At 34.5% G+C, this 72,089-nt stretch overlaps 3 protein-coding genes and 1 long non-coding RNA gene across 4 annotated transcripts; 3 read left to right on the plus strand and 1 right to left on the minus strand.

The window, feature by feature from the left end:
- Positions 1-573: 573 nt before the first annotated feature.
- On the plus strand, positions 574-7,050 carry LOC110727824 (pentatricopeptide repeat-containing protein At1g12620-like). Its single transcript, XM_021907391.1, has 3 exons — positions 574-4,115; positions 6,184-6,304; positions 6,630-7,050. The coding sequence occupies exon 1, from the start codon at positions 1,063-1,065 to the stop codon at positions 3,763-3,765; it is 2,703 nt and encodes a 900-aa protein (XP_021763083.1). The 5' UTR covers positions 574-1,062; the 3' UTR covers positions 3,766-4,115; positions 6,184-6,304; positions 6,630-7,050.
- A 23,119-nt stretch (positions 7,051-30,169) lies between these two features.
- On the plus strand, positions 30,170-33,368 carry LOC110727825. Its single transcript, XR_002512583.1, has 2 exons — positions 30,170-30,272; positions 32,925-33,368. It is a non-coding gene; the product is annotated as an uncharacterized LOC110727825 (long non-coding RNA).
- Positions 33,369-33,733: 365 nt separating this feature from the next.
- Positions 33,734-35,821, minus strand: LOC110727826 (monothiol glutaredoxin-S1-like). The gene has a single exon (XM_021907392.1). The coding sequence runs from the start codon at positions 34,227-34,229 to the stop codon at positions 33,921-33,923; it is 309 nt and encodes a 102-aa protein (XP_021763084.1). The 5' UTR covers positions 34,230-35,821; the 3' UTR covers positions 33,734-33,920.
- An 8,079-nt stretch (positions 35,822-43,900) lies between these two features.
- LOC110728263 lies at positions 43,901-52,993 on the plus strand. The gene is made up of 4 exons (XM_021907938.1): positions 43,901-44,291; positions 44,741-45,082; positions 45,240-45,448; positions 52,745-52,993. The coding sequence occupies exons 1-4, from the start codon at positions 43,901-43,903 to the stop codon at positions 52,991-52,993; spliced, it is 1,191 nt and encodes a 396-aa protein (XP_021763630.1).
- The last annotated feature ends 19,096 nt before the right edge of the window (positions 52,994-72,089 follow it).

Raw genomic sequence — 72,089 nt, forward strand, 5'->3', positions numbered from 1 at the left:
ATTAATGTATGCATTGATGATTGATTATTATGTTTTACCCTGGAATATTTTTTATTGGTGAACCTATGCCCTAGGCCTTTTATTTATTGTTTCTCCTCCTACTTTTATTCTTTCCCACTTTTACTCTTAGTAGTTTAGTTTCCTTCGATTATTGTATTTTAGTTACTTTATAATCTAGATTATATTAATTAATTAGGAATAGAAAGATTCGTTTCTCTGTGGATTCGACCCTAATTCCCTATCTACATTAGTTAGAGGATTTAGGAATTACTTTTGATTAGGGGATACGACTTTACCCTGTCAGAAAACATGTTTCGTCTTTAAAAACATGTTGTGAAACTAACCTCTTAAAATTCAAAGTGAAATGTTGAAGTAATAGAGTTAGGATTCAATTTCCGTTCCAATACCAACATGAGATAACGGCCTATACGTATTGATTCAATAACAAGTTGGATTGAATTTGGATCGGGTCAATAAGAAGTCGGGTTGATTCAGGTCGGGTTTGTAACATGTCGGGTTGAAATTTGAGTTAGGTTTGTAGCAGGTCGGGTTAAATTCAGGTCGAGTTAGGAACAGGTCGGGTTGAATTCGGGTCGGGTTAGGAACAGGTCGGGTTGAATTCGGGTTTTGACGGGTTAAAACAGGTTTGGGTCAATTTCGATTCAGGTAAAAAATTTATAGGTTACATTCGGGTTGGGTCGGGTATTCTCTAGGTCGGTTGATGTTCGGATTCGGGTCTCAAATACTCGGGTCAACTCAGATCTAGGGTTGATTGTAGGTTGGGTTCGGTCGGGTTCGGATCATCATTTTTTTCAGATTCAAACGGGTCAGTTAATAGGTCGGGTTAGGGTCGGTATCTCGGGTCGGGTCAGCTTTTGACAGCTCTACTCTCAACTTCTGAAGTGTACTAGTGTGGCAGCTCAAAACGTTCACCTCTAAAATGTATGGTACCTAACAAATTCCTAAGACTGTCTAAAGCAGCAAAAACCTCCGATAAACCCCTCTAAAACCTTCTTTGTTCTCCGGAAAAACAGCGTTTTCCGGCGTTACAATCTTCACCGAATGTCTGTTATTCTAAGCAGTCGACACTGCAACTTTCTCAAGGTAAGTCGCCTTCTTCCCCGCTTTCTCTTTCTTTCTTACAATCTCTCTCCTAAAACCCTCATTTCCTCATTTACCCAGATCCCTTTTACTCATTTTCTTCCCTTTAATCATACTTTTTCTTCATTTTCTTCTAATTTTACTTGTACCCATCATTTTCTTTGTCAATTTTTGCCTTTTCCATGCTCTAATTCGATTAATTTTGATGTTATTAACTCAAATGAGAGGCGTAGAATTTTCGTTGGGTTATCTAGAATGATTAAGCATCAGGAATTTGATAATTTGATGGGGTTTTCTCAAAATTTTTGCCCCTTTATTCTGTTTAAGATCATGAAATTGTTTGATAGTAGGGAAACTGCTGCTGCATTTTTTAAGCTTGCATTTCAGGATCATTCTGATGATACTATTAAGCATTGTTGTGTTGTTGCACATTTGCTCGCGTCCGAGAATCTTAGGTTGCTTGCTCAGGATGTGATTTCTTGGGTTATATTGAGAATTGGGTCTTGTAAAAGTATGGAATTTTTGGAGCTCATGTGGAGCCAACATTTCGATTATGAATCAGATTTTTCGGTACTTGATTCACTTATGAGGGGTTTTGTGAATGCGGGTTTTGTTTATATTGCATTGGATGTGGTGAAACGAATGAGGGATGTTGGTGTGGTACCGAGTTTGTCGGCTATTAGTGTATTGTTTAAGTTGTTGTTCAGGGTTGGTGACTATGGAAGTGTATGGAAATTGTTTAGAGATATGGTTCGTAGAGGGCCTTGCCCATCTAATTTTACATTCAATATTATGATTCTTGGATTTTGTAAAAGCGGTTGTCTTGTGACGGGAGAGAGCTTATTACATGTAATGCAGAAGTTTCAATGTCAACCAGATGTATATACCTATAATATTTTGATCAGTGCTTGTTGTACAAGAGGGAGAACTACTGATGGATTGACTTGGATGCATTTGATGATTGAAAATGGCTATAATCCAAGTTGTGTTTCCATGACTACGATTATAAATTCGTTGTGTAAAGAAGGTAATGTATCAGCAGCAAGGAAATTATTTGATGGAGTTATTGAATTAGGCCTCAGTCCTAATATCTTCATGTATAATGCCCTAATTGATGGATATGTAAAAGCAAGAAATATAGTTCAAGCAAATGGTGTTTTCAATGAAATGAGGAAGAAAAACATACCTCCTGATGCTATAACTTATAACATATTAGTTGCTGGACGCTATAAGTATGGGAGGGTAGAGGATGCAGAACGTGTCTTAAGTGAATTTTTATCATCACAACTCATACCAGATGCTTCATTGCCTGATCTTTCAGTTTCTGGATTGTGCTGGGCTAATCGGTTAGACGAGGCCATGAATTTGTTAGAGGATCTGATTGAGCGGGGGCTCCCTATCGGTGTTATTGCTTTTAATTCCATAATAGCAGCTTATGCTAAAGTGGGGCTAGAAGAAGAAGCCTTCAGAGTTTATAAAATAATGGTTAAATTTGGTCTTTCTCCTACCTCATCCACGTGTAGCTCTTTGCTCATAGGTTTGTGTAACAAGGGTAGGTTGCAAGAAGGTAAGGAACTTATAAATCATATGATAGCAAATGGTTTTCCTGTAAATAAAGTTTCCTTTACTGCTCTTCTAAATGGCTATTGCCAGAAAGGGGACATGTCAGGGGCTCAAACTTTGTGGTATGAAATGAATCAGAGTGGGTTATCCCCTGACGCCGTTGCCTTCTCTGCTTACATTGATGGGCTTTCTAAAGCTGGCCTTGTGGAGGAGGCCTTTGCTGTTTTTACAGAAATGAAAATGAGAGGATGCATGCCGAACAACTTTGCATACAACTCTTTAATTTTAGGCTTATGTAACAGTGGTATGATGAATGAAGCTCTGAAATTAGAGAGAGAAATGAAGCAAATGGGTTTGGTTCCAGACAATTGTACCTTTAATATCATTATCAATGGATTCTGTAAACAGGGGAGAATGAAGTCAGCTAATGAAGCTTTTGTGGAGATGCATCGGACTGGTTTGTCTCCAGATATAGTGACTTACAACACTCTTATTAATGGATATTGTAAAGCATTTGACTTAGCTAGTGCCAATGACATTTTACATAAAATGCATTTTTGTGGTTGGAGCCCTGACATCACAACCTATAATATTCACATGCACGGGCTTTGTTCTAGTCGGAGGGTAAATCAAGCTATAACAATGTTGGATGAGCTAGTATCAGTTGGTATTGTTCCAAATTCCATCACATACAACATTATGATGAATGGAGTTTGCGGTGACATTCTGGATCGTGCCATGATGCTGGCTGCAAAGTTGCTCAAGGTGGCTTTTATTCCAAATGTCGGTACCATTAATTTGTTGCTTTCTCAGTTTTACAAGCAAGGGATACCTCAAAAGACTTTGATGTGGGCCCAAATGTTCCATGAGATCGGTTTTGAATTCGATAATGTTACATATAAGATCATTGATAAGGCTTACAGTGATTTGCAAGAAGACATGGAAGCTTCAGCAGGTATACCAGAGAAAAGTCTGTTTCTTGACTTTCTCATGTACATCAATTATGACTACTTACGTAGAAGTATTAATTCCACTAAACAGCTTAAGCATCCTATAACTCTACTTGATGATGAATATCAAGTGTCTGCCAATACTGGGTAAACTGCATCCTCTTCATATTTGAGGTTCAATGGATCTTTGCACAACTGTGAATATCTCCTACAGCTAGTGAGAAAACCTGCAATTGGTGGGGCCTTAGGGGGTCAAAAATTGGCAGCCTTGTCTCCTAATTGCAATTTGCAATGCCTACAATGGCTACAAACTATATTTCATCGGAACTGGCCAAAATTGTAGAATTGCAAAGACAGTAAGAGTTATAGTTCAGGGGAAACAAATGGAGTTGAAACACCATCATATGTGAAAGATTGTAGTATCTGAGGAGCATGTGAAAGATTTATCTTATCTGGGGAGCAGCAAGGCATTAATCTGCAACTGAATGTATATTTGACAAGGTATTTACTTTCTTAATGTGACTTAGCAAATATTCATGGCCTGACCTCTATGGTTTTGTAACTCAGTCTTTACTTATGTGCTGTAATACCATACTTGAAAGGCTTTAGAATAAGAAATCCATATAATTTAGTCTTTCGCGTGGTTGTTCCATGGTATGCTATTAAATTTATAAATGGGATTGCAAGCACAGTCTTTCGCGTGGCTGGAAGCTTCCAATGCTAATTGCTGAGCAAAATAAAGTTAAATTCACTCAAAATTATTATCTCTCTCTCTCTCTTTTTTTTTAATCTATACCTGTTCTCCTCTATTTACAGACTACCTGATTTCCCTCTTCTCCTTGCTCAAGCTACCCCTCACTGGAATTATGATGACAATTCCTACTGTGACCTTCCCTAATACTTGATGCCTTACAAATAAGTTCCATTTGTTGTTTTATGTTAGAGTATAATTTAAGGATTGAATTATTTTTTGTGATTTATTGTTACTAATTACTAGAGGTCTAACAATTTTTGAGTTTGCTTAAAATCTTGTTAGGAGCTATGAGATGCATGCTTTCCCATTTTATTTATTCTAGATTGGTTTTTGTTTTAGCTGTTTGTTCAAATACTTTTATGTAGGTGAGTTTGATCCTCTATTGAGTATTGACACTCTCACTTTAGTAAATCCTAATTAGCTCGCTAAATAATACCCCCCCCCCCCCATCCCCAAAAGTTCGATCATTTTGGCCTAATTTTAGTCCCAAAATGATCGACCCATTTGCATTAAAATACCCACCAAAATTAGCTTCCCCATATAAAATTTTGTTTTTTCATGTATTTTTATTACTTTCTCTCTCTACTTTTTTTTACAAACCTCATGTAAATTTATCTTTTCACTTTACTTTTACTTCTTTTTATTTAACTTTCTTAATACCCGCGAAATCAGCCAAAAGGGTCGTTCTTTCGGGGATGGAGGGAGTATCAGGTTCTATGTCAAATGAAGTTTTCCGCATGCTTGGATCTTTTGAAGAGTGTATCAAGTCAATCATGAGTTACTGTTGAGTACCTTTTCTTTTACTATACTACCTTTGTTCTCAAAAGTTTTTGTACTTTGATATTTGACATTCATAAACTCCACTTAGATTAAATTTCCACCTAAAAAAAATATTGATATAGTCTTGTTAGATTCGCCCCAATATGTATTTTCGAAATATCAACTTTTTTTTTAAATAAATACTCCCTCCGTATCTCAGTAAGTGCATCACTTTGTTTGACACACATGCGAATGCACAACTTTGACTATTGATATCTTTAATTTTGTATTAGTTAAACTTATAAAAATTGATATTATAAAATTGATACCATGTAAATGTAGTTGTGATTAATTCAACAAAAATTTACATAATAACATTTGGTCTTAATATATTACTAAAAATCTAGCCAAAGTTAGTATCTGAGTAGTGCAAAAGTCAAATTGATACACTTGTTCAAGAGGAAATTCATAACTAGAGATATTATTGGTCAGAGATTTACAATGGCAAGCGTGAAAAGGTTCGTGTTAGAACTTTCAGAAATGAATATATTATTAGCTTATGAATTAAAAATCTTGAGGAGCCGTCTTCTTTAGCACAAAAACCTCATAAGTAGATGTCGGAATAGAAATAGTTGGTGGAGTGGGTGAAGGAGTGGCCTTTTAAAAATTATTTAAGGGTGTAGAAGAAAATAGAAATTGGGTGCGAAATTCTGAAATGTAATGAGTTTTTGATGCCAATCAAGAATAATGCATATGTTATTCTCTGTTGTGAAAATTAAAATTTTAACATTAAGATTGAAATATTAGAACCCTTGATCATGTCTTTCTAGTATATGCTTGGGCAAACATGGTACTATGATAGGCTGCATTTTGTCTACTCGTTAATACATTCTGCTAACGTGTTTGGGAGACCCAGGGACGATAATCTTAGTGATCTTTCTGTTCATTTTTTTACAGTAGATTACTTTTGTATGCAAATGTTGAACAATTTTTGCTACAGTGCAAGTTGCATGCTTATTTTTATCTAATGAGCGGCTATGCTATTTATGTTTGCAGCATGTCATGGATAGCTGGAGTTCATAAATGATGAAACTTTGGCTTTGCTGTCACTCTGGCAATGTCATGGGTTGCAGCTTCTCAAGTTGCGGAACATATACCGCTCATTATTATCATGCAGGTACCATGTAATTATGTCGATTGCTTGTAATTTTTTATTGCTTGAATTGTAAATTTGGAGAGTGGATTCTTATAATATTTCATATTGTCTCCGTAAATGATTACAGCAGATTAGCATGTAGTATGATCTTTTGTGTTCCTAGAGAACCCAAGTTAAGCTATTGTATACTAATGTGCTAACTTCTGTCATTCTCCTTGCTAGCACCCAGCTTAAGCTACCTAATATTAGCTGATATCCAACTTTTTACAGTTGCTAATGTGTTATCTATCAACTAAATAACAATTTTTTTTCGATCAGCTAACCTTAACTCCATTTCCGGCTGCAGTTGTCACTAGCTGCACTACTAAACTATGATGGGCCGTACTTTGCTGCATCCTGAGGGGGAGGAGACCGTAATTTGTTGCATCCTGAGGGGGAGGAGACCCTACTTTGTTGCGTCCTGATCTTATGGAAAAACATATTTATATTCCTACCTTACGATAGAGGGCTAGGCCTGTAATTATCTTCAAGTTTCTACCAACTACCGGCTGTTCGGAGGATGTTGCAATAAATTCTTGCCTTCAAATCTGCAAATTTCTCAGATACACTGAGTTTGCTGCTTATTTCTCCTGGCTGTTGGTCTTTTATGCACTGCAGAGGGGGCCCTAAGGGCTATATATCAGTATTAAATATACTCTTAAAAATTGTATAAAATTAGGAATTTATGACAAAAGCACTCGTAAATCAGTGTTATTAGTGTTTATATTTTGATGATTTCTTAACTTTTTATGATTTTCAAGCGTAAATTTAATGCTTATATGTAGCCCTAAAGGCTATGTATAACATTTTTTATTAAAAAAATTGTGTTGCTGGTGACTGATAGAATTCTGAATTTTGCCCTGTTGTGGTCCTGAGATCGGACAAATCAAGTCCTAATACGGATTCAACATTCAAGTTCATTGTTTTTTTGAAAAGGAAAAAATACACTAAAAGTTAATTCCTATTGGATCCTTTTGAGTCTAAAAAATGTGTCAATCAATGGAAAAATAATTAAGATACCCCAATTTATTTAGTGGATAAGTACCAAATTAAGTGTTGTAAGCCTTTAATATTTTGGGGTAATATGGTGAAAGTGTAAAATTGCTAACACCAATAACAATTTTACCTTAAAATCGTCATTAGTATTTGTTGTATTAGGGTAAATTGGTAATGACAAATGTCTAATGATGTTATCGGTTTTACCTATGAACAGTGTAAAAATTTCCCGATTAACCCATATAACTAGGGCAGCTAACGCGCGCTATGCGCTTGCAATAGCTAGCCATATCCAAAATCTCTTTTGAATTTTTTTTGTTTTTTATTTTTTTGTGGAAATCTCCACTTTTGATTTAACCTTACTTCACAATTTAGTTCTTGATAACTTTTTAATGAGAAAAATATATAAACAAATATATTAGGGGTCTAAATTCCATGCACTATTTTTAATATATATATATATATATAGTAATCATTATTAATGAGAGTGAATAAATAGTCTAGATGATATAATTGTGTACATTAATGAGAGTATAATTGCTAGGTTTTGGTGGAGTTCAAGGGGAGAAAAAGACATGCATTGGGTCAAGAGGGAGATTATTCGGAGACCAAAGGGCATGGGAGATCTAGGTATAAGGTCTATGGTTTGTTTGAATGATGCTCTTTTGTTTAAACAGGTAACCGGATGCATTGTAATCCCCAGCTGTTAGTGGCTCGCTATCTTGATCCTAGTCATAAGTGTCCTCTATGTGTAGGAGGTGCTAGATTGTGTCTTCGTGGTAATGCTTCTTGGGGTAGACGGGGTTTATTCAATGTGGCGAATAAAATGGTCAAGGGGTATCATTGGAAGATAGGTAATGGTGAAAGGGTGAAGGTTGCAAATATGAGATGGGTGCAAGGCTCAACTCCGGTTTTTAAATCAAGTCATCTGCTAAGGGGGGTTGGTTCGGGGAGAGTGAAAGATTTGATCTCCCCAGAAACAAGATCTTGGAATGTTGCTATCATTAGGGAAAGGTTTGAATGGAGTACTGCACAGGAAATTTTAGAAATGGAGCTGCCTTTGAATGAGGAGAAGGATGTGCTTTATTAGGGGTGGGGGGGGGGGCATCCATCTGGAATCTACACTGTTAAGACGGGCTATGCCTTTCTAATGAGCAATTTTACTTTGCAACGGGACGTTTTCTCTGACACTCTTTTTTACAGGCTAATATAGAAGCTCAATATTTCACCAAAGTGGAGCTTGTTCCTCTGGAAGCTAGTCATGAATGGGTTGGCTGTCAAGTCTAACCTAGTCAGAAGAGGGATAGATATAGATGATTATTGTGGTATGGCAGAGGAAGACCAACAACATCTTTTTAGGATGTGTTCGTTTGCGAGGTATGCTTGGAAGAACTGTTCCTTGAATATCTTGTCTGAAATTGATGAATCTACTCCTTTGGGACACTGGATTAATAATTATATCCTGCTTTTTCATAGCGAGGATAGTAAGAAGAGCGAATGAGTAGAGACGTTCGTAGGGGTCCTTTGGAGTCTCTGGCTGACTAGAAATGGGAGGGTCTTTAGTAATCAGGCAGGATATCTTGCGGACTTGTTTAGGAACTACAATACGGCGATGCATAACTTATTAGTTTGGCACAGAGTGGATGGGGGGGGGGGGTTGGTGTCAACGCCAAGGGAAGAGGTGATAATGGCGTACCGCCGAGTTTTGAAAGAGTAAACATTGGGTGTTTAAGGGAAGATATTAATCACCCAACAGATGCTAGATTGGAGGTGACAATAATGGCTAATGGCTCTTGGCAAAAGCGGACTAGAATGGCAGGTACGGGATGGGCATACTCAAAAGACCATATCACCTATATGGAAGGGGGTGGAAACTATGGCAAAGCCCACTCATCTCTACATGCGGTAGTTATGGAATGTGTAGCTGCGCTAAAGTGGGCAGAAGTGAGAGGTTACCGAAGAATACTTTTGTTCACTGACTCATTGGCCCTAATCCAATTAATTCAATAACCTAAACGGCGGGAAATGCGGCTGATGTGGACAACCCAAGATCTACTACATGTGGGACGACGATTTATAACTTGCATCATATGGAAAGTTGGAAGAGAACATGTTTCTAAGGCTCATGACATTGTGAATAGTTGTAGGGTCAACTTACATAGCTTTAATGTTTAGTTTTGTTTAAATTTTGTTGTTGTAAAAAAAAAAAAAAGAAAAAAAAAAGTATATATGTAAATACACATTTTGAAGGGCATATTTGGCACAACACTATTTATAAAAGTAATCTTGTACTTTTTACAAGGTAGGGAAATCATAAGGATAAGAGTAATCTTGTACTTTTTACAAGGTAGGGAAACCATAAGGATAAGGAGGTTCGAACCCTCAAACTCTAATAACACATATGACTATTTAAGTATCTAAGCCAATGTCAACTATGTTATTTGTATGGAAAAAAATTCATATAACTACAAATCACAAGGTTTAATTAAAAAATAAAAAAAACTGCATCCAAAGAATAACTTAATTTTGGTTTGACAATGATAATTGTAGTTTTAAAAAGCCTATTAAAAAAAATTACCTGTTATAAAATGGAAAGAAATATGAGAGATGGAGAGAGAATTAATCTGTGTGTTCTTGTATTTCATATAATGGAGGTACAGATATATATAGATACAATACAATTGATAGGGTTTGCTGGAAGAATAATAAACCTAAATTTTAGAAAGTTCTGGAATGATCCAAGGGTATAATAGGCATCCACAAATATATATTTCATAACACTCCCCCTTGGATGTCCATTATCTAAGAATGTGCCTCATTAAAACCTTATTAAATTAGGAAAAACCCTTTAGGATAAAACCTAATGAAGGAAAAAGAGTAAAACATTCTGCGTAATACGCTTGGGATGCTGCCTCATTAAAAACCTTACCAAGAAAACCCAATGTGGGACAAAACCATGGTTAAGGGAAAAAGAGAGCAGCGCGTATTTTCCCCCCCTGATGAATGCATAACGTATTAACGTGGAATCTTGCAGTGCAATAAATCCCATGCGATATGGTTTGGTAACTTCTTCCATGTAGCAGAACACCATTTCTTGATGATTGATCCTTTCAAATTGAACTTGAATCTTCAAATCTTCAAATAGACTTATTGAGCCGTCTTCATTTCTTCATACTTGTGGAAATAATAAAAGTGTTTACAACTATTTCATTCGATAGTTTTGTTTCGAATTATAATATTAGATGTATGCCTTCTTTTGGAGGTCATATATACTACAATATGATGCTTTCATGGCAACACTTGATATCATATATATTTCATTTTCCAATATCATATGAATTAAGAAATTAAACTAATTACATATTTTAGTCATGGTTCTTCTGGACCATAAGAATATTGTTCACACTCAATGGTATCTCAACTTTATTCTTTAATTAGACATTTCATGTTTTTTATGAGAGTTCGTCAATGAATACATAGACTTGTTGAATCTCACATACTCAAACTTCAGGTTGAGATATCAATGATGTAGTCATATTGACTTTTCATGAGTTTGATAATAATTGCAATATTCAAGATATAAAATATGTAGGGCTGGGTATTTAAACACGTCGTATATAAGCTCTTCAGGAACTCTTCTTACATGAATCATAACTAGTGTAAGCCCATTAGAATATAAATATTTCTTTGTAAGCTCCCATCAATGTTGTATACGCCTTACTATACATTGGAATGACATTCATACATACCACAATTATTATATAGAAACTAGCCAGTGCATGAAATATGAGATATAGGAATCATGATAAGATATTGAACAAAATATGCAATGAGTAATGCATCTAACAACTTCTTAAACATGCAATATGCAATCCATTAACCTATGACTCACGCATGCACATAGGTGTAAGACTCAAATAAATGCAAGACACTATACAGTGTGGATTTAAAAATCCATATATATTTCATTGGACTTCTGGTCCATGATAAACTTTTGAAGATTATCATTATGTCGACATCATAATAATGGACATAATGGACATATGTTTTAGATCCCTTATTCAATAGTCCATGCATATGCATATTATTTATCGGTTCCATTGTGTACCGGTATCATAAAATTACTTTAATGTACATTTCGCATGCTAATTTATAATGATATCTAAATACATTTCTCATTGTTGGTACCATCATAACATTTCTTACATAATAGGCCATCTATTATAATAATTCAGATATATATACCACATATTAAGGGTATTTCTCACACTATGGTATTAATATACTATTATTATACTTTAAAAATATCAACTGCACTATCTTGCCGTACATCGCATATTTATATTGGAACCGATCATACAAACTACACTTCAGGTGCAGTGATTTAAAGAAAATTGGCAAGATCTATCTTAATGTATGCACATAATATCATTATCACTATAATCAAAATATGTCTCTCTTTTCCTCCAAATGGGTCATAACGGTATACAAATCAAATCATAGATGTGCAACATATGTTGATACAAAAGTTGGCATGTAACTTTACAAAGAATAATTAGAGGGATAAACTATTTATAGTATTATAATAATGCCAACTTACTTCAATTCTTCCCCCTAAGTTGGTAAAATATCTCAAATGTTGGGGAAATTCTTCACCAACTTAGAATATAATTTCATGTGCATCAAATTTCATCTCGTAGGATAATCATATATATTCAACAAAATTTTATCTCTTCTGGAGAATAATGACATTTTGTTCTCTTTTAGAGATCAATATTAATAGGGGTAATAAATTGTGCAGTTGTTAATTTCTTATTCTATTCCTTATGTGCTGACATACAATAGCCCTAATCAAGAGAATTGTTATGCAAATATAAACTTTCTTGTAATTTCACTAGGTGGTGATCTTCGGGATCATTAGAAACATTGATAGTATAATACTAGTTACTTAAAATTTCCACATATAACCTGTACATGATGAGCTTCTGGTCACCTAATATTTGTCAACATATAAACTATTCTAGTGAATTTCTGGTCACCTAATATTTGTCAACATATAAACTATTCTAGTGAATTTCTGGTCACCAATTATTCAGCATAACCAATGTATTATCTCTTGAACTTCTCTTTTATCACAAATTATTAAAAATCACAATCCAAATATAGTTCAATCTCAATGTTATGTCATGTCATTCAATTTATTTCATATATTTAACATGAGAGAGCGTCAGCGCATTATTTCTTTTATATCAAATGAAACTTCAGGTTTTCATAACGGGAATTTATTAAACCCCGGATGGCCTAATTATTAATATTACATCCAATCACTTTTCCTTTAGTATTTAAATTATGGTCAGTTTTATAATATTGGTGATCACCTTATTATAGATACTTTATGCATGGTCATGATGAATATGATATGATATATAAGTACACCAATGTATTTCTTTCTACAATTGGCAAGACAATTAAATAATACTCGTACTCCATTAGGGCATTGATTGTAATCTAGATACATGCTAATCTTGTTTGACAACATTTTATACTCTTCTGGAGTACTTATATAACCATAACACATTTTAATGTACTAGAAATGATCTCTTCAGGAGTTACATCAAAATGTGTCACTTTCTCAAATTTGTCATTGTCAGTTATTGCTCCTTTCCTCTTCCAAGAATTCTTATCGCTGTAACCCTTTGGATAACCATACTTCAGGTGTGCTAGTTTCAATAGCAACTGATCTTGTCCTTCTAGGACATCAACTTAATATGTACATTTACAGCTAGTATATAGGTAATGGCATTTATTCATATCCATCTTCAAGATGGTATCATTCTAAATATTTGATTATCATGTGGCCACCTCTAGTAAATAAATTATTGATATTTAGGCTAAGCTAGTGTATGTACCAAATTGACCATCAACATATTTAATTATTCATGTGCAAGGATTACATAAAAACAATGGAATAAACACTATCTTCCCTAATCCTTTCATATGAGGGTATAAAATTAGTCCAACAATCGTTAATTACGACCGTTTGAAAAATGGTCGCAAAATTACGACCGCCATACCGGTCGCAAAATGTGTTAATTACGACCGTTTGAGAAACAGTCGCAAGATTACGATCGCCATACCGGTCGCAAAAGGGCTTTTTTAAATTAAAAAAAAAAGTATAAAAGGAGATCACCCCACCCAAACCCTAGTATTAGAAGAAGCCGTCTTCTTCTCCTTACGCATCCTCTATCCTCTCTCTCCTCACGCATCCTCTTCTCCTCTCTCTTTTCTTACACCCTTCTCCTTTCTCTCTCTTCTCTTTCCTCTTTCCACCTTCCATGCCAGTGAACAACACTCATCTCACGCATCCTCTTCTCCTCATCTTTTTCTCTTTCTCTCGCATCTCCTCTCTTCACCGACCCGAAATAGAGCAGCCACCGTCACAAGCATCTCCTCTCGTTAAAAGCAACACACGAAGTTTGGTGTTTACGGTCAAATTCGACCTTAAAAATTCAAAGAGTTTTCTTGGTCGAATTTGACCATATTAACCTAAAGAGGAAGATATATTATGAAAGGTATGTTTATTTTTCTAAAAAAATTGTTTATTTACGAATTTTGTGGTTGAATTTCGTTTTCCGTTCGAATTTCCATGTTTGTTTGATTTTGTTATCGATTTTTAATTGCGCAAATTCCTTTGATTTTGGTTTTATTTCGAGTTTTTGTTAATTTTGTTCGAATTTCTTCTTTATTTGTTCGAATTTCATAGATTTTTGGTATGATTTTTTTGTCGAATTTTTTGTTCAAATTGTGGGTTTAATTGTTGTGGGTTTATTTTTTTGGGTATAATTATTGGGTTGAATTTTTGGGCGATTTTTTTATTTAATTTTTGTTCGTTTTTTGGTTTAATTTATGGGCAATTTTTTTATTTAATTTTCGTTCGATTTTTTATATAATTTTTGTGCATTTTATTTTTTCGAATTTTTTCTTTATTTGTTCGAATTTCATAGATTGTTTGATGATGTTTTATTTCGTTTTTGTTTGCTTTTTGTTCAAAATTATGTCGGTGATTTTTTTACTGTTTTTCTGGGTTAAAGGTGGTTGGGTGGTGGTGGGTATTGGTGGTTGAAGGTGGGCGAAGTTGATGGTGGGTAGAGAGTGGCGGAAGCGGATAATGGTTGTTTAGGGTGGGCAGTGGTGGTTGTTTGGGTGGGATCTGTTTTGGGTGGATCTGGGTTAAGGGTGGGTGGGTGGGTCTTTTTCTTTTTTTTGTTTTTTTTAAATACTTTTAGCGACGGCTTATGACGGTCACTAAATTCAATATTTGCGACCGTTTCATAAGGCGGTCGCAATTTCCAATAATTGCGACCGTTTTTTTAACGGTCGTTGAAAATAGGTAAAACGACCGTTAAAAATCTGCGACTGTCAAACGGTCATAATTTTTTTTTTTTTGCGACCAAGATAATAACGACCGTCGTGTTGCGACCATTGACGGTCGCTATTATGTTTTGCGACCGTTTTCACTATTTTTTGCGACCGTTTGCACCAGTCGCAATTTGGCCAATTTTTAGTAGTGAAATAATCAAGTATAAAAATCATGGAATCACATATATATATTTATTAATACACGGTGTTAGGCTGTTAACATTTTGCAACCTCTTCGGCGCATGCAAGGTACCAAATTGTATTCTTCATCATGCATATAAGAAGATTATACAAACTATTTAATCATTAATTTTTGATAAAAGCAACCATCAGTAACACTATATACCACAACTTCAACAAGTGGCGCATACCATACATAGTTTGCCTTATGGAAAGCACGTACATGTATAATAAAACAGAATATGGTTCAATCTTAACATAAAAGGTGATGATTTCATGATCAATTTCATACTATTTATTTCAGTAAATACAAAACATTTACCTTGATAACGATTAGTTTTCCTTTTTTTTCGCTTTATCAAATAGTAATGATTTCCATATTGTTAAAAATTATCGTATCATAGCCAATAAAGAAAATAATAATAAATTATTATTTATTCGCAATATAATTTGGCAGTATCATAAACTATAACACTGAACATAAAGATTAGCATCGAAAGTTAATTTGATCCTATTATTTATTAACAAAACGATAAAATAACGTAACCGATTTACTGACTTGATAAGCCGGTAGGATTTTGATAAATAAGTCCAACTGATGATCAACAAATATCTCAAAAGCTTTAATGGAATTTGCTGATCATGCTATAAAATTCTATACTAATTCAAAGTCATAGTAACCCAAAAAAAAGGAATATTGACCAATACAATACAATGCAATATAATTATACAAATAAAAAAAAAATTGTGCACATGTGAATAGGATAATCACAAATTCATTATGAAATTGCTCTAATAATCATTCTTAAACAAAATAAAGCGGAAAAAGAATAAATTGTAATAGAAGTAGTATTCATTAATTTAAGTGATATTTTCGAATCGATGGAAATAAAATCGAAATTATTCATATTCGCTTGTACATAGAATTATTTACATAAAGCAATCTGAAGTATATGCGTACCTTTGATTGAGATCTAAATTAAACGATTAGTCGCCTTGTCGGCCAAGGTTAATGCTTAATCGACTAAGATTAATTTTCTGGTTATTAGAGTAGATTCACCTAATTCAATCGGGTAGAGCTTTGGTGCTGATAACGTGTTATAAAATGGAAAGAAATATGAGAGATGGAGAGAGAATTAATCTGTGTGTTCTTCTTGTATTTCATATAATGGAGGTATAGATATATAAAGACACAATACAATTGATAGGGTTTGCTTGGACAATAATTAACCTAAATTTTAGAAAGTTCTGGAATGATCCAAGCGTATAATAGGCATTCACAAATATATATTTCATAACATTACCAATTGTACGTCTACAACAATAACAACCCAGGGCAACGGTCACTCACTAGTTTAAATTAAAATAGGTTGCAAGTATTTTGGGCCTAGTGCGATAATGAAAATAAAAATGCAATAATAAAAAGTTAATTTTTGAAAGTAAAAAGAGAAAACATGGTTTGATTCAAAAGGGCAGTTGCACATTATACTGTTTCCCATAAATTCCATCCATATCCCTTTTTATTTATTATTTTTTTTTAATTTTTAAATTTTTACAAAGTTTTCTAGAGCTCAACCGTTCACATGCGTTGCAGCGTTGGCAAAGTTTGTTTTGTTTACTTTTTTGGGGCTCTTTTATTTTATTTTTTATACTTTATCCTTTTTGCAATTTTTTTTTATATTATGCTTTTCTATTTTAGCAAGGCTAGCAAGGATTCCATGTTAACCCATCACGTGGCAATTTTTTTTTTTTTTTTTTTTTTTGGGAGGGGGGGGGGTGGGGTTTATTTATGTATGATTTTTTTTTTCTAGCAACAGTAAGTGTGTGTGTTATTCCATCAATTGTCATGTGTTAGTGATTTTTTTTTTCTTTTTATTTTTTGTTTTATTTATGGTCTTTGCTCTTTAGTGGCAATGTTGTGTCTCATTCTTCCGACTTTTGTTCCACACGTGGCATCATCCCCCTTTTTTTTCGGTGAGTGATAATTCTTAGTTATAAGATTTACATGCAGTTATAGGAGTAGTCAAATCTGAATTGATAAGGTTTTGTATTGTTAAGATATGTACAGGTGTTGTAGAGTATCAATCTTTTGCCATGCATTCTTTGTTGATGATAATGATCGAGTTACTGTTCATGTTTTGGATTTTTTTGACTGTCTATATAAGTAAATCTTCGATGCAACGATCACATATCACTCCATCTTCGTCCTAAAAATATCGATATATCACATTAATTTCTTTCCGTTCCGGTGATTATTGTACGATTGTAGCATTCGTAATTATTATATCAATTTTTTTTAGATGTTTTAAAGTTTAAATTTACAGTGGTTATACTAATTAACTTAGCTTTAACATAAAAGATCTACTTAAAACCTCGTGTGTTCTTACACATGAAAGAGTAACAATGTGGTAGTAGGGTTTTTATCTTAAAGGTCCTACATACCCTACCTTAGCCTACATATATTGATAAAATTTTGATTAGGGAGTATATGAATATTAATTAATTAATCTTTTAAACAGTGATCCCAAAGTAATTATTAAGTCAATCATGGTTTTCCATTTAGCAATTTTAGTGGTCAACTGGAGCTGATATTTCTACCTACGGTCGCTCCACTGATTTATATCATATGAATTACGGAGATTTGATTTTTGAAGTTACTCACTACTATGTTTGTTCATGCATGTGTAGGACTTTTTTTATGTTACGAAAAAATAATTTGATTGGAGAGTTTATGATTAGAGATAGTAAGTTATAAAAAGTCCAATTGTGTAGTATATTGACTAATATAGTAATAACTGTACACCCAAAAAAAAACTACTTCATATTTAAAGTACCGTGTTTTTAATTAAACAATAGAAATTCTTTTTTGTTTTTTCCTTCTGAGAATTCATTTTTTCATTGGCAAAGTATTTTAATTCCTACAATTAATAATTTAATTTATGTAGGAGAGGTTCTTGTGTACCAAAAGCTATTACTACAAAATATTCTGGAGATCCAGTTGTTGTAGGTAAGTTTTTAACTTTATTATAGTAATAATTTACATACAAAAGATATTCGTTACCTATAAACATGTTCATATATTTTAAGAGCTGTTTATTGTTTATTAGTACTAATGTATAATCTATATTTATAGTTTTGGGTTGTACTTTAGAGATGGAAAAACAAGTAAAATGAGTAGTAACGAAAAAGTAGGACAGAGTAATTAAACAAGCTTTGTCACCAACTAAAATAATAACCCATATCATTTTGTAAGCTTTCCTAGAGTATTTTAACATGTTGAAAAAAAAATACATGAATCCATCTACAAATAATTATTAACTTGTGAAGACCATTACTACAATAATTAGTCCCTGTAGCAATAACGACTTGGAAATTGAGTTAAAAAAACATTTACTCAATAAGACCATAATTTGGAATAGTTAAGTAATTGATAAATCAACTTAACTACATTTAATAGTACTTGATCTAATTGGAAGAGCACAAACATACAACAATTTTATTTTTGGAAGAAAAACATACAACCTATTCATTTCATGCAATTCAAAGTCCTAACTGTTGATACACTAAATTATACGGCGTAACACAAAAAGAGCTCAATTCATATCATTTTGCAAATAGTATTAATAATATGAAACCATTTTTAGCCAAATTTTCTAAATTAAAATTGAGACAGTATTAAAAATTAATTTTTTTTAAAAAAAAACAAATAAAACATACCGACCGAAACTCTTGCCGCAACAAAGTATAGATCCCAATGCCATGTCCCTCTTTCTCTCCTCTCAAAAATTTTCGGTTTTTTTTTTAAATTTTTTTTTAAATTCCCGATTGAAAGAATGAATTTTTTTCACAAAAAAATGAAGAAACCCATAAAAGTAATTGAAATCCATTTCACACTACACCAAAAAATAAATTTTGATTATATATAGTAGCATAACCAAATAAGGAACCATCAGTAGCAGCAACAATAATACAAGCAATGACAATATAAGATATCACTTTTCTTTTGTAATCTTTTGCTTTCTCCTTCGCCACTACCACCGCCCCCATCGATGCTGCTGCCGTTACCGCTCACCTCTTGCTAGAATGAATGAATTAGAGCTATAATATTTTTTATATGTATTCATGTATGTATTTCTTTTTTTCTCGGTAATAAGTTATATATGTAATTACCAACTACCTTACAAACAAACAAATAAGAAATGAGGACATGAGAGAAGAAAAGAGGAAGGCTAAAATTAATTTTGATTATATACAATAGTGGGAATTAACTTTTTTTGGTTTTGTAAAAAAACAAAAACTTTTCTTAGAAACAATTTTGTACCCTTTTCTCTCTCTAACGACATATACTTCGTATATCACGTTACTTGTTTTTTATTAGAGGACTTGTTAGTTGGTACTTGATTAAAATAACTTGTAAATCCAAATATTGTTTCTATCATATGGTTTTAGAAATTAATAAATAAATCATGTTACATGCAAGCACTGCCATTGGAGTAACGTAAAAGATATTTTTTCCTCTCTCATAATTAATGGATTGACTTCATGGTTTCTTTTATACGTAGTACAAAACTTAGCTCTGAATCTTGGTATTACATAAATGAGTCAAAGGTCAAAGCTAAATACAAATAAATATTGACAATTTAATAACATCAATTCCCAATTTTAAAATTTTATAGTTTTCACTCTACAAACAACAAGAAAAACTAAATCTAAGTTTTATAAAAGTTAGATAATTGATTTATTGATAACACTTACTGGGTATTTACTTCATTATAATACTTCCTTCTAATCTAGATGGAAGAAGTGTACCACATGATGGGTTTATATCCATTAAATGATGACAATGGTTAGGTGAGATACTGTAGCAAAAAAAAGAAGTAATTATTTTTGTCATTATTGGTACTTTAATTTATAAAACAGAGAAATTAATCAAAACAAACTCAAATACTTTAAAGCAATTAATATAAATGCTAATACATCTTTAGATTATTACAATACCATCCTTTACAATTTAAAACTACTTACACTACATAGATTACGCAAATAAAAGTGATAGTCAATTTTTGTATACACTGATTCTTTATTTAAAATTATTATGTCCTACATTTGTTTTATCTATTTTTGCTATTATTTAGTAATACTAAATATGTCAAGTCAAATCAGAATTAACGACATGAAAAGACCTCTGAAACGTGCGTACGTTCTTCTGGTCCCAATGCTTTGTGAGCATTGTGGGGCAAAATTGTTCAGAGGTGAAACAATTAACCTATGTTGCAACCAAGGAGAGATTCGACTTGCCCCTATCCATATACCAGATAGTATGCGCAGCCTTTTTTTGTCACTAGACAACAGCTCTGAAAGTTTCCGCAAATACATTATTCTATACAACAACATGTTTGCGTTCACATCTTTGGGTGTGAAAAAAGACAAGGAATTAGCACAAAGGCATTGTGGTATTTATACTTTTAGAGTTCAAGGACAAGTTTATCATTACATTTATGAAATACATCGAAATGATGAGCAACCACGATATCTACAACTATATTTCTACGACACAGACGTCGAGTTTCAGCGTCGAGTGTTGATGTTTAAGGACCTCGATCCACATGTTATTGGCCAATCAGTGCGACTAATGGAGCTAAATCCTTATGCCCAATTTTTTCGCTCACTCAAGGATGTTAACATGACTGACACGAGTCAAATTATAATCCGATCTGATCCAAATCAAGATCAAAGCACTCATAATGCACCTACTACTTCCCAAGTTGTAGCAATTTGGTTGGAGGATGCAGGTTCATCTGCTCCACTTGAGCGCGATATTGTGGTTCATGCACATTCAGGTGTAAACCATCACATATTACATTACTATGGATGTTATGATCCATTACAGTATCCGCTTTTATTTCCTTACGGACAAACTAGTTGGCATCGACGGATATACAGATACAAAACAAAGTATCAAAAACGACAAGAATGTCCTACGTTTCCAACCAATGAGGTTCTGGTTCAGACTGTTGACGAGCTGCTTGAAGTTGAAGAACAAGGTGCACTATTTACCAGTTTACGTGTAAATAAGGATACTTTTAAGTAACAAAAAAAAAGGTTAATTCAAATTTTTGTCTTTTTTAATGTAGGAATTCACTCTTCTGTATCTGAGAAAAAGGTTTCTTGCAGAGAATATTACTGCTATCGATTACAGATTCGCATATAAGATTCCTACTTTCTTTTGCGTTGTGGTCGTTTACTACAACAGTTCATTGTTGATATGTACATCAAAATTGAAACTTTACGTTTAGATTTTATTCGCCGCAACCAGGATACAATCAGAGATGAACTTTACCAAGTTATTCTCGACAGTTTGAATACGGGTATCTTACACGGATCAAATGTTGGACGTGGCTTTATTCTCCCTCCATCGTTTATTGGTGGTCCACGAGATATGCAGCGAAGATATCTTGACGCAATGGCTTTAGTTCAGTACTACGACAAACCTGATATTTTCTTAATCATGACCTGTAACCCATCAAGGCCTGAAATCACAGACGAACTGCTGTCAACTGAAGAGGCGCAAAATAGGCCTGATCTAATTGCTCGAGTTTTTCATGCAAAACTAGCAAAACTAAAAAAAGACATTGTTGAAAAGAAACTGTTTGGCGAGGTTGCAGCGTATGTTTACGTGATTGAATTTCAAAAAAGAGGATTACCACATGCACACTTTCTTATTATTTTAGAGTCATCCGCTAAGATTAGAACTTCAGATCAATTCGATGAACATGTTTGAGCAGAAATACCCGAACAAGAACATAATCCTCATCTTTATAAAGCTGTGTTGAAGCATATGATGCACGACCCCTGTGGAAATGATAATCCAGGAAATGTATGCATGCGAAATGGAAAGTGTAAAAATCATTACCCCCGAAGCTTTGCGGAGACAACATCAACGAGTCACAACTCATAACCTATATATCGGCGCCGTGATGATGGAAAAAAACATTTGGTACGAAAAGTACAACTTGACAATATGTGGGTAATACCGTATAATCCATATTTACTTGCAAAATATGATTGCCATATAAACGTAGAAGTGTGTTCTACAATAAAGGCTGTTAAATATTTGTATAAATACATATACAAAGGTCATGATCGGGTTGTTTTCGCACTATCTAACCCCGACGACACTAGCATGGTAGGTGACGAGATCTCATCATTTCAGAAAGCAAGGTGGATATCACCACTAGAAGCTGCTTGGAGGATTTTCATATTCCCTTTCAATGCCATACACCCACCCGTTGTTTCTCTACAAGTGCTCTGCCGAATATGCAAACAGTGACATTCCATGCACAAGAGAACTTACAGAATATTGCATCCGCTTCAGCCAGCCAACGAACTATGCTAACTGCATTCTTTGAGATCAACCAAGTTGACGCTTTTTCGCGTACATTACTGTACCAAGAATTTCCTTAATATTACACATGGAATCCAAAAAAAAGGGAAAAATTCTGGCAACAACGTCGATCGAAAGCTGCTGCAGTTGGCCGTATTGTACATGCGCATCCCTCAGAAGGTGAACGCTTTTATTTGCGGCTATTGCTTGCACGCATTTGTGGTCTAACCTCTTTTGATTATTTGCTGACCTTCAACAATATAAGATATTCTTCATTTCGAGAAGCAACATTCCAACGAGGTTTACTTGAAGCAGATGACTCTATAGAGAAGTGCGTACAAGAAGCTTGTCAAAGTCAGATGTCGTTTGCCTTGCGACGGCTATTTGCTACATTGTTAGTACACTGCAACCCTGAAGACTCTAACAGTTTGTGGGAAAAATATTACCAATATCTCTCTGAATATTACAATCATAATTTCCCTACCGACAAAAAAAAAGGCTCGCAAACTAAATGTGAAAAGCATTTGTTACCTTGTTGAATCGATGGGAAAGTCTTTTGATACTTACAATTTTGGCTTACTAGAACTCAAAGAAGACGACTTAGAAATAGGAATGAAAGAAATTGAGGAAGAACTTCAGATGCCTATACGTCCAGAAGAAATAAATGCAGTTGAGTTGCTTAATGATGAACAAAAACTTGCGTACAACACTATCTACAATAAAGTGTTAAATAATAAACCAGCTGCTTTTTTCGTAGATGGGCCTGGTGGCACTGGAAAGACTTTCTTATATTCTACATTACTTGCTAATGTAATAGCAAAGGGTATGATTGCTTTAGCAGTTGCGAGTTCTGGAATTGCTGCATCGGGCTTGTCTTGAGGTAGAACTACAAATTCTCGGTTCAAAATCCCTCTTGATGTTGACGAGATTCCAAGCCCCAGTATTTCTAAACAAAGTTCTCTAGGACAACTCATTCGTCTTGCAAGACTTATTGTATGAGATGAAGTGCCAATGGCAAAGCGTCAAACGATTGAATGTTTTAACAGATTGCTACAAGATGATTGTTCGAATCAACAAAAACTTGGGGGAAAGGTTGTTGTATTTGGTGGTGATTTCCGACAAGTATTACATGTCGTACCAAAAGGAAGTATGCGTGAAGTTGTTGCAACGAGTTTTGTGATGTCTCCTTTATGGCACGAGCTCCAGAAAATCCACTTAACACAAAACATGAGAGCAATCAACGACCTACCTTTTTGTAACTTTGTGTTGCAAATCGGAAATGGCACGCCTCCTTATGAAGATGGGAAAAATATAGAGTTACCCAAGCCGTTAGTTATTCCATACGACAATGAACAATCATCTCTACATCTCTTGGTAAATAGTATCTACCCTGATATAGCAAATACGACTTCTGAATCATTCTTTGCAACAAAGAGAGCTATTTTAACCCCCAAAAATGAACATGCTGCAACAATAAATTCTTTTAGTTCAACAACAGCAAGGATGCACAGACGACTCAAGCGAACAATACCCAACTGAATTTCTCAACAACCTTTGTCCGTCTGGTCTTCCGCCTCATCATTTAACTTTGAAGGTAGGCAGTCCAATAATTTTACTTCGAAATATAGACCTGACATTAGGCTTATGCAACGGAACAAGATTAGTATGCAAAGCATTTTTCCCTAATGTTATTGATGCTGAAATTATTGATGGACATCGTTGTGGCGAACGAGTTTTTATACCTCGAATCCCGTTGCAGCCTTCAGCTACGGATAAGTACCCATTCAGATTTACCCGCAAGCAATTTCCAATCAATCTGAGCTTTGCAATGACCATAAACAAGTCTCAAGGTCAAAAACTTGATAGAGTTGGCATATATTTACCACAACCATTTTTCTCTCATGGTCAGCTTTACGTTGCATTGTCTCGTGCTAAAAAAAGTAAACATGTTCAGATATTGATAAAGCCCACTACAGATGAATTAGATGGATGGAAAAGAACTAAAAATGTTGTATGTTATGAGATCTTAAGGCGCGTGGAATGTTGTAAACCACTCTTTTTAAATATACGTTATTAGCAGAAGGTTAACTCACTTATTTTTTTCTTTTACTTTACATTATACGATGTTGTTGCTATTTTATTACTCATAACGTGTACTGACAATGCATTGATGACAGGTTCAAATTATAGTGCAGAACAACATAATGGCTACTCAACGACTTACCCTCGCCAGACTGACATACCACAACATAAACTTTACTTTTACCGCTAAACTAATAAAGAAGAACCCACCCAAAAAATCCCGCAGCGACACAACAAATTTACAGCAGCTGATTTTTGAAGATGCAGAGGTATATTATATACAACTTATAGAATATTAATTATCTTAACATATTTAACGATTATTTAATATTGAAATTGCCAGAATACGCAAATGAAGGCTATGATCTTTGAACGAGATACTGAATTATTTCGTAATCTTCTTCTTGAGGGAAAAGAATACAACATTACCAACTCTATCATAACTCGTACACCTGAAATGTTTACTGGAGAACAACATTTGTATCAGATGACAATCAAATCTGCAACACGAGTCTGTGAAACACAACAACATTTTGAACCATGCTCATACTTTGTCCCACTTAACCAGGTTTTGGATCTTGTTGGCAGATCCGATCGAATAGGTAAATATTACTTACTATATGTAGACACCCATTAGTGTCTCCCCAAAACCAAACCCGATGATGAGTACCTTTCACGTTGAATCATAATCGAATGAAGTGAAAGTGTGGAAAGTTTAGTGTTGCGGAAAGTTTTAATTTCTTTTCTCTTCTCTTTGTTTTTGAAAACTTATTTTAAGAAAATATCCAATCCAGTTTGGTTGGTCCATGATATGGGTCCACTAGTAGTATAGTTGGATGGGGTTTGACAAGAGCTTTCCAACGATATATTATAAGCCCAATTCCAATGAATATTGAGGAAGTTATGGCCAAATTACTGAACTAGGCCCGGTTTGAGCCTTATATGCGGCCCAATTATCTAGAGGAGGGCCTAATATGGATTTATCATTCCTAATGCAATCAGGAATGGTTTTAGTCTTCTAGATTCTTCTAGAAGGTTCTTTTCATTCCCAATTCAATTAGCATTGATAAATTGACTTTTGTTGACTTTTCAGAGTTTTAATTAAAAACAAAGAACGTTTTTTGAAGAAGATACGATTTTATCCTCCTGTACGACAATTTCTATATGATTTTAAGAAAACGCGTGAATTTCCAGATCAACGCTAAACGCCAGCTGTAGCGCTTGGCACCTGGCGCTAGCATTGGCGCCTGGCGCTAATGTCGGCGTCTGGCGCCAATAGCCAGCGTTGGAGCTAATCAGATTTTATCTGCGCCAGAACTCTGTTTTGATATTTTATCTTTTTGGCTGATTTTCTTTATAAATAACGTGCTAAAAACTCTGTTTTTTATAACCAATTTTCATTCATCTACAATCTACCAACTCTCATCAAGATTTTCTTATTCTCTCTCTCTCTCTCTCTTTTTCTAAACTAGCCTTTTACATACAAAATTCCGCATTTGCAAGACTTAGACACACCTAGCCATATTCGAAGTTGCCTTCGCCCTAGACGTGAAAGGTTTAATTTCTGAGGGTTTGGTCCCAAATCTCTATTTCCATTATTTAATTTAATTGTTTTACTTATTATTTTCCTTGAAGTTACTAACGTGTGTATTTTGTTATTAGAAAGAGATACGAGGCATCCAAGTAAGTACTTTAATGGTTTTTATTGATATTATGATATAGAAATCATGCTTAGGTTGTTATTATGATTCCTAGTATCATGTTAGGATGTTTTCCTTAATTTGATGTTTAGGGTGACAACAATAAATTCCTAGTATCATGTTTAGGGTAACTTTAATATCAAGTATGATTAAAAGTATGACGCTTCCTATTCTCTTCCTAATATTTGTTAGTATCATGTTAGGGTTAAAGCTTTGATTTTTATTGCTTAGTGACATGCTAGGGTTTGTTATTAATCTTGTTAGTATCATGCCTAGGATCTTGCTATTTTTATGCTTTAACATGATTATTATTATGATAATGATTTTATTATGATTGTTATTATGATTATGATTAATTATTATTATGTTGCTTGATGATTTTATTGTTATTGCTTGATCGCGCCTTTTATGCATGTTTAAAGGGAATCTATACTTGTAATCACGCTTAATAAGAAAATTAATAATCTTGTTTTTGGTTAATTGGATTATAATTCAAGTGATCGCCAATAATAGATTTATTTGTGCATTAATATTCAACCAACATAGATAAACAGGTTAGGGTTAATCCTATTGATTGCATGTTAGTTAGAAAGCGCACATAAATACGATCAAAATAAAGTAGAGGCCTATTATTAGGGCAGGTTCAATTTCTTTTAGGTTGGATTTGTACCTTCATCCCCGAACACTATTTGGTTCAAGACCTTATGGAGTTGACGATCTCTTGGATCGTTAAGGGGTGTAACCTTCACCTCGTGAACGGTTTACAAGTTCCTAAAACTTGTTGGCGACTCTTTTGCTCTATCTTCTTTCCCTTTGGACGCCACCGTACTTTAGTGTATGATCACAGTGGGGTTGAAGCTAGGGGATTAACGTTTGAAATATTCCCCACACTATATATTAAAATGTTGTAATTACTGTGTGTGCATAGTGACTACATCTAAATTAATTGACATATGATTAATTTTTTGTTTTACTTTTTTCCTAGATATCATTGGAATTTCTATTCACATACATGATACAGAAACCATTCGCTCTAAGAAATCTGGGCTGCCTAATGACGTGCGTAGGATTGAGATAATAGATTCCAAGTATGTGTATACACTATATTGATATAAATTGGTTTTCCAATACGTATGTTCTTTAACTTAATTAAATCTATGCTTATTGAACATTTAATTTCTTCTATTTTTGCCAGCATGAAGCGTATTAAATTATCAATGTGGAATAGTTTGGTTACACATGAAGCTGTTGCTGACATTGTAGACACAATGCCTGTAATAGAAGTTTCTCGCGTCAAAGCATCAACTTTCGATGGTATACGACATTAACAAATATTTATAAAATAATGAATACGACTTCATTAATTATCTTTTGCACATATGTTTACAGAGGGTTCATTCAACACAACCTTCGCTTCTACAGTGAAAATTAACCCAAGTAATCTGGAAGCACAACTTCTGCGAGATTGGTAAACAGAACTTCTCAAACTGGTTCTATTTAAGTACTAATTTTTACCTACCTAACAATGTTCCTTTATAGGGCGGAAAATAATAAGGATGAAATTCGAATCCTTAAAAATCATTCGTAGCCGCAGCAGCAGAAAGCTCGCAGCAACCTGAATTAATGATTCCAGTTTCACAATTATCTGAACAAGAGGTAAATTTCATAATATGTTTCACTACGCAAATTAGAGTGAACAATATAATGTTTTGTATAACTATATCATGCATTTTTTTTGTACAAGTCTGGAAAAACACTGCGGATCGTTGGACGCGTTATTGACATCACAAACAAAAACAATATAGTATACAATGCCTCCAATATCTGTAGCAAACGATGTGACGTCGAAAAGGGATCGGTATTTAATTGTCGTGCATTTAGCTCCCCGCATGTAGGGACGTCCGAACCACGGTAATTGATAAATCACTAATAATAACATAGAATACAATCACTGCTTTTCTTTATTCTGTTAACTATATAATCATGTGTAATTATACGCGTTGTAGAACTGTACTGCATATCACTTTTGCTGATGATAGTGGCGACATTCCGATTACATTTTTTGGTCTTCTTTCTGAACAACTGATAAATGATGACGCTAATCACATAGCTACGCTGACACTACAAGTACGTATGATTTGACTTATTACTATTACCTAACAATTACAATTTATATTAAGTTCAAGCTACAAACAAACTTACGAGAAACATTAATCATTTTTTACACAATTACAAGAACAGGGTAGACAGCTGCATTGCAACGTTGAAAGACAGGAAGCTTACCATGGAGATGACCACGTACATGTTGGGAGAAGGATTTCAAAAGCTCCGCTGGAAAGCTAAACGCATAATTGAAACTTAGATGTATAACAATTTTCAGTCGTGTTTATGATCGCATGTTTGTGTATAATTTCACGCTTTTAGTACGAACTTTGTTTCCTTAGACAATTTCAACTTTAAAATGTATAATAAATAATGTTTGTATGAATACATATGTATTTTTACATGTAGATTCACATTAAATAACCTTTTGTTTTACGTATTTATCATATTTTAATGCTTTACTCTACAACATAATCAATCCTGTACAATCTATTGGGATACCAAATACATAGAATTAATATAATATATTCTAAGCACATAGGATTTAATAATAAATTAGAAATGAATACACACACACACGTGTAAATTGTACAATTTACACTATAGATACTTGTGCAGTATACATAAAACATAATACGTGTCTGACATGTGTGCTGTAAAACATTTTTTGTTTTGACACGCGTGTTTGAAACTCAATACGTAATAAAAGTTCAGTACAAGGTTTTTAAAGCATGCCTATAAATAGATATAGAAACTGAGATTTTCTCTCAAAACAATAACTACTGCAAATTCACTTCATACGTAAAAAATTCATTAGCTCACATTAAAATACTAAGTTCTTAACGAGCATATAATGGATGAACCACGGAGAGTCCTGGAAACAAATATCAAAATAATTCTACATGATATACTACTTCATCTGGGATTACCTCAAGCAGAATTCGGTATATATGCTGTCACCAATGATGAAGTAAAAGCTTATATAGATATAAATGGTATTCCTAATGTCCCATGTCCTGTACGATTTATTGGGGCACCAGCTACTCGAATTGGTCCATCACAACAAAACCCTGCTAGACAAGCACTCAAATTTCTTCAGCAAACTTACAACATAGATGTTGGCGACTATAACTACTATCAATTGAAATTAGAAGAACACAATCACAAACAACTTTTACAACAAATGTCAGCAAATTTTACTAAACTTAAACTTTAAATTATATTTATACATGTACTTATCTTTAATAACTAATGTTTATATATATATATATATATATATATGTTTAGCAAAATTTAGATATTTGTTCTGCAACAAGCTTTAACTTATGTAATACAATAATTGTATTGTAAAAATAAAATAATATATTCAGTTTGTACGTCTATTATTTTTCTCCCAAATTTATAACTATTTGTATAATACTTAAAACTGCCAAACATCAATTGATAAAAAAAAAAAAACCTAATTAACAATACTTAAATATATACCAACGAAGTTGTTGTCCGCGTTCCCACAACTAGTTTAAAAAAAAAAGAAAACGTAGTAACAAAGAGTCAGTTCAAGTTTACAGTCTTCCCCATTAAACCGCTCTCAGAGTTCTCCATTGAAGCAGCTTCTAAGGCAAGATGTGTTTTTGTTTTCAATCATTGTTTATCAATTTCACAATCACAATCTATCTGATGTTAATCGTTAGTTTGATTTTCAATATAGTCAATTTAGGGTTCTTCTAAGCTGGATTATTCAACTATTAATTACAATTACTCAACTTATCAATTATTATAACAAGCGATTTCGTTGCTAGAATATTGCTTTTCATATTCTTAAACTAGAATAATTTAACGTCAATATTCGAACATAATTTGATGATTGAATCAAATTTGTTTGCTAATGTGTTGCAATTCTGTTTATATCATGCAATTCTCTAATGTTAAGGAAAAACTGTGTGTAATCTATTGTCGTCTTATATGAAATTTTGGATTTGTTAGTTACAGGTTTTGAAATTGCTGAAAATCAAAGTAATTGGAAGAACAAAAATCAAATGTCTTTTACTAAGCTTGGAAAATCCTTACCCTTTTCTGGAATTTTGAGGTATTGCCCTTTATCCTTTGATTTTTTTTTTTTTTTCATTACATTATCTTGCTTTTTACTATAATATTTATCAATTATGGTATTGGTGTAACACTATTGAATTTGGACATTTCGGTAGCCTAAATGTACTTTGTTAGCTGGATGGTAAAAATTTTAATCTGGGAAATTCTTGATGGTTTTTTAGTGGAGTTTAATAGAATGAAATTTGTATTTGATAGGATTCTAACTGTTATAGCTATTTATCAACCTTTTTGAGGATAGAAGTTATGATTGATCGTTGATTTAAATCATTGAATTTTTAAATTCAATCAGAGATTCAGAGGTGATATAAATAAATAGGCTTATTAGATATGCTTATTAGCTGGATGTTTCTGGTATGACCTAGTAATTAAGTATAGTATGTAGATTGAAACAACAATCTTTAGAGATGAGTGTGCAGAAGGCTTAGGCTCCGGTAGTGTCACAAAGCTGCTGATTTTGAAATTCAAAATGACAACTAGGGTACTCTAGATCTAATCCCTCCTACTGTATTGTTGTATAGCTGGTGAGCGATCCCAGTTCGCAGTAGTTGTAGACTTTAAGAGCTTTTCTATGCACACAGTGACTGAGTGGCTAGCTTCCACACAGCAGAGGTTGTAATTGCTGGACTTGTTATCTAATTCGCTTGTCTTTCCAATCTTTCTTCTACTTTAAAACCAAGCCTAAAACACAGGTTTTGGGGGTATTTTGTTTCTTTCTTTTTAATCCGAATTAACAAATATCCTCCCTATGTTCGCAATTTAGATTTAATTGGTCCTATGCTTTGGGTTTTTTAAGAGCTTGATTGAATCATTTGAATGAAACAAATATCTTGTTCTGAAAAGTTGCCAGTCTTTCAGCAATGATATTCAGTAAGAACTATCTGAAAGAAGCCAACATTTTCTTTTTAATTAACCTATGAGTTTTTCCTGGCCATCCCATCCCTTTGAAAGAAGAGAAAGAAAGAGCAAGAATTGGGGATTTGGGTGGGGAGGACCATGCCTGAAATGCTTGAGTTCATCACAGGCAGATTCTTTGGAAATATCTTCTTCATTCTACTTTTCTCACTCGTGCTTTTGGGCTCTCCTCTCTAATTGGAATTTTAGTCCAACAGAAGCCAATATTTTCTTCCCAATTGACATAGACTTGCTCTCAGGCATATTTAAAAAAGAGGTTCTTATAAACACTTACTCCAAATATTGGAAAATTAAACATAGCACCAAGGAAAGGAAAGATCGGGTGATGGCTTTGGCTGGGGAGGAACCCATGCCTAAAACATAGGGATGAACTCTTTCATTCTAATTTTTCCACCATTTTCTATAGCATCTACACTTCGACCAGGAAAGTAATAATGGAAAATATGCCTAAAGCTTAGCTCAAGCAAGGACTCCTAGGTGAGTTTAACCTGTCTAGAGGGAAGCAGTAGAAGACATGAATTCTAACCTGAGGGGTACTTTTTGGAAATTGAGCAACACAATATACATTTCGATGATGTCTACCTTCTCTTTCCTTCATCACCCTTACCTTACTCTCATAGACTCCTAGTTCCCTTAAAATGTTGCTAAAGCTGCTAAGTCAATGGTTTGTGCTACAGATTGAATCGCTGAAAAATAGATCTTTGATGGTGCTGGTCTTATTTGAGTAAAGAAGTAGTAGAGAATATTGGTATATTAAGCTCTTCTCCTGCTTATTGACGATTGACTTATCACTTTAGCTACACCTATACATACAAACAAAGCTGAACTTGGTGTTTGATTTTGAGGAATCCCTTTCTAATGTCTATGACCCTGTTCTCCTCAACCATTATTTACTTATTTCATGATATATAAGATAAAGAGTTCAGAGCAAATAAGCTTAGTTTTTAAAAGTGTACTGAGGCACCAGGCTAGTCTAAGTGTGGGCCAAAACGCATTAGCCTTATAAGGCGTAACGCATTCTAGAAGGTGCCTAAATGGGCTAACAATGAGGAAAACAGAGCCTTATCATAGTCAATAAATTCATATACAACAAGTTTAGATTAGCTAAGTTCAAATCTAATAGGAGCTACCCAAGTTCAATTAACACCTTCATAAAGCTCTAATGTTCACTGCTAATAAGTTGAGATAGGTGAAAAACAAGTAAAGAGACTGCACTGTAAGTCTGATTGGCAGAAACATGACAAAGCTAATGTGAACTAGAGTTCAAATCTTCAGGTAACAGTAACTTAAACTTGTACTATAAAGGGAGATATTAGATCACTAACAACTATCTTTCTGAACATAATTTGATGTCCATAATGATTAGCAAGCCAAAGTGGGAGGCATACTGCATAACCCTACCAAACTGTGGTAAGTAGCCTCACAAAGCATGTAATTTGTATTTTGAAAATTTAAACTTGAAGTTTTTACATGTAATATTTAGTGTGCCTAAATTCTCATGTAGTTTGACTAGTTTTTTTGTTTCTGATTGGATTGATGATAAAATCGAATCCTGGGTCGACGCTTTAATAGTATTAAATATCTTGAATGGAATGATTTTGAATATCGATTCATTAGTAAAAAGCCATCGCCAACTTTCTAATATCTGGTCAAAGCTTGTTGATCATACTAAGTAGTTTGTCTTGCAACCACTTAAGTAGTGTTTCTTTTTTATCAGGAAGCTGGAGCAAGATGTGGAAACTGTAATAAGGGTACTGCAGCCTGGGCCAGTAGGAATTGTGGAGCATAAATTTACAGATAAAGAAATACATGATGCAAATGCTATGGTAATAAACGCAGTGAAGAATTGGCAAAGGAGAGCATTATTGGAGAAAAGTGGTGTTCTGAAAGATTACGTGGAGTTTTGATAGGAACTTGTACATATTTTAAAGTCTTGGAATGTGTTTAAATTGTCAATTCTGTAAAAGTCTAGTATTTTGTTAGGGTTTCACTTTAAGGATCGTCATTTATTGAAATTAAGGTCTTGCAATAAGATTTGCTGATCCTTGACAGTGTGTAATTCTGAATTGAACTAAATTGAACTACCCCATTCTGGCATTACTGAGATGAGCATTTTGTTCGTACTATATACAAGTTCCTCAGTTTTGAGTGGAGAAAACAATTAGGAAATTGCAAACTGATGTCAGCATATTGGTGCCAAGGTATGTTTTACATTGTTTTTTTGGCACAGTATTTCAACTAGTTAGTCTATATTCTTGTGATTTCTCGACAAGTGACATAAAATATTCTGAATATTTTGTGACGTCTGATTGGATCGGGGCTGTTATTCATTGTTAGCTCCATATAATCATCATTCAAATGATTTTTTCTTTTAGTGATTGTCTTCAGGATCTAAATTCTAAAATGTCTCGTGTGCTTTTTGAAAAAAAAAATGGTAGATTAGTAAGCACACAATTTTGGTTGCTTTACAATAAACTGTAGTGCTCTCCATTTACAAATGAAAGTGATTCCATTAGTGGACACTGCTCAACTTATTTATGAATAGTAGGGTATATCTTTATTTGCAGAGAAATATTGAAGAGAAGCTCCTCGTTAGTTTAAGTGATTACATTAGCAGAATCATATTGTCTAACTGATTTCTAATCTTGTTACCTTGTAGTCTTGTACAGTAAAAGAAAGAGGCTCAATGAAAAGTCTTTAGTTATGTACTATTTCAAACCCATATGGCTCCTGCTTCCTTGAGCTGAGATGCTAATTTCCCCTGGATTTGGAGGCTAAGGACTTCTGTAGATCCACCAACTAACTTATGGCCAATGAAAATAGCTGGCACACTTGGCTTATTTCCCATGCTCAAAAGACCCTTTTCAATCTCCTTCCCATTTGGAATTTCATCGAGCTCATATACTGTTGCATTGGCTCCATAGCTTCTCATAAGTTGCTTCATTGAGTGAGAAAAACAGCAAGAGCTTTTACTGAAGATCACTAGTGGCATTTCACTCACTAGATTCTTCACAATTTCCATTGCTTTACCCCGAGCTTTGAAAAATTGGAAATGTTGATGGTTTGTTTTTAAAGCTTAGCTAGCTTGGCTTCTCCTTGCAGAACTTATTTTGATTACGAGGTCTATATATAGCTGTCATCATGGGCTGAAGATAATACTGTTAAGGATTACTCTTAGTCATTGTTTTTGTAGGTTATATTCCTATGCTGCTGCTTACAAAGGTCAAGTTGTATGTTGCTGTGCCTCAGCTTTTTTTTTTTTTTTTTTTTTTTTTTCTTTCTTGAGAATCAAATAGGTATATGGCGATGGAAACTTCTAATAGTTTCCGCAAAAGTACAGTGGTAAAATTCTATTTTTTCTTATGGTGAATGTTGTTCTTCAGACAGTTGAGCATTTCCTTACTTAAAATAGATTCCTAAAAATGGCCTTTCAGTTCAAGTTGTTTCAGATATTTTTTGAGCTATGAGGATTGTAGTTAGAAGCTGCTTTGGCTTCTTATTTTACTTTACCTGATTATTGCTTTAAATAATATAAGTACTGTTAGTCTTACAGCTATGTTTTGAGGAATCTGATGAGATGGATGAAGAGGTGAAGTCTATTTAGAATGTTAAACCTTTGCTACTGATTTTATGCTTTAGAAAAGTGAGAGATTGATATCCTGAAAAGTTGACTACTGAAAAATCTAAAACTAATAAGATCTGATATTCTGTAGTTATTTCTGTTCCATTTGGTACATACTGAAGATTAGGTCGACATTCAAATGAATGGGTAACAACTCCTGAAATGCCCTCATGATTATTGATGTAAATTATGCCTACATGATTATTGCTGCAAGTCAATCCAAGAGCGTGCTTGGAAGACCGGTGAAGAGAAAAATGTCGTTATGAAAGATTATAGCTCTATGCCTCTATAATGGAATTCATACATTGTTTCCTAAATAATTGATGTCAAATGTAGTGCTTTTCATTTAGGAAAAATGGAAAAGAAAAATCCAACCTTTTTACTTTTTCCGTAGAAAAATCCAACCTTTTGTTTATTCCTCAAAAATCCAACCTTTATACCCCTCTTTCTCCAACAGGTCCATTTTACCTGTGACCTGATAAACAGGTTAATTTTTTTTTTTTTTTTTTTTTAATTTTCTCATTTTCCTTTCTCACTCTTCTTCTTTCTCTCTCCTCTCACCTCAAACACTAAAACCACGGAACCACCAACCCCACCTTCGCCACCACCACTCATCACCGCCACCTCACTCTTCTTCTTTCTCTCTCCACTCACCTCAAACAGGTTGTTCCGAATTGTTTGTACTCCCAGAATACCATACTTCCCTTTATCCTAAGAAATACGAATGTTTGAGGTAAGATTACATAAGTGCGGTCATTTAGGTTGGGGCTTGTTGAGGTTTGAATGGTGGCAACACTTGGTGGGCTTCGATTGCGGTGGTGGAAATGATGCGGCGGCATCCGAATTGGTGGTCGATTTGGGATAGGTGGCTGTAGTTTGGGGCAGCAGTTAATTGTTGTTGTTGGCGAGTTGATTGTTGGTGAAGGTAAATTGGTGGGCTGAAGTGTGTGGCTGTGTGGTTGTGTTGCTGGTGTCGTGTGGTGGCGAGCAAGGTGGATGTGGATTGGTGATTGGTGGGAACTTTGCAGCGTGAGGTTAAAGTTGGAGGGTGGTGCCGTTGTGATTGCGGTTGTTGCGGGGCTGCTGAAACGGAGGTAGGGGCGGCTTGGCGGCGGGAGGAGTGTAGTGGGTTTTCCAATGGAGAGGAGATTGGGGTTGCCGGGTTCTGGTGGCTGGTGGGCGGTGGGGATGTGGTGGTCAGGGAATGAGGGTGGGTGGGTTTCTGATTTTTTTTTTTTTTTAAATTTTTTCTTTTAATTATTTTTGTTTTTTAATAATTAAAAAAATGTTTTGACCTATTAATAGTTGACACATGTCATATAACTTATAAAAATAGGTAATCAACCGGTAATGGATTTGTAGGAGAAGGTAGGGTATAAAGGTTGGATTTTTGAGGAATAAACAAAAGGTTGGATTTTTCTACGGGAAAAGTACAAAGGTTGGATTTTTCTTTTCCATTTTTCCTTTCATTTATACTTCAAGGAGGTACTAGAGAGGCTTATTTATGTGAATTCTTAAAAATATTTAGATTTGTTTATGCTAGAAATGTCTATAGCTTTTCTTTTAGGCATTAATAAAAGGGATCTTGTAGGTCTAAGGATTCTCATGCAAAGGTCCTTCAGTGATTTTTGTAATTCTAAAATGAAGAAAATTGAGCAGTAACTGAGATGAACAGCTTTACCTTACAATTTAGTATAGGGTTCAATCTTGAAAGAAAAAATAGTCTGGTACATACAATTAGTTAATTAGATATGTACTTTTGGTGGTACTGGTATAATAGATACTAAACTCATTCACAAGTCAATCTAAAAAAATGTTCGTCTGGAGGAGCAGTTGAGATTTGGTGCTGCACTTGCATGTTTTATACCCTTACATAACTTCTTGAATCTGAAAGTGTGTATTTTAATTAAAACTAAACCTTAGCTAACTGCTGTAATACTTGCCCAGAGCCTGCAAGTATGTAACAGATAAGTTTGAGCAACCTTTCATAGCCTTACAAAGTGTCCAGTGAAGAATTTTGATTCTATCGTATTATTATACACATTTTTTGTAGGTTTTAGTAGTTATCTTCAGATATCTGTTGAAATTGTAGATGCCTTTAAAGGATGATGCTTGATTGCAAGTAAAGATTTGATCAATAAGCCAACATAAGTTTTATCTTCCATCACCATCTTGGCATGTAAGGTTTTGCAGATGGCTGGCTGATCAAGTTTTACAGCTGCTGTGGGCATGAATACTTTTTACTAGTAAGAGGTCAATATCTTCCCAGCAGAGTGTGATGCCTGGAGTTCAGCAGAGCTGATATCCTTCATTGATAAAAATTAATATATACTGGTATGTTTAACTTTCAAATTAGCGGGAATGCAATCTGCTAATTGATAATTTGATACAATAGTCATGTCATGTGACCAATAATTTTGGGATGGAGGTACAACTATTTTGAGGATGTCAACTTTTTTTTCAGACATCTTACAATAGCTTTTGTGACTATTCATACGAAAGAGGGACAATAATTAGAGCAATATAAGCTGGCGATATGCATTGTCATTGATTCTTCCCTGGCATCTGTAACAAGTACAATTATAGTACTAGACAGATGGTTACCAGTTACTTTTTTGAAGGATAAGGCAGTGGGGAGGGGGCGATATTAAGTAATAAACATATGCTTATTGTAGTGGTAATAGATTCACTATATAATGTTGTTATAAGTAGGTAACTAACTATATTGAAATAGTTCTGCTGCTTTTTCCCTGTCATATATACCTGGGTAGGTCTGATTGCTGTGTCATAATATGCTTAAGGCTTTAAACATTATCTATAGCCAGTCAGCCAATAACATACGTTCCTCATGTTTAATAAAATGATAATTATTTATGTTTCAATCATGAAAATAACCACCTATACAACAACATAGCCTTACAAAGTTATCTTATAAATCATAGCATGGAAACCATATATAAGGGAAATAAGAAAAATCCAATCAAATAACATAAATTGATATGCATACAACACATAGTGAAGGCTAATTTTCATATGGTTAAAGATGAATAATACACGGTGCTTCGGGTGAAAACAATGGGACCTTCAGATAGGCCCTTTCTAGTGGGCTAAAGACTGAACTCGGTCCAAGTGATGGCTGGGCCGAAGATTTCCTACACAACAAACACACGTAAACTGGCCTCGGGGGTTGTGCCGAGAAAGACCCCTCCGATGCCGAAGTCAATATAGTGTTTAGAGAGAGAAAGCTATGCAAGACTATTAATTGATTGAAGCTCTAAGTGAATGAATGTAGAGAGAGAAGATTGATTGCTTTTATACCTTGACATAAGGGAGATAATGGGCCTTGAGTCAAGTGGGTTGGCCACGTTGACTGGGTCTTTGATTAACTTGGCATGGATTGGAGGGTTGGACCTTGACCTTGAACTTATGATTGAATCATTTATGGACTGGCCCAATTGGAGTAAATTGAGCATTTACAAATTTATTTGAAGCGGATATGGATCTACCACCATAAGGAGAAAAGAGGGCTTATGAACTCATTAGCATAAGTCATGGGTTATCCTTATTATCCATTCCTGGAATTTGGACAGGGGAATATCCAAAAGGCATTGGCACACTCCCCGGAGCTGAGAGTGTGGGCTATCCAAAAGGCATTGGCAAACTCCCTGGAGCCGAGAGTGTGGCCTAAGAGGCTCACCATTAGTAGGAGTGCTGCTGATATCCCGATAGAAACTATATTAGGCAAGGTATTGATATTTGCAGTATCAAAAGTGTCATGATATTCATGAAGGAGTTATGTCTTCGTCATGTGTAATTACTAGATATATAAATGGATCAAATTATGGAGATAATAAAGTTCATACATTTGGTTTGTCGTTTTATCATAGCTAGAAGTACGTCTTTGGACTAGTAAAGTAGGCCAAAGCCCAATTGGACGGATCCTATAAGGTCACACAAAGGGGCTAGATCGAGCATTAGAGGACGAGGCCCGTCATGGGCCTCATGACTCTAGTGAAGGAGTTGTGTCTTCGATAAGTGCAATTACTAGATATATCAAGGATCACTATTATGGAGATAATAAGTTCATTCTCTTGGGGCGTCATCATCTGTTGCTAGACTATGAGAGATGATCTTTGGGCTAGTAAAATAGTCCAAAGCCCGCTAGAATGGATCCTATGAGGTCACACACAAAGGTATTGGGTTAAGCAAGTAAGAGGCCCATTAATGGGCCTTATGAGCATTTAACTAATCATGAATAGGATTGGGCTACTGTAGTTTGATTGGGATTAGGAATTGGGCTTTATCATGGACTCTTATTTAGAGATGTGATCTATAAATAAGATCCATGCCTAGGGTTGAATATAGGAGTCATAATTAACTCATAGTGAATTGTGAATCAAGGCAACCAAAATCCCAAAACCCTCATCTCCCTCTCTCTCTCTCTCACGGCACCCCTCTCCTCCCCCTTGGACTTGCGGTCGGCCGCCCCTGGTGGTGCTCGCGGTGGTTCGTGGTGGTTCGTGACTAGTTCGTTGTTCATACTTCTCCGTAGAAAGTCGATTGAAGAGTTCGATCGCGACTAACTAGCATTAGTGGAGGTCTTAATCCGTGCCTGTGGACCTAGTAGAGGAATCACGTTTGAGGTTCTTTGTCTCCCTTGTTCTTATTCGATTACTAGTGGAATCACGCTTCAAAGGTATTATTGTTACTCTTTATGTGTTATGCATGAGATCCTTGGTTAGGTGCTATATGAATATGATTCATGTTTATTTCCGCTGTGTAGTACCTATATTTCCCTACAGTGGTATCAGAGCCTCTTGCAATTACATATATTGAGTATTAATCCTTTGATAATCCACAATATTCATTCAATTAGAAGGGAGAATAATTTAATTATGGGTCAATTATTATATTAAATGTGATTTAACAATATAGAATCATTAAAAGTTGTTTAATTTGCTCCATATTAGCCCTAAATCAATCCAAAAATTGCCCTACATTATTCGAAAATTCGAAACCCCCCCTTTAATATTCAAAAATTTCGAAATCATTAACCCCAATTATGAAATTTGTGTTTTTGATTTTGATTTAATTCGAAAGTTTTATGTTTAGTGAATTTAATCTATTTGATTTCATGTTAAATTGTGAATTTTTCATGATGATGATCATTTAATTTAAAAGTTAAATTGAATTGGGATTAAATTCATGAAGAACCCTAATTTTAAAATTGAATATGATTTAATTTTAAATTAGATGGACCACATTAATTTTAATTTTAATAAAACTGTTTTGTTTTAAATTAAAAATCAATAAATAAAATAGGGGATTGAGGTGCGGCGGCCGCGGCTGGGTGGCACAGCCACGGCGACTGCCGCATCGATGGTGGTCTAGGAGGGAGGGTGGCCTGGGCTCGGATCGAACAGGGGCAGCACAGTAGTGCACCACCCCGTTGCGTGTGTTGTTGCTGCTGTCCTTGCGTCGCTGCAAGGGCAGCGTACACCGCAAGGTGTACGACCACCGTGGCCGGCTTTGGCTGGCCACACCACGGTGGCTGACGCGACTTTCTAAAAAAAACAAAATTTATTTTATTTTATTTTGGATAAAAATCAGTTTTCAAAATTAAAAATTAAAAGATAAGTTTTGATTTAGAAAAAGATAATTAACAAAGTTAAAGTTGTTAATTTTGTTAAGACAGGATAATTATGGAGAAAAAGATTCTATTTGGATAATAATTGATTAAATAATGTGATTATCCCATAATTATTTTAGGATATTAATTGATTTAAAATATGTGATTGGCAAGTAATTAAGATAGAATTTCCTAAAAGTTAGGATAATCATGGAAAATAAATATGATTTATCTTCCATAATTAAAATAAGATTTGATTCTGTCTCATACCTAAATTAAAATATATGATATTTTATAATTGGTTATGAATAATATATGATATTATCTAATTACAGTAATTAATTAAATGTGAGATATTTAGGAGCCATGTTTCCTTTACTGTGAACATTCGATGTTGTAGTTTAGGAAAGCATGATGAGTGATTTATTATATGGCATTTTATAATATATGATGTTATATATGGCTATATAGACTAGTATGGCCCATAGATTCTAAATACGATCTGCGCATCGTTTCGTATTTTTGTAATCTAAATACGGTCTGCGTACCGTTAAGTATTTTGTAATTTATTTTATTTTATTTAAGTTGTAGATAGAATAGAATGGTATTACAGGTTGCAGTTAATCTAAGAATCCATGGAGTGGAGGCCCAAAGGAGCAAGATGGATGAGATCCATGAAGGTTCAAGTGGGAGCTTTTGCTTTATTAGTTTTCTTAGGATTAAGGGGCCATACTATGTCATGTTTTCATTTATGCATTAGTAGATTATGCATGTTAGATTTTATTTATGTTGTTTGATGATGCGCTAGAGTTCACTAAATAATCACAACATAATGAATCTAGGTCCCAGTAATATTGAGGTAGCTTTTCCAATCAAAAACCCGATGAAACCTTCGATATTTATGATGGGTCATGCCAAAGCAGGGTGTCATATTATATCTTAGGGGAGTGGGGGTAAAACAAATTTTACACTTTTGATTGGTTATACTCAACAAGGTTACCTAAAGAGTTTAGAACCTTGAAGCTAAGGGTAATAATTAAACATGTGATGGATAATTATTCAACCAAGAATTACAAAAAGTTGTAATCAGTAAAGAGTTTACTCACCTTGAAAATGTAATAGTTGATGGTAGGGCCAAAGTCCGGTCAATTATTGCACAAATAAAGGATCTTGGAATCATTCTATCCAATAGGGATCAATTAAATTGAATGAATGTTTTAAAGTTACCAGTTTTATAATCGCTTATGGTACTTTAAAAGTTTATTAAACATAATTATTGAACTTTGCCTCGTTTGTTTTTGTTTGTAGATGAATAACATATACGACAACACAGTTTTACTTATGAAACTTAACTTAAGGCTGAATCTCATAAACTTCAGGGAATGGGAAAATGAGTTGAGAAAATTTCTCACAAGACATGGGCTTGAATCTCGTTTATATATTCCTGTTGAGAGCAAGTATACAGAAAAATATGAAACTAAAAGGCATGCTGAAATTGTTTCAGCTGCAGAGAAAATCAGAGGGCTCATTTTAGAATCTATTCCAACTTGTTGGAAAAGAAGATTCAGGCACTGAGCTAACCAACTTGTACAAATGTCTTCGTGCCATCTGTCGAGGTGGCATTGGGGCATTAGAAAGTGGAGGCTACAAAGATCATAATGTAAGAGAGGTCGTTAACTTGATCCCTCAGATTTACTATTCCTGGACTGACAGCGTCAAGTATGAGGCTTACAATGTTCATTGTAAGATAATGGCTAAAAGACTCATGCCTGGTCAGTCAGTAAGGGCCCATGTCAGGGAACTGATTGAAATGTTCAATCAGATGGATGTCCTTGGGAAACCGATCGATGATGACTCTGCTCATGATATTATCTTGTTCTCACTCCATGATGGTTTTGACATTGTCAAGCTCACTCATAATGATGAGGGATCGTCGGTGACATTGATCAATCTTTTACTTAACCATGCTGAGGAGTTCCTGAAAAGGAGAGGAAGCGAATGCTTCTTTTGCGGTAGTTGGCCATGCCATACACCAGGGTGTCCCCACTATACACCAGTGAAAACAGAAGGTAAAGAGTTACTTGATGTTTTCGTTGTAGAAATTAATCTTACTTCATCTTCCACTTGGGTATTTGATACCGGCTGTGGTGCTCATATCGTTAATAACGTGCAGGGCTTGAAAGATAGTAAGAAGTTAGCAAAAGGGGAAGTGACGCTTCGAGTAGGAAATGGAGCAAAAGTTGCTGCACTTGCTATTGGAAGTTATCATTTAAGACTTCCCTCTGGACTTGATTTGGTGCTTAATAACTGTTATTATGTACCAACAATTACTAAAAACATTATTTCAGTTCTTGTTTTAGATCCTAAAGGATTTTCATTTGAAATAAGAGACAAATGTTGTTTTATTTCGAAAGAAAATATGTTATATGCTAACGCCAAATTAATTAATGGTTTGTATGTCTTAGAATATACAACTCATGTCTACAATATTGATCATAAAAAGCAGAAAACATATGGTTCAAACCCAACTTACCTATGGCATTGTAGGCTTGGTCACATCAACCAAAAGCGCATCTAGAAATTACACGAGGATGGACTTCTTTCTTCATTCGATTATAAATCATTTGAAAATTGTGAGTCATGCTTGCTTGGGAAAATGACTAAGTCACCCTTCACGGGTATAGGTGAAAGAGCTAGTGACCTTTTGGGACTCATACATACGGATGTGTGTGGACCAATGAGTTCAAAAGCAAGGGGTGGGTTTAACAACTTCATTACTTTTACTGATGATTTAAGTAGATATGGTTATGTCTACTTAATGAAGAACAAATCGGAATCCTTTGAAAAGTTCAAAGAATTCTAGAATGAGGTACAAAATCAACTTGGGAAAACAATTAAAGCATTACGATCTGATCGTGGTGGTGAATATTTAACCCAAGAATTTGATGAACATCTGATTAATTGTGGAATAATTTCACATTTAACTCCTCCGGGAACGCCACGGTTGAATGGTGTGTCAGAAAGAAGGAACATGACTTTACTAGATATGGTGAGGTCCATGATGAGCTTTACTGATCTTCACATATCATTTTGGGGATATGCATTAGAAGCAGTTGCCAGAGTACTAAACAGAAGCCCGTCCAAAGCAGTTGAGAAGACACCATATGAGATATGGACTGGAAAGGTTCCAAAGTTGTCTTATCTCAAGATTTGGGGATGTGAAGCCTATGTAAAACGTTTACTTGGTGATAAACTACACCCTAAATCAGACAAATGTTTCTTTGTGGGCTATCCAAAAGAAACAAAGGGGTATTACTTCTACAATCGCGAAGATAACAAAGTGTTTGTTGCTCGCGATGGTGTCTTTCTAGAAAAGGAATTCCCGTCTAGAAAGCCAAGTGGGAGTAAAGTGGTTCTCGAAGAAATTCGAGATGAGCAACAAATGGATGTGGATAACACCACGTCAGAGGCGAGGGCGCATGAGTCGATTAATCATGCGTCGGAGCGAGCTAATTCGACTAGCAAGACTCCTATCGTCCCACTTGAACCTAGTTCATGCGAAAATCTTCAAGGAGTTGGAGAGAATATTTCTATTGTTGCTCCTACCCCACGTAGGTCTGCCAGAATCAGAAACAAACAGTTTGTTGAGGTTCTGATAACTGAGGATTCAGAAATCTTCTTATTGGAGAATGAAGAACCTACAACCTACAAGAAAGCTTTGGTAAGCCCCAACTTAGATAAATGGCTTGATGCCATGAAGTCCGAAATGGAATCAATGTCTGAAAATGAAGTGTGGACCCTAGTTGACTTGCCTGATGGGGTAAAACCTATTGGTTGCAAATGGGTTTACAAAATTAAAACAGACAAGGATGGAAATGCCTACATCCATAAAGCAAGAATGGTTGCGAAAGGATACAGACAGATTCATGGTATTGACTATGATGAAACCTTTTCCCCAGTAGCCATGCTTAAGTCCATTCGGATTCTTCTAGCGATTGCTGCATTTTTCGATTACGAAATTTGGCTGATGGATGTCAAAACCGCCTTCTTGAATGGGTTCTGACGGAGGAAGTGTACATGACACAACCTGAGGGTTTTGAAGATCCAGAAAATCCTAGTAAGGTATGCAAACTTCAGAAATCCATTTATGGATTGAAGCAAGCATACAAGAGTCTTCGTTTTGATGAAGCAATCAGACAATTTGATTTTCTCAAAAGTGAAGAGGAACCTTGTGTATACAAGAAGTCTAGTGGGAGAATAGTTTTCCTAGTCTTGTATGTAGATGACATACTTCTCATGGAAAATGACATACCAATGTTTGAGTCTGTCAAGGAATGGTTGAAGAGTTGTTTTTCCATGAAGGACTTGGGTAACGCTGAGTACATTTTGGGAATCAAGATCCATCAAGACAGGTCTCGAAGGATGATTAGACTAAGTCAAGAGACTTATATTGATAAGGTTCTTGACAGGTTTGAGATGACAAACTCCAAGAGAGGATTTCTCCCCATGTCTCATGGCATTACGCTCAGTAAATCTCAATGTACGGTTATGCCGGATGAGATGAGACGTATGGCTATCACTCCTTATGCTTCTGCAATAGGATCGATAATGTATGCCATGATTTGTACGAGGCCGGATGTTGCATTTGCTCTAAGCATGTGTAGCAGGTTTTAGGAAAATCCAGGTGATGCACACTGGACAGCTGCCAAGAACATCCTTAAGTACTTGAGAAGAACGAAATGTTTCTAGTTTATGGTGGCGAAGATGAGTTGGTTGTCAAGGTTATACGGATGCGAGTTTCCTGATAGACAGCGATGACTTTAGATCACAGTCTGGGTACATTTTCTGTCTGAATGGAGGAGCAGTGAGCTGGAAGAGTTCGAAGCAAAGCACTGTCGCAGACTCTACAATAGAATCAGAACATTTGGCTGCAGTTGAAGCGGCCAAAGAAGCTGTTTGGATAAAGAAATTCCTAACTAAGCTGGATATCGTACCAAGTGCTCAAAAGGGAATCGAATTGTATTGTGACAACAATGGCACCATTGCTCAATCAAAGGAGCCTAGGTCACACTTCAAATCCAAACATGTTGAGAGGAAGTATCACCTCATTCGAGAAATCGTTAATAGAGGAGATGTGAAGATGTGCAAAGTTCATACGGATGAGAATATCGCTGATCCACTTACTAAACCCCTTCCACTACCTAAGCATGAGAAACATGCTAGTGAAGCTGGATTAAAGCAAATGATGTAATTAGAAGTTGTATTTATTTTTGGAGAAAAATAAGTTACATATGTAATGCACTCATTTGCATAATTATGTTTAATCAGAAATTTTATCATTTCTCTTATTTAATCGTGGTTTCAATATTAAATAAAATGTCCAAAATAATTATGAATTGATGGGCTCATCAGGTTGATGACCTGATGAATGAAACAAGTGAACTAGATTCATATATTATTTGAGTTCCTAGTTCGGAATCATTAAACTGGACATAAATGATTTCTAATAATGAACTAGCATGTAAGATTGATTGGATAGCGCAGTTTCATGGGCTATAGGAGCATAGTGAGGCTCGGTCAATCACATGGATATGCATGAATGATGCATGATTGAACTATAGACCTACTTTGAATTTCAAGTATAGAGCTTCCGAATATATTAGTGGATTCCTTTGACATGAGTGGAACATTGATTTCATTCAATGGATGTTATGGTTGTGGTACACTCAAACGTCTGCCCGTAATTGGAGATTATAAAGGGTGTTTCCCGGTTATTTCAGAAATTGAGTGGGAGCTTTGGTTGCAACAAGATTGGATTGAGTCTACCTATTTATTAGGAATGTGTCTTGGCCCCTTGAAGAGGGAGAATTCAGAAAAATGCATGGTTGTGCTCAACTGCATTACACTGTAATCATTTGTTCTGTGAATCTCACTCAGTATTTCAAGAAAAGATTTGTAGACTAATATGATCACGACATGAGATGCAATCATATTATCAAATTGACACACATTGACTTAAGGAGTTTGAATATTGCGCACTTGTCTCAGACAAGTGGGAGATTGAAGGAGTTGTGTCTTCGATAAGTGCAATTACTAGATATATCAAGGATCACTATTATGGAGATAATAAGTTCATTCTCTTGGGGCGTCATCATCTGTTGCTAGACTATGAGAGATGATCTTTGGGCTAGTAAAATAGTCCAAAGCCCGCTAGAATGGATCCTATGAGGTCACACACAAAGGTATTGGGTTAAGCAAGTAAGAGGCCCATTAATGGGCCTTATGAGCATTTAACTAATCATGAATAGGATTGGGCTACTGTAGTTTGATTGGGATTAGGAATTGGGCTTTATCATGGACTCTTATTTAGAGATGTGATCTATAAATAAGATCCATGCCTAGGGTTGAATATAGGAGTCATAATTAACTCATAGTGAATTGTGAATCAAGGCAACCAAAATCCCAAAACCCTCATCTCCCTCTCTCTCTCTCACGGCACCCCTCTCCTCCCCCTTGGACTTGCGGTCGGCCGCCCCTGGTGGTGCTCGCGGTGGTTCGTGGTGGTTCGTGACTAGTACGTTGTTCATACTTCTCCGTAGAAAGTCGATTGAAGAGTTCGATCGCGACTAACTAGCATTAGTGGAGGTCTTAATCCGTGCCTGTGGACCAAGTAGAGGAATCACGTTTGAGGTTCTTTGTCTCCCTTGTTCTTGCTTGATTACTAGTGGAATCACGCTTCAAAGGTATTATTCTTACTCTTTATGTGTTATGCATGAGATCCTTGGTTAGGTGCTATATGAATATGATTCATGTTTATTTTCGCTGCGTAGTATCTATATTTCCCTACACCTAGGTGGCTGGCCATATGGAGGAATAGAAGGAGTTTTGGGCTTCGTGCCCTACTCTAATTATAATGAGATTATAAATAGACTAGGTGCCTAGGTTTGCAAGTAAGCAATTAACTGATCAGATTGATCAAACCCTAATTAGAAAACACAAAACCCAACCCCTCTCAAAGTCCTCTCTCACACGGCTCTCTCCTCCTCCTCGGCGCTGGTGTGGTCTCGTGGTGGTGGTGGTTCGTGCGGTGGTTGGTTGTCCGTAAAGGTGGTGATTGCGGTTTTCCTCAATCACTCGACCAATCTAGTATTGGTGGACGGCTCGTTCGAATCTCGTGGACTAAGTAGAGGAGCAACGCTTGGGGCTCTATTCTCTCCCTGATTTGCTTGTCGAATAGCTTCGTGGAATTTACGCATCAAAGGTATGATTATGTGTCTTGTGTGTTATGCATGCAATTCTGGATTAGGTGCTTAATTGAATATGATTCATATTATTTCCGCTGCGTAGTACCTATGCGCTTGATCATAATAATACGATTATTTGATGTCCATGTTAATTTTATAATTAATTAAGAGAGAGAAATTAATTTAATTATGGTTCAATTATTATATTTAATGTTATTAAACTTTTGGAATCGATTAAATGTGATTTAATTATGCTCAAATAGCCATGAAGATGACCGAATTTCAGCCCTAATATGTTTGAAATTTTTTGAACCCCCTAACCTTATTTTTCGAAAACATTAGCCCTAAAATATGATTTTTGTGCTTGATTTTGATTTAATTCGATTTATTTTATAATTCATAATTTTACTCGGATTGATATATGCATAAAAGTGTTTTGTGTATGATCATCGATTTAATTTTAAAAGTTAGAATTAAATTGGGATTAATTTTATGAAGAACCCTAATTTTAGGATTAAATGTTGATTTATTTTTAATTTTTGGACTGATTTAATTTAATTTTAATAAATGTTATTTTAATTAAATTAAAAACACAAAAAAAAATGGAAACGACAGCCAAGGTGGCTGCCGCCATTGCTGGTCCAAGAGGGAGGGAAAGGGAGGGTGGAGGTCAAAGGGTGGTTGTGGGCAGCAGCGTGCAAGCGTTGTACGACTGCTACCACGCCGCTGCTGCCCTATTGGCTGCCAGCCACCGTGGCTAGCTTCGGCTAGCCAACCACGGTGGTCGGCAGTGTCGGCTTGTGTTTTTTCAAAATATTATTTATTTTGGATAAGATAAAATTTTTTGAAAATATGACCTTTTATTTTAAAAGATAAAATCGGTTTTATTTGGATAAAATCTTTTATTTTAGGATAAAATCAAATATTCAAAAGTTGTTATATTTGATATTATCCATATTTAAAGTTGTTAAATTGGTAATTATCCTAATTAAAGTGGTTAATTTTGGATAAGATTGATTAGGATATTCTGAGCATATTCCAAAAGGATAATAATTGATTTAAATAATGTGATTATTCCATAATTAAATTAGGATATAATTGATTTTAAAATTATTTGATTGGCTAGTAATTAGTATAGAATATCCTAAATTTGTTAGGATAATCATGGAATATTAAATATGATTTATCTTTCTATATTAAAATATGATTTGATTCTATCTCATGACTAAATTTAATATATGATATTTTATAAACGGTCATGAATAATATATGATATTATCTAATTATGATTAAAATATAAGATATTTTAGGAAATGTGTTGACTTTATTATGAACATTCGATGTTGTAGTTTAGACAAGCATGTTGAGTGATTTATTATATGACACTTTTATAATATATGATATTATGTTGTTGTATATAGACTAGTGTGGCCCATAGATTCTTAAATACGATCTGCGCATCGTGAAGTATTTTTGTAATCTAAATACAGTTTGCGTACCGTTAAGTATTTTTGTAACTTTTATTTAAAGTAAATAGAATAGTTATTTAAATAGTGTTAGTCCAAAGAAGCCCATGAAGTGAAGGCCCAAAGGAGCAAGAAAATTCAAGTGGGAGCATTTTCATTTCTAGTTTTATTAGGACTAAGGGGCCATACTATGTCATGCTTTATTTTATTGCATTAGTAGATTATGCATGTTAGATTTTATTTATGTTGATAGATGATGCTCTAGAGTTCACTAAATAATCACAACATAATAAATCTAGGTCCCGGTAATATTGAGGTAGCTTTTGTAACATCCTAATAATTCTCTCTTAAAAACCTGTGAGAAACCTGTATATAACCTGAACAATTTCAAGTGAATTACTGGCGTGCTACCGCCACGTGTTCAAATGTTAAGGCTATCTCAGAAATTAGCAGCGGAAAACCAAAACAGTTATAAATAAACTTCAAAACAAAAGAATTAAATCAAAATGAGTGTTACAAGTTGGAACCATTAAGGCCCTTATTCAAAACCCAATAAAAGTAGTAAGTGATTAAATCCAGTGTTCGAATAAATTCAAACCCAAAATAATTAGTGTCAAATAAAATCGAATTAAAATAAATTCAAACTTGCAAAAGAAATAAAATGCAAACAACCAACTGTCTACTCAAGATCCTACAACCCTGATGAATGCTGCATGTGTAAGAACCTGTGGTTATTCTGCTCCCCAATATTACAAGTGTAAAAATTGGATCGTCACAAGGTCATTGAAAGGCGAAGGCCATGACCAAAGAAATATACACACAAAAGCACGCAGTCAGCAAAGCTGAGTACATACAAGCTGCGAAATAAATTAAGAAAATACCTAACATGCTACTAATAATCAAGCGAAAGCATCATTAAATACAGACTCAATTCATGACTCGATTATCAAATTTATTAAGACCTCACTAATTGATATTGAATGACTCATTTATTTAATTCATTGGAATTAGCAATAGACAAGGTTGTCCAACCCATGTCCCATTTGGAACATCAATAAAGAAAAACCCCATGCCTCAGCTCCTTTCGGAAACAACAATAAACATCCAACAACCACGGGCGCGACTCCGTGACCGTAGTTAGTATGAGATCTCACCTAACTCCTAGTTTTAGAAAAATAATATTTGAAATAGGAGACTCGTAGATCAGACGACCTCGATAAAAGTACACGGCCAATACCCCGTGTACCCCAACCCCTGATTGTCATTACTCCAGAATTGCACCAATCCAGAGTTTTATTGCTCATCCATCTTGCACTTTACGTGATTTACAGGATTAGACTTGGTGATGACTCATATGCAAACAATACAATCAATCCAATATCAATTCAATCAAGTAAAACTACTTTTCAATTTCAATTCTTGATTTATTAGTGACAAGCAACATTTATTATTTATTCCCTTAACTACCTCGGTGTATAAACACCTTGAGTGCATAAGGCACCCCAAAACCTTAACCTCGTCTTATAAGACTTGAATTCCTTCTTTACTCATCCTGTTTGCATAATCATGAATGAGTAATAATTTAATCTTTACACCAATCACATACCTTTGCCTTTAAGCGCACCTTGCATAATTAGAGCACAAATAATACTTGCATTATAAACTAGTCCACATCATTTGGAATTCACAATGTTTAACTAAACAATTTAACCCAGTCAATCCTATACATGATACTAAGTTTTCGATTCGTCCTTAGGCATGCACTTACAAGCAAGATTTCGTAACTTGTACGTACCTTGAGTAAACTAATTGGTATGCCACTTTACTATCTAGAAATCACCTTCAATAAATTCCTCTCCTAAACCAAACAATAACATCTCAATCAATACCCAATCAATCAAATTTACAGCAATACTAACTTAAAAACCTTCAAAATCTAAATCAAACAACACTTAATTAAAACCTTCCGTTTAGTTAAAATTAAAGGTTTATATATAGTTATTTAAATTTTCTTCATAAAAACCTTAAAATACACTCTTATACATGAAAATACAACAAGTTTAAAGTTTAATAAAAATCTTAAAATTATTTAAAAATCCCTAATAATCTCCCTTTTTAATGGGTGATTAAACCCTCTTTATTAAACATCAAAGGTAATACTTAGAAACTATTTTCAGCACTTAAAACTTCAATAAAACATATATTTATGCTTAATTAACTTTTAACATAATTAATTTTATTAATCAAACTCAAGGATAATATTTTAAGTATAAAAAAACTTTGTTAAAATCAAAAACTGCCCGAAAATCATATTTAGAGGATGAATTTGGCCACGAGAGGGTGGTGCTCACTACCTAAAGTAGCGAGTCTTTCTTAAAACATTGTTTCCACATGAAAATACTACTTTTTCATCAAAATCGAATGAGTTTAGAACCTGATCGGGATTAAAACGAGATTAATATTAACAAACGGAAATCTTAAAATTAAAAAACGAATTTAAGTGTTCAAAATAATCTGGAATTAAGTTAAACTAATCATTAGTTATAATCACCAAAATTTCAAAACATCATTACTATAAAATCCCTAAATCAATTGTTCATAAAAACCCTAAAATCATGATTTTCAATGATTAAAAACCCTAGGTTATAAAATTTACAAAATCTGAAAATTATGACATTATAAAATCTGAAATTATAAAGTTTAATCATCAAAATACAACTTGATACTAATTAAATTACTTTCAAACAATAAAATCAAAATCCATAAATCAATAATTATAATTATACAAATTAATAAAACAAAGGAGAGAGAAAATAAGACTAACCTTTTTGTGTGGGAAATTTTTGGGGATTAATGAGGTATTTATAGGAGAGAATGTTGTAGGGTAAATAAGAAGATTAGGCCTCATAAAATTAATGGGTCAATTAGGTAAATGAAATGGACTAGGCTTTGTTTGTTTGATCATGAATTGTAGAACATAGGTTCATAAAATAGTTTGCGCTAAAATAATTTTTGACCAATATTAATAATTTGAAACTTTTGTAATTAAATTCCGGAAAAGTACAAATAAATATTATAAATAAAATAAAATTTCATTTATAAAATATTTAAAAATACGGGGGATTACAACTTTTCCAATTAAAAACCCGATGAAACCTTCGATATTTATGATAGGTCATGCCTCAGCTGGGTGTCATACTATATCTTTGGGGAGTTGGGGTAAATCAAGTTTTACAATTTTAATTGGTTATACTCAACAAGGTTACCTAAAGGGTTTAGAACCTTGAAGCTAAGGGTAATAATTAAGCATGTGATGATTAATTATTCAACCAAGAGTTGCAAGAGTTATAATCAGTAAAGAGTTTACTCACCTTGAAAATGTTATGGTTGATGGTAGGGCCTCAGTCCGGTCAATTATTGCACAAATAAAGCATCTTGGAATCACTTAAAATTCAAGTGGGATCAATTAATTATTGAATAAAGTTTTTTAAAGTTACCTAATGAAATGCGTTTATGGTACTTTAATTATTAAATTAAACATAATTATTAAACTTTTCTTTATTTTGACATATATAGATGGGTAACCGTAACAATGATGACAATTCTTTACCTCCAACGATGATAACAAGGCTTAACTTTCTCAACTTCAACGATTGGGAAAGCGAACTTAGAAGTGTTCTAAAGAACGAAAATCTTGAATTTCGTTTAGACTTACCAATCGAGGGCAGATTTAGTCCAAGCATGACTCTCGAGAAGCATTTGAGAAATGTTTCAGATTATGAGAGAATTGCGCATATGATGTTGTCTTCTATTCCAGAGGATTGAGCTAAAAGATTCATGAACTATGAACCTTATCTCTTATTCAAGTGCTTACGTGATGTTTGTTATGGAATTTTGAATTCCCATGTTGATGGAGAAATGGATGAAAACGTCAAGGAAATCATTAATATGGTTCCCAAGAATGACGACTCCTGGACTGGCAGTATTAGGTTTAAAACCTACAAGATTAATGGCGAGATAATTTCGAGAAAACTCTTTCCAGGCCAGTCAGTACAGATTCATGTGGATACGATGGTTGAACAATTTGACCGCATGAGTATGTTAGGGAGACCATATGAAGATCATGAGGTTCATGATATAATTCTGCATTCTCTACATGATGGTTTTGACCTCGAGAAACTTTGTCAAGATGATGAAGATTCTGCAGTCAAACTAGTTTATTTACTCAAGAATCATGTAGAGGATTACCTGAAAGGAGAATAAGCCAGTGCTTGAACAAGATGTCCTCTCTAGGATGAAGTGACAGGTAAGAGTTACCTAACACTCTTGTTATAAACATTTTAATTTTCACTTAGGTATGAGATACCAAGTTGCAGTGCTTAACATTGTGATGTTACGCAGGAACTGCAAACAAGTGAAACTAGCAAGGAAATGGAGCTTGAAGGTGCACTAGAAGTGTTTGAGTGACCAGAGATAGCTTCATAGTTTTAATTTCATAATTTTTATGATGATTTTAAAACCATTTCTAGTTTTGATGAAACAATATTTCAGTTTTGTTAGAATACTGATTTGGTTTACTTGGCTTGGACAAGTGTTGATCCATGACCAAGGTATTAAATTTCTTTCATTTTTTCTAGATATGAGTTAATTTTGTTTTATGGCATTGATATAAGTAGATCACATAATTAAAATTTAGATGATTCAAAGTACACTTACTTATAACAAAGTAAGGTTAGGTCACATTAACCATTTGCACATCCAAAGTTATGGATGGACTCTTATTCTTATATCATTATGAATCACTTGAGAATTAGAAGTCATGCTTGATAAGTTAGGATGACCAAGTTGCCTTTTAAAGGGTAAAAGAAGCTAAAATGACCTTTTGGTACTCATACATATGATGTATGTGAACCAATAAGTTCAAGATTTAGCAAAGAGATTTAACTATTTCATTGCTTTTACTAACGATTTAAGTAAATATATCGATAATTACTTAATGAAGTAAAGCTTGGAATCATTGAAATGTTCAAAATTCAAAAAATGAAATGTAAAATCAGTTTAATATAAACAATTTAACACCACAATATGATTGTTGTGATAAATATTTAACTCAAAAGGAATGATCATCTAAAGGGAATTGTTGAATTAATTTACAATCTAGAAACATTACAATTAAAATGTATGTTTATGAATAAGGAATCAAACTTTTCTTTCCATTGTTCGATCCAAGTTTTAAATGATTTACAAATATCGTTTTGAGGATAACATTAGAACAGCAACAATTGCTAATATACTAAACAGGAAACTTAACCAAAGCAGTAGAATAGGTTTCATAAGTGTTATGATTTGGAAATGTTCTAAAAGTTATCTTTTCTAAACATGATTAAGGGTTATGAAATCAATGTATAATGTTTACAAAGATGACATAATGCATCCTATATTAGAAAAATAGTTCTTCATGGGTTTTCTCATGGAAACTAAGAGGTATTATTCCTATAATCGCGTAGAAACAAAGTGTTTGTTGCTCGCGGTAGTGTCTTTATAGAAAGAATGTCTTCCTACAAAGCCAAGTGGGAGTAAAGTTAGATCTCGATGAGATTCGAGACGAGCAACAAATGGATGTGGATAACATTACATTAGAGATGAAGGCATATGAAATCAGCTAATTTGATAAAACATGTGTCGAAGCAAGCTACTTCAACTAGCGAGACTTCTATCGTCCCACTAGAATGAAAGGCTTCAAAGAGTTGAAGAGAATAATTCTATTGTCGCTCATACCTATCGTAGGTTACTTGGGATAAAAAAAAACAGTTGTTGAAATTCTAAAAAAGGTGGATTCTAAAATTTTCTTATTAGAATGGCTAGAATCCATGCCCTACAAGCAAGCTTTGGATAAGTGCCAACTTAAAAAATGGCTTAACGCCATGAAATCCAGTATGGACTCCATGTTTGTAAAGATGTGTTAGTCCATAATAGTCTTACAAATAGGGTCAAACCTATTAGTTGGGTAAGCCTAATCGGATTATTCTAATTATGGATCTCAAAATCACCTTCATGAAATGTTCTTGGTGGTGAACATGTATATGATACAACCTAAGAGTTTGAAATCTAGAAATTCCTAGAAAGTTTTGCAAACTTCAGAAATTCATTTATGGATTGAAGTAAGCATCAGGGTGTTGGAACATTCGTTTTGATTAGGCAATCAAACAGTTTGATTTCTTTAGTAGAACGAAAAAGGAATCTTGTAAAGACAAGAAGTTTAGTGGGAGTAATTGATCTTCTTAGTCTAGTATGTAGTTGACATACATTTCATATGAAATGATATATCAATGCTTGAATAAGTCAAGCAGTGGTTAGAAAGATTGTTTCTATATGAGAGACTTAGGAGATGTTAAGTACATATTGGGAATTAAGATCCATGAAGTGAATCTTGAAGAATGATTGGAATGAATCGATAGACTTATGTTGATAAGGATCTTGACAAGTTCATGAAGCAAGACTCTAAGAGAGGACGTCTTCCCATGTTTCTTGGTATTACACTCAGTAAAAGTGCCTTAAAATCTAATAGAGTTGAGTTGTATGGATAATGTACCTCATGCTTCTAAAAAAGGGTCCATTACTTGAGCCATGAAATGTACAAAGCAAGATGTTGCGTATGACTTGTGCATGTGTAATAGGTTTCAAGCAAATTCAGAATAAGCATACGGAGAATTACCAAGAACAAATCCTTGAGTACTTGAGAAGCACTAAGAGGAATTATTCTAGCTAATGTGTTAAAAGGTAATTTAAGCAAGTTGTCAAAAGGTTAAACGAATGCAAGTTTTCCAAACAGGCAAGATGATTCTAGATGGTGATCTAAATGCATATTTGTGTCTGGATGGAAAAGGACAGTGAGCTTGAAGAGTTCAAAGCAGAGCACTGTTGCATACTCAATGTCAGAATATGTGTATTAAACTATAATAAGATAGTTATAGAGGAAGTTCGGATTAAAATGTCATGTGACTAACAGGTCACCTTTGCCCAAGAACAAAGGAGCCACAGTCACATCACAAATCCAAACAAAAGGATATGAGAAATCACCTCAATTATGAGATCATTGACCAATGGAAGGTCATGTTCTGCAAAGTTTTATTATGAGTGAGAAATCACTAACCCCTTCCATGGACTAAGGTATGAGCGTCATATTAAAGTCTTAGGATTGAAACAAGTTATGTAATTCAAGTTGTATATGTTTTGAGAAAACGTATTACATGAAAAATGCATCAATTTGCAGAATTATGTTTAGAATAGAAATTATTATTTCTCTTATTTAATTATGGTTTTAGAAATTAAATAAAATGTCCAAAATAATTATGAATTGATGGGCTCATTAGGTTGATGACCTGGTGAATTGAAACCCCACAGGTGAACAAAATTTATATATTATTTAAGTTCCTAGTTCGAGATCATTAAAGTGGACATAAATGATTTCAATGAATGGACTAGCATGTAAGATTGATTGGATAGCACAGTTTCATGGGCTATATGGGCATAGTGATGCTCGGTCAATCACTTGGATATGCATGAATGATGCATGATCGAACTATTGACCTACTTTGAAGTTCAAGTATAGAGCTTCCGTATATATTAGTGGATTCCTTTGAAATGAGTGGAACATTGGTTTCATTCAATGGATGTTGTGACTGTGGTACACTTCAACGTTTAGCTGGAGATTATAAAGGGTGTTTCCTGGTTATTTCAGAAGTTGAGTGGGAGGCTTGTTGCCACAAGATTGGATAGAGTCTACCTATTAAATTAGGAAATGTGTCATGGCCGCTTGAAGAGGGAGAATTTAGAAAATACGTGGCTGCGTTCAAATGCATTACACAATAATCATTTGGTTTTGTAATTCTAACTCAGATTTCAAGAAACGATTTGTACACTAATATGATCTCGACATCTGATGCAATCATATTATCAAATTGACACATATATTGACTTAAGGAATTTGAATATTGCACCCTTGTCTCAGACAAGTAGGAGATTGAAGGAGTTATGTCTTCGTCATGTGCAATTACTAGATATATTAATGGATCAAATTATGGAGATAATTAAGTTCATACATTTGGGTCGTCGTTTTTATCATAGCTAGAGGTACTAACGATCTTTGGACTAGTAAAATAGGCCAAAGCCCAATTGGACGGATCCTATAAGGTCATACAAAGGGGCTAGATCGAGCATTAGAGGACGAAGCCCGTCATGGGCCTCATGACTCTAGGTGGCCGGCCATATGGAGGACTAGAAGGAGTTTTGGGCTTCGTGCCCTAGTCTAATTATAATGAGATTATAAATAGACTAGGTGCCTAGGTTTGCAAGTAAGCAATTAACTGATCAGATTTATCAAACCCTAATTAGCAAACACGAAACCCAACCCCTCTCAAAGTCCTCTCTCACACGACTCTCTCCTCCTCCTCGGCGCCGGTGCGGTCTCGTGGTGGTGATGGTTTGTGCGGTGGTCGGTTGTCCGTAAAGGTGGTGATCGCGGTTTTCCTCAATCACTTGACCAATCTAGTATTGGTGGACGGCTCGTTCGAATATCGTGGACTAAGTAGAGGAGCAACGTTTGGGGCCCTATTCTCTCTCTGATTTGCCTGTCGAATAGCTTCGTGGAATTCACGCATCAAAGGTATGATTATGTGTCTTGTGTGTTATGCATGCGATTATGGATTAGGTGCTTAATTAAATATAATTCATATCATTTCCGCTGCGTAGTGCCTATAAACTCCTACAATTCAAGCGACCTTCTTTCTACCCATCCCAAGATAGCACTGAGAAACTTAGAGTATACTGTATCCCTTGTTGTTTTTGCATCCCTTGCTACTTCTTTAAGATGACCATCTGCAGTTAGGAGCGAGTTCCAAGTTCAACTTGTTCAGTTGCAACAAAACGATTACAAAGAACCCATGTAAAACAGAGGTTATGCAACAACTAGATAATGCCAAGAATAGGCCAAGTTTTCTTGGTCCATAAGTTCATCAACCTCTTCAATAACTGTTGATACAGAGAGGGAACCCATAATCAGACAATCCATCAGCTGCTCTACAAGCCAAAGCCACTACAGCACTACGAAGAACTTGCATTGATTCGTTATTATTATACTGGTCTCTCCAAAGCTCCACGAAGAAACTTTTGAAAGTTGGGCAGCAACTTCAGCTTTAAGATCAGCTACAACAACCGTCCAATTTTGTTTTTTGCCATGAGTCATATTCTTGCTGAATGCTGATCAGTAAAGTCTGACAACTTCAGCTGTTGTAGTAGCTCAAATGGCAGTACCAAGTTATCAATACGTTTTCCAAGCTGTGACAACTGACAAGAACATTAAATCAGTCACTGGATCAGTTTCACACCAGAATTCCCCAGCTTAAAAAAAAAAGGCACAAGGTTGAACTTTAGTTAATGTCTAAGTCCCAAACAACATACTTCCTCTTATCCATGCTGCATAAAGATCAAAGATAATAGCAAATGCATTGAATTAAAAACAAGCTGAGTTACCAACTCAAGCTCTTTCAGCGCTTCCTCTCTGCAACATGCCTTGCTCAGTTCAGCCTCAACAAGAACCACTTCATCAACAAGGGTCAGGGGCCATTAACGTACTGAGAAATTACAATACTAAAGTCCCAGGAAGCCGAATACATTCTGATGTAGCAAGAATTCAATATTGTGTCAAAATAAAAACACTCCGAACTCTCATCATTCTTTCTAAACTGATCTATCCTTCTAAAATGCATCTTAGTTCTTCTACAACATAATTATCTTAATTATTTTTAGAAAACAAGTATTCAGCGTCCAGAATTTCAAGTGAAATAACATCTTAATAAAAATGATAAGTCTTTACTGTTTAGCAATGCAACATGCTGCCTGAAGATTATATCCATAACTCTCAAAGCTTTGTTTCACAATTAAGAATATCAAAAGTTCTTAGAAATTCAGATAAAAATATTAGGCATATATCAACATACATTGTCACAAAAGGAAAAAATGTTATGCATTTATTCATGGCTAATTCAAACTTAAAGCGAGATTATATCATTCCTAAACTAATAGTGAACTCTGCTCCCATATAAAAGTATATCAGCAATGATAGCTAGAAAACAATAAAAATATGGCAATCAGCATAATAAAGGTAATAAATCCTAATATAGCAAGTAATACAACTAGAGTCTACTAAAGCAAGAAAGAATTAAAATCCCACATTGAAGCAAAAAATATCAAAACTAGAAATGAAGTGAGTTCCTTTATTTAAGAAGAAATAGGCATCATTTTTCAAAGCTAAAAAAAACTTTAGCAGAAATGAAAACGCCTATAACTCAAACCATATAAAACAACAAACTTAAGCAAAATTGAAAACGAAAATCCAAACATAGAAATTTAAAAGAAAAACCATTTTTGGGAGGGTAAATGTAATCTAATAATCCCACCTTTAGTTGGTCTTCCATAAACAATCTCACCTTTTGAAATTCCAGAAATAATCCCACCTTTAACATGGATCTTCCATTAACGATCCCTGATTGATTGAATCGTTTTGGTAACCGGTTTTCTTAGGTTTTATGACACGTGTCGATGTTTAATAGGTTTATTCTATTTTTTCCATAAAAATAAAAAAAAAAAAAGAAAAAAACAAAACCACTGCCGCATCCCTTCCCGGCAACCAAACTCAGGCGTCATCATCGCCCCTCCACATCACTGTAGCAGCCGCATTCCTTTAATTCCCCGGCAACCCAACTCAGGCATCATCTCTTCCCCGACAACCCTAATGGGCGAGTGATTGATTCAATCATCACCACGCATCATCATCACCACACGTGTTTCTTCTTGGTAGTGCACTTCATCATCACCACGCATCATCAACATCTTTCATCAATGGTTTAATTAAGCTCAATCATGGCAGTTGTATTGATTCAATTTCATTCATACCGTACAATTTCACAAGCGAAATATGGTTTTGGGTGATGATGTTCAGTTCATGTGGGGGTTAGGGTTTCAAATGGGGTCGGGTTTCAGCTAAGGTGAGGGCGGGGTGGGGCTGCAGCCAGGGGAAATGGTTGGGATGGTGGATTGAACTTGCCGCGGCGAAAGAATTCATGGTTGGTGGAGGAATGCGTGGGTGTTATTAGGGGGTTGCTGGTGGAGGAGTGCGTGGGTGTAAGAGGGTTGCAGGTGGAGGAGTGCGTGGGTGGTAACTGGTAAGGGGTTGCTGGTGGGGTTTTGTGAGGGTTGTGCCTGGTGCTGGGTGACTGGTGGTTGGTAAGGAGTGAGGAGTTGAGGAGGTAGTGGTTTGGGTGGCTCAGGTGGTAAACAGGGAGGGAGGTGGGAGGAGATGAATTAAAAAAATAAAAAAAGTTTGACCGGTTTAACCGGTAATAGGTCAAAAGGATCGTTAATGGAAGATCCATGTTAAAGGTGGGATTGTTTCTGAAATTTCAAAAAGTGGGATTGTTTATGGAAGACCGACTAAAGGTGGGATTATTAGATTACAATTTTCCTTTTTGGGAAGGATAGGTAGCAGACTTGAAGCAAAACAAATCAACGTAACAAAATAAATGAAGCGAGTACCTATTTTCAAGAAGAAATAGGTAGCAGTTCTCGAAGAGAAACCAAAAACAGCTGTAACACTAACCGAACAAAACAATAAACTTTAACAGAGATGAAAACGGAAAACCAAGCACAGGAAAGATGAAACTCTTTTTAGGTAGCAGACTTGACAGAAAGAAAAAGGAGCACTAAATAAGGGAAAGGGAGCAAACAAAGAATGAAGAACAGCCAAGAGAGACACGTAAGAGTGAATAGTAACCCCCTCATATATACTTTTTAAAATGTATGGATTTTACATTCTCTAGGATTGAGCTACTATTGTCTCTCCTAAAATATACAGAGTATTGGTTAAACAATTGGTCTTGTATGGACCCGGTCTACAATAAATTATTATAAACCCAAAATTTGACACTTTCAAATGATATAATCACTTTTTGATGATATAATCACTTTTTTAGATGCTGTAATTATCTTTTTGTGAGTCATATTTTGAATTATATAATCTCACATTAACCATTTAATGAGATTATATAATTATCTTTAGGATGATAAAATTTAAAAATCATCTTTTGAATGATGTAATTTACTATTCCCTCCGTTTTTAAATACTTGCTGGAAAAATAGGATGAGAGAGAGTATTATGTTGGGTCCACTAAATATGATAAATAAATTAAATATTGTAAAAGCTTTCCAAAAGAGGAAATAGAGCAAGTATTAAAAAACGGCCGGAAAGGAAAGTGGAGCAAGTATTTAAAAACGGATGCAGTATTACATACTCCCTCTGTTCCTAAATATTTTTTACGTTTTCATTTAGGGTGTTCCTTTTTATTCTTTACATTTAGTATCTTTCCTATTTTGGTCATAAATTTTGGACAAAATTACCCTTGTTTTACAATTTTTTTACTCAAAAGTCCTTACTTTTCCATGTGCTATTGTATTTTTTGTACTGTTTTAATAGTTTTTCAACACTTATTATTACTTTCCCTCTCCTCTCTCCTCCAAGATTGTATTTTTCAATAAAAGTGTACTTTCAATCATTGAAATATTCCAATATCCCTTAACTTTACACAATTTCTTAATAATCGGGCATAATTCCAAACGTAAAAAACATTAGGGAACGAAAGGAGTACTTTTTATAATGATAAATTCACTTATTGAGTGATACATTTACATAACAGTTTCAGGATGATATACTCACTTTTGTAGTAATATAATCACATTTCGTATGGTATACTAGAAGGTTGGGTCTACAATAAGTTATTGTAGACCGGGTCTATTCTATTCTTTGGCTTGGTCAAATTAACATAAATAATAATTTTAAACCACTTCTAGTAGTAAATTTATAAAAACATCGACAAATTCTGAGAAATGAAAACATTTTAACCTCAAGACAAAAAAGTCTTATTTTGAATATTTTACGGTAGATACAGTATAACCATGGACAAATAATGTACCAAGTTATGCAAGAGAGGCCAAAACTAAAGATACATACATATACAAACAAATAGCCATGGAAGGGAGAAGACGGCATTTCAAGGGGGGAGGTAGGGGGAATACAGAGTGGAAAAAAAAAGTGCATCTTGGGTGACGGAAAATAACTGAAAATAAAAGATATATGATAAAAAAATGAAAGCATTCGTTAACCACAGAATGAGCTATAATGTGCCTCATAGATCCCACAAGATTGAACCTAAATGTGACAAAAACAGATCAGCCAGATTGAGCAATATCTATGATTAACGATTTCCAAAAGGTTTAGTTGCAACTTGCAACCCAACATTTTAACAATAATATGACCATAAACACCAAACAAACAATTGACAATATCAACACTAATATCAAAGTATAGCAGCCACAACCAACAGGAATAGTCACTTACAAACAATATAACCGATATTAAAGTTCCACCTAACACATAACCTTCTTTGCACAATTTAACAAAAAGATCTTTCAAATAGCAAGGAACCAACTGACTGGTAGCAAGTTCAATATACTGACGATTCAAATAATCTTCACTGTCAGCCTTTTGAATAAAAGGATCTCCGGTTCTTTGAATCCTATCCTTGAAATGTGCATGCACCAATCTCACATATTCGAGAAATTTTTTTTAATACCAATTTGGAGTTTCAGCATCATCAGTGCCAACAGAGTTGTAGGAGTGTCCTACGCTACCACCAGTGTGACAAATTCTTGAAAGTGGAGTGTTTTCTCATATCATGAATTTGCGAATCCAAAGAATTCCTTTTAGATGCAAACTCACCCATAAAAGAGACAAACCCATCATCACATAGAGGTGTTTATCCTTGAGCCCACTCCTTATACGCCAGCTCGTATAAACTAAATCGTACATACCAGTCCCAAAGGCTAGGTAAGTTTTAATCACAAAACCATTTTTCGTTCCATTATCTTCCTTAAATGCAGAAAACCATAAGGCAACTTAACCCCACCCAGAATTTTATTGAAAATAATCCCATCTAATCTCAACATATCAAGTTTGGCTGACTTTTCTTTTAAAAATTTAGCTTCATCCTCAACTGGGTTCGTGTTTCTAAAAGTCAAAATGCAATCCACATCAACCACATATTTATCCGACCTCAAATGATACTCTCTTTTTTTTTTTTTTACAAAAAAAAAAGTTCTCAGTGTTATATGTAAATAACCATGAAATTCTTTATCAGCGTGAAAATCAACAACCGCTTTTGAGATGCTCCTAATGATCAACATTGGATTATAATCTAAGCGCCTACTATCCCAAGTGTCTATGCAATCAACTCCATTTTTTTTTCGAATCTTCTTGATTCCAAACATCATATAAAGCAGACCAAAGATGAACGTCTACTTTTTCTTTCCTTTCCAGCCAATCTTTCAGTGTAAAGTCATATTTGAGACTTACGAGCTCTTCTTTCATCGTTAACACAGTTGGTCAAGGCTCTTCATCTTCTTGAAGTTCTTTTACTTTTACTTCATCTTCTTTCACTTGCTACTTGCACTTTTACCACCACTTATGCTACTTCCACTTCCTCTTCTCCCAAATCTTCTTATTTTTTCGCTTCTTAGTTTTTTCCACTTGGAAATCATAAATAAAAAACTAACATATAACAAGCATAGAAACAATGTTATGAATTGCCAATGAAAAATGTTTTTAAAGTCATTATTTGTTTGTACTCTGAGATTTATCAAATTCCCAATGGTTTATCCGTGCTTTTGAGAATCCTTAATAGTGTAAATAAACTTTTTTTTTTATTCTCAATGGCTTCCCAAATGTAGTTTTATGGATGGAATATTCTGTTAGATAACAAAAATTTTCATTAAATTTAACCCATAAGATAAATAAAAATCCCCACTTCCACCCAGCACCACCTACCACCACCCAATCAATGTATGAAAAGCCCAATCAGTGTATGAAAAGGCGCACTGAGGCGATAGGGGTCTTGGAGCCTAGGCGCAAAGAGCAGGCGTTAGTGAGACGCACTTTCACATAATTAAGCCTTTTATTCACTCATATGTGGGAAATTCCCTGTTTCTCATGGTGAGAAACGAAATTTGTTTATCATGGGGGCATTTTTGTGAATAAATCAACAACTTTTTCATTATTGTGGACTCCACAATTGAATAAAATTGAATAAAGTTGTTGGTTTATTTACGAAAATGTCATGTGAGAAACAAAAAAAATTGTTATTTTATTTCTCACCATGAGAATTGGGGCATCCTCCTCATATGCATACAAACCCACTAAAATAAACCATCATAACACATAATAATTTAACAAAGGTTCTAAATATTATCATTTTAAATCATGTTTAATCATTTTAAGTAGCAAAACATACTACATATCAACATAGTTAGCATTAATATGAAAAGGATATGGAAGATTGGCATTATATGCAGTCTTCTTCTTGTGCAATGTCTTCCTCCATGTCATCTCCGTTAAGTGATTGATAGCCTTCATAGTCTATCTTCTTCCTCTTCTTCTGTTAGGATTTCATTGATTTAGTTAGAGCAAAAACAGCAGTGAATAGTGACCAACTAATAACAGTAGTAACCAGGAAGTAATGAACAAAGCAGCAAGGAATGCAAAGAACATATTACAGAACAGCAGCCAGCAAATAATAAAATAAAACAACAAGAAATGCAAATAATAGAACTATAACAAGAGATGCACAAGCTAGGAAATAGCAAAAACAACCAAAAACAATGCCACGTATATAATGTATATATTACTATAAAAGAAACAAGACAACACATATTAAAGGGAAGAAAATGTATGTTTATAATAGGAAAATTTGAAATAATAATCCCAACTTTCACACATTTTGCTAGAATAATCCCAAATTTGAATTATTATGAAATAATCCGAACTTTTGGAAGTAGTTCTATTTTTTCAATCCCAAATACCGGTAACCGGCTGAATGAGTTAATTATTATTGTTTTTTAAAATGACACATGTCGCAAATTAATTGGTTAAAAAATATATTAAAATAAAACAAAAATAAAACCAAAAAACCACCTAGCCAAAACCCCAACCACACTAAGAACTCCAGCCAACCCGCCCATTCCAGCCACCTCGTCGTCGGACTGACGTCCCTCCCCCACCACTAGAGTCGTCGCTCCGGCTTCTCACTAAACCATCGCCCCCCTCCCCGAAACCCCCACGCAACCACCATTATATTAAAGCCACTCTCCACTTCAAAAACTTCCAACCGCCACTCCCCTTATCCCTAGCGGCTAGCGTTTTCAACGGAGAGGAATTGGCTGTTAGGGGGTTTTCGGGAGTGGGGGAGGGATTTTGGAATGGTTATAGTGGTATAAACGGAGTTTCGGTTGGTTAGAGGGGTTTAAAGGGAAAACTGAATCGGAAAAGAAGGGGATTGAGGATGGAGGTGGGTCGCAACATCGTCTCTAGGGAGGTAGAGGGGAAAGCGGCACCGCATTTGGGTAGGGGAAGGGGAGGGTAAGCATGGCCGGACTGCGACAGGTGGTGTGGTGGTGGTGGAGATTATGGTGGTCAGGTTAACAAGGGTTTTTTTTTCTTTTTTAATTTTTTTTCTTTTTTTTGGACCAATTGCAGCTTGACACATGGCACAAAACCTGTTATAACAAGTCATTGACTTTTGGTGACCGATTTGGAATTGAAAAAAAAAACTACCCCAAAAGTTCGGATTATTCCATAATAATCCAAAGTTGGTATTACTCTTGCAAAATGTGTGAAAGTTGGGATTATTATTTCTAATTTTTCCTTTATAATAATAATAATAATATTAATAATAATAATTATTATTATTATTATTATTATCATTAAAACCTACAAATCCAAACAATTTACAAAAAAATTGGTAAGGAGCCGAGATACAGGACCTGTTCGGCGGTAGCTTTTGAGGTAGCTTTTAGCTTTTGGACTTAATTTAAACACTACCTATAAAAATTGCTATTGTTGGTGAAGTAGGGATTTAAGTAACTGTTAGAGGTGAAGGTAGCTTTTGGGTAGCTGTTAATAAAAGCTAGAAAAGATAGCGTTGAAAAAAAAAACTAGCGTTCAACTTATTTTTAGGTTTTATTATCTTTCTTATTTTTATAAAAAAAAAAAAAAATTTATCTTTTTTGACTCAGTGTGTTTGTTTTCCAGTCAACCACAATATTAGGTTTTCTACCGTATTTTTCTACCTGATTATTTTTTGATATAACGTTATATTTTCCTACCTATATGTAAACTCTCTACTCCATCTTCTTCTTTCAATAATTAAATTTCCAGTTTCGTATGTTATTTGATAATCAAAAGGAGGAAAAAAAAAAGTATACAAGTTTCTTTAATTTGTTAAGGTATGTGTTCTTCCTCATTTATTTATTTTGTTATTATATTTTTTGGGTATCAAAGTATATTATAGATTTGTGTTTGATATTATTATCATCATTAATTATATGTCTTTTTTGATAAATTATTAAAAGATTATCATCATTATTATATCATCCTTGTGGCTACATTCATCAGATCCACTAGTAAAAGCTTGAAATGTTTGTATACCTATAAGACGAAACTTTTTGTAAAATAGTTGAAGCTGAGACATTTTCTCATAATTTGTTACTGATGAATGGGGCCAGAGAAGATATAACTTGTACTCCTTACTGTCCTTTTGGCACAAAACTTGTGATTTATGAATTATGATGCATTATTGCAAGACACTAGCCCTTGCTACGTTTGATTAATTTTTTATAAGTCTAGAAATGTATATTAAATTAAGTTTAAATTAATTTAGACTAAATAATTTTTTACTAATCACCTATATGTGAAACAAGACTGTGAGGTCGATCTCTATGAATACACTATGTCTAAAATTGTCTTTGTTTATGATATTATTGATATAATGATATCTTTGTATAAATTGTAATAAAAATTATCATCATTATAAGTCTTTGTTTACAATATTATTAATAGATGAACAAGAATCATGGAATATGGCAGGGAAATTGAATTGGTGGGTTTGATTGCAACAATCTTAGTTATAAGTAAAAGAAGATTTGATATTGTACGACTAGATTTACTATATCTAATAAAATTGTAAGGCACTTTGTTTAATCAGATCATCGCATCTCACTAAACCTTGTTACTTACAAATATTAAAACTAATTTGGATGATTAATGATGTAACGAAATTATATCAGTGCAACCTAGCTTATTATCCAATATTATTTTAGCATATCATAACTTTATCTTCTAGTTTTAAAAATACTACATTAAACCTTTCCTATGTCTCTTCATGAACTACAAGGTAAGATTATTCGCCATCCCTGTTACGTCTAGAAGTGTTTCTCAAAATTCGAGTTTGACTGTCAATAAGCAGATGATTTCTAAAATCCATCTGAGCACGACCATGCATTTTCACAGTCTCGCTTTTTGAGAGGCCTTGTAAACAACAAGACATGTTCCTTATTATTAGTAGGGGGACATTCCCAGTCTTGTAATGTATCTTCTCTTACTAAGAGGACCTAGCCGCCTAATAGCCGTCGTTATAATCCCCAATTACGGCAGACGTTTGACCGACATTAAAAACGGACTAATACTCAAACAAGAGACCTCACAATACTCATGGTCAAGGAAAAGAGTTCCGGTAGAAATAATGAGAAATATACTTATGACGATTTCAAATCTTTTAAAGTATTCTCATAGGTCGATCCAGTATGGTTCTAAACCAATACATGTGCAAATGATTTATGTCCTCATAGCACAAGAAACGGTGCTATAAATCATACTACACACTAATCGCTAACGGTCATTAATCGTCCACAAAATAAATGACCTTGATTAGGGATAATTTTTGATTAAAATATTCAATGTTCACTTAATAGATGTTTCTTTATCCAAGACGTTGTCTTGATATCCTATTTTGAATATTCTTTAAAATAGAATGGACTCATTATTTAATTCTAAACCACAATTAAATAGTTTTGTGGAATATTTAGAAAATTTTTATTCTACTATGAAACTTCACAATGTTTCATCTTATGATAAATGGTTTTCCCAAATGTTTTAAGAGTAGTACTCTTCATAAAACATTTATAGAAATCACACCCATATCTAATATGCTTGATTTCTTTCACGCAATTTGTGAATTTTGTCGTTCACTTATTGCATAGGTTTAGTTATAATTACTTTGCAAATCTTAGCATCTTCATTATCGACCATTTCCATAATAAGATGATAAAATTTTGAGAGTGTTAATGAATTGCATGTGATTTAGGATTTATTGTCCAAGCAATGGCTCCCACTTATTTTCATGATTTGCGACCTTCATCTTAACAACCTACAATCATCAACGTTCAACAACGAACTTTCCATTTAACATCTTCTTTACTATTTCCTTTTAAGGCAACAATATTCTCATCATATACTTTAATAGACTTCTTGATTATGTCTTGCTTGGGTTTCATTCCCAACGGCTCACAAAGATTTGGAATACCCTAATCACTTGTGATCATGGAAATTTACCTTAAATTTCCGCACATTATACATGGATGCACATCCATGTTACCATTTCTTAAGCCACGACGCTTCTGACCTCGTGCTTACAAATGGCTTCCTTATTAAGGATTTCATCCTTGTTTAAGGCTTGTGCTTGCATCATCAATGCTCAAATTATATTTGTTTCCATGCGTCAAGAACTCTTCCTCTAACTCATCAAAGGGTTTTGGATGTTCTTGACTATAATCTAATACTTAGATTCAAGTTGATTGGTACTGTATACTTACTTCACATGCTCTAAGCAAGTAAGTCGTGTGACGATTCCGTATCATAGCTTTACATGATGGATTTAATTGTAGAATGATTCTAAATCTTTATCCCATCAATTTGACATTTTAGCTCATTCAGTTTCACTGAGTCTTTGCTAAATTGTTCGCTATGTGATATGGTTGAAAGTCTCTTACTAGAGTCTTTCTTGTTTGACTTAGTATTTAGCCTAGCTTATACTTAGTTCAAACATTTACTTAGTTTTATACATATGGGTCGAAAGCCTTTCAAAGTCCTTCATGTTTAATTTGGTAAATTCCTTTACTCGTTTAAATTAAGTTTATACCATAGAAATTAATTCCCAATATGTATACTAAGTATCGCCTTTAGCTTGGTCCATTGTCAAAATACTTTCAAATCTAAACATTTAGCATTTGATAGTTATTTCACAATAGAGTTCGTAAACTTCTCGTTGGACCTTTACTTTTGCTCCCACTAAACTTCTTATTCATCAGAATTTCTATGTTTCTCCATAAGCCAATCCTCTTATTAACTTTATGAGAAAACACTTTCCAATTCCTATATGCAATGCTTCTTTTGATCCCATGACGGATTCCTTGAGCTTGCTTTCAAATCTAGCATTATTTAGATTTTCAAAACCCTTAGACTATTCCTTAGTCACTTCCAAAATCCTATTTTGGGAAGGTGGTTTTGGTATCTATTTTTCCATATTTCATATGTGCAATTTTGCTAGATCAATCACGAAAATACTTAAGCATTCCGATTGGTGAATGGGTTTGTGTTAAAATCAACTCCGTGAATTTAATTATAACCTTTTCAACCAATCTAGCTATGTATTCATATACATTTCCACATTTGTTAGTTTTCTACTTATAAACTTATTTGCAATCGATGGGTCTTTCACCTTTCATGCAAATTAATCAAGTTTCAAACATGATTTTCAAACATGGGGTCTGTTTCAGATTTTCTTGGCCTTTAACCATTATTCGGAATTTGGATTTTTCGTAGCTATCTTACAATACATTATTCCTTTACTATCTAATAGTAAATAGTATGCTTGTAAGTTTTAGGTTTATTTCCAACTTAATAGAAATTTAGAGGATTCAATCCAAGCCTTTGGTGAATTCTATACCTATGTGGGGAAATTGCATCAACCACTGAGTTTCAAGGCGCTTCTAAAGCCCTTTTATTATGTTGATCTTACTCCAACATTTCTGATGTTTTGTGAGTAATGTATTCTCTTTTAAGGCACTTGTAAATTCCTTTTGAGTATTCTTGATCAAGCATTCTTATGAAGTCCTTTTAAGGTCTTCTGAGATTCTCACTTCTAGTTTGTTGCTAAGCTCGATGGCCATTGAGTTCATTTTCCTCCCACTTGTCGTTTTGGAAACGTGTTACTTTCCAGAAAGACACCACTTAGAGCAACAAACACTATGTTCTCAATTAGGTTGTGGAAGTAATGCCCGTGGTCTCACTTGAATGCTTACAAAGAGACATGTATATTGTCTTTGGGTAAAAGTTCGTTGTGAAACAAACAGTTAGCTCCCACTTGAGCTATCTTAGCCTTTATTGAGCTATTAAGCTCCCACTGAGCCACCTAGCTTTACTTAGCCGATGAACTCCCATTGAGACACTTTGCTCCCACTGAGACTAAGAGCTTTAGACATATACTTGAAAAGACGTTTATACGTTATTTCTATCCATAACTGAATATGGCGTCCTTTTTTAGCTTTGACATTTTGTTTAGTGTAAATTGATAAGGTAAAGTCGTATCCCCTAATCAAAAGTAATTACCTAAGTCCTCTAACTAAAGTAGATAGGGAAGTAGGGTCGAACTCCACAGGGAAACAAGTCTTTCTACTCATAATTAATTATTATAACCTAGATTATGAAGAACCCAATACTATTAATTGAATAATAAACTAAACTACGGAGATCAAGAATAAGGAGAAAATAATATATAAAAGGATCTAGGGCATAGGTTCACCAATAAATAATATTCCAGGGTAGAATATAATAATCATTCATCAATGCATATATTAATCAGATTATAAAGGGCTTTCGCTACGTATTATAATCACACAATTAATTTACAGGTATTAAATCTCATCTTTCGAATCTCGACCTAACCATTTATAAATTAACCTGCCTATTGAAACTAGACCTAAACATCAATTCTCATCTGTCGAATCTCGAATCAATATTGTCAAACTCATGCATAAAAGATCAGGCCTAATCTAGTCACAGAACATTAAATCAATCAATAGAAAATTAATCTAGCATTGATAATTAACAACAATAAATTACCCCTTCATATTATTTATGGATCCCCATAAACCCTAGAAATAGAACTACTCACACATAATAGGAATTAAACAAATCAAAGCAATAAAATAAGACATAATTAAAGGAATAAAATAAGCAACTAAGATTAAGAGAAGAGAAATAGTTACCAAACGAATCTGGAATTAAGAATGGATTAAGAACAAAGGTTTAAGAGAGAGAGAATCTAAGAAAACAATTAAGAGAGTAAAGAAAGAGTTAAGAGAGAGAGAGAGATGGAGAGATAGATTAAAATCGTATTACGGAGGAGTATTTATACTCCGTACAAATCCTAAACTAAAACAAACTAAAACGACGCTAATCGTCTCCTAAAAATTACACGCGCGCGATCGGGCGAGGCACCGCCTGATCGGGCGCTCCTTTTTTCTCTTCAGGTTGAATCTCGCGCCCGGTCGGGCGCGTCACCGGGCGCCGACCTTAGCTTATCCCGCCCGGCCGGGCGCGCCTCCGGGCGCCAGCCTTTTTGGCCGGGCGGCTCTCTTGGGCCATTAATTGGACTACGATTGGGCTCCAACTCTTAGGGCCAATCTGGGTTTCCTCCTCTAGTCTTGATTACTCGGTCCAAATGCCCTGGTATCACCTATAGCGAGCCCTTAATTACTGGTTCGATGGCTCTAACCGGTCTTGGGCTATAAAGTCCGATCGTGCTTCTCCAATGTTCGTGATTGCTCCAAAATATCTCGGGAAAATACTCCAAAAGTGTAAATCCCTGTAAAAGTCAACCAAATCTACGAAAACACTAGAAAACACCAATTAGTATTAAAA

This window comes from Chenopodium quinoa, unplaced genomic scaffold (assembly GCF_001683475.1).
Source record: "Chenopodium quinoa cultivar QQ74 unplaced genomic scaffold, ASM168347v1, whole genome shotgun sequence".
Taxonomy (NCBI): domain Eukaryota; kingdom Viridiplantae; phylum Streptophyta; class Magnoliopsida; order Caryophyllales; family Amaranthaceae; genus Chenopodium; species Chenopodium quinoa.

What these genes read in the sequence shown, in the direction of transcription:
- LOC110727824 (XM_021907391.1), top strand. Translation starts at nt 1,063, where the DNA reads ATGTCTGTTATTCTAAGCAGTCGACACTGCAACTTTCTCAAGGTAAGT.
- LOC110727826 (XM_021907392.1), bottom strand. Translation starts at nt 34,229, where the DNA reads ATGGAAATTGTGAAGAATCTAGTGAGTGAAATGCCACTAGTGATCTTC.
- LOC110728263 (XM_021907938.1), top strand. Translation starts at nt 43,901, where the DNA reads ATGGATGTGGATAACACCACGTCAGAGGCGAGGGCGCATGAGTCGATT. An exon ending in TGATGGGGTAAAACCTATTG is followed by an intron (nt 44,292 to 44,740) that starts GTTGCAAATGGG and finishes TCTTGTATGTAG; the next exon opens with ATGACATACTTCTCATGGAA. An exon ending in GATAATGTATGCCATGATTT is followed by an intron (nt 45,083 to 45,239) that starts GTACGAGGCCGG and finishes TTGGTTGTCAAG; the next exon opens with GTTATACGGATGCGAGTTTC.